At 43.5% G+C, this 72089-nt stretch overlaps 1 protein-coding gene across 1 annotated transcript; it reads right to left on the bottom strand.

Annotated features, from left to right (window-relative positions):
- Positions 1 to 34070: 34070 nt before the first annotated feature.
- EOGT (EGF domain specific O-linked N-acetylglucosamine transferase) lies at positions 34071 to 71659 on the bottom strand. The gene is made up of 17 exons (XM_044253196.1): positions 71497 to 71659; positions 70478 to 70702; positions 67639 to 67862; positions 66443 to 66543; positions 65684 to 65792; positions 62780 to 62874; positions 62323 to 62427; positions 57599 to 57705; positions 54697 to 54800; positions 48555 to 48647; positions 48125 to 48196; positions 47463 to 47549; positions 46319 to 46387; positions 40964 to 41025; positions 37201 to 37320; positions 34987 to 35089; positions 34071 to 34542 (listed from the first exon to the last, which is right to left on the bottom strand). The coding sequence occupies exons 2-17, from the start codon at positions 70485 to 70487 to the stop codon at positions 34396 to 34398; spliced, it is 1608 nt and encodes a 535-aa protein (XP_044109131.1). The 5' UTR covers positions 70488 to 70702; positions 71497 to 71659; the 3' UTR covers positions 34071 to 34395.
- Positions 71660 to 72089: the final 430 nt, after the last annotated feature.

Here is a 72089-nt window from a genome sequence, read left to right as displayed (position 1 = left end):
AGTGTGGACAGAGGATGATGGCAAAGAGGGGAACGTCATCAAGTATCTTTGGAACTTGGATTCCAAGAATGCTGAGCGTATACCATGATGTTGATATTATGGCAACTTACAGTGGAAATATTTTTTTTTAAGATTTTTTTATTTATTTGACAGAGAGAAATCACAAGTAGGCATAGAGGCAGGCAGAGAGAGAGAGAGGAGAAAGCAGGTTCCCTGCGGAGCAGAGAGCCCGACGCGGGGCTCGATCCCAGAACCCTGGGATCATGACCTGAGCCGAAGGCAGAGGCTTTAACCCACTGAGCCACCCCCTTACAGTGGAAATATTAACATTTCCAGTCCTTACCTGGCCTACTGACTCTCCTAGACTTCTAGAGGAAAGTTTTGGAGAAAACAGAAAAATAAGCACTGGGTTTTATTCCAACTTTCTTTCCATCTGCTCTATTTTAATACAGGTAACAAAACCCACACGGCATTCAACTTTAATTTTTGGACTTAAATATTTTGCCTCTACCTTGAAACAACATTATTTAGTCAAAGGTCATAAATGTTAAAGGAGGATTTAAGAGGCTTCAGTTGGACATCTGACATTTGAAATATTCTCGATCAGGGACTTACCCACCAGGGAAGCCAAATCTATCAGTGGGCCTCAAATCCTATGGATTTCAAGCAAGTTGCAGTCTTAGACATTTGCCTGCTTGCCAAACATCCCCTTCTGAAAAAGCATCCTAGACAGAATCCTTGATTGTAAGTGGCAGAAACTCAACACAAACAGACCTAGGCAAAAAGAGGCGGCTATTTACATAACTGAGATGCTCTAGAAATGTAGCTAGATACTGGTGTTTAAGAAAGAGCATGAGGGGCGCCTAGGTGGCTCAGTAGGTTAAAGCCTCTGCCATCAGCTCAGGTCATGATCTCGGGGTCCTGGGATCGAGCCCCACATCGGGCTCTCTGCTTGGCAGGGAGCCTGCTTCTCCCTCTCTCTCTGCCTGCCTCTCTGCCCACTTGTGGTCTCTCTCTGTCAAATAAATAAAATCTTTTAAAAAAAAGAGAGAGAGAAAAGAAAGAAAGAAAGAGCATGAATGTGTGTTTCTTCTCTGTATCTTGACTATGGTCTTTTCTATGGATTGGGCCTCATTCTCTCTTACTAAGAGAAGACTTCTTTCAAAAGGCAAGTAAATTGTCCTTCACCAGGTCCAAGCCCTATCCAGCAACAGGACCCTAAATTCAACAAACTCCTCCAGCTTCAAATTAAAGAAATCCAGGCCAACTTGTTTTACACACTCATCCCTTGCCCAGGCAGGGTATAGGAGACAAATAACAGCCCCACTATAACCACACGGTTATAAATTCCTCCAAAAGAAGGAGTGTTAGACAATAACAAATTACTGTCCATTCCAGGAGGCTGCGTGATGTAATGCCCTGATTGACCAAACCATATAACAACAGCTAACCAGATTAGTTTGGGCTTCTAAGTCTAGAACTTTCTATCCATCTAGTATTTCTGACTCATGTGGTCTGGTTAGAAAAGTGGTATGAACCAATCACACTTTTCCCCCCTGGAATTTGAAAATGGGCTTCCCCACCCAAAAAATGGGGGGGAGGGGAGCCCAAGAGATTGAGCCATTTATTTGGAGCAGATGAACTAAATTACAAGACAGATCCTTATAGGCAATACATAACTGAAGCTATGAAGAAGCCAACCTATAGAAACAGAGCTCAGAGCAGAAAGAAACATTGACTCTGAGCCCGTATTACCTCTGAAAGAAAGGTTCAGGGAGTCCCTGACTGAGTTTCTTGGGAATTCCAGTGTCTGGAAATTTTGTGATCTGCGTGGGGCATCCTGGTAAAAAATAACTAACACATCTGATGCCTCTACCCACATTATCTCATTTCTTTATGGAATTAACTCCCTTAGAGATTCTTTATTCTCTCCACTTTACAGATAATAAACTGAGGTTCAGAGAGCCTCTCTGATGTTTCTTTTCTTTTCTTTTTTTAAAGATTTTATTTTTTTATTTGACAGACAGAGACCACAAGTAGGCAGTGAGGCAGGCAGAGAGAGAGAGGGAAGCAGGCTCCCCGCTGAGCAGAGAGCCTGATGCGGGGCTTGATCCCAGGACCCTGAGATCATGACCTGAGCCAAAGGCAGAGGCTTTAACCCACTGAGCCACCCAGATGCTCCTCTCTCTAATGTTTCTTAATGTGATTTTGCAAATTAGAAAGTCTCTAAGTCAAAAACATGCTTTCCCTCTACTCCAACATGCCTCAGAACCTTGAGTAGCATGGAAAGATCTGGGCTGGAGGTACAGATTTGGAAATCAAATATCTACTTAAACTCACTAAAGCCATGGGAGGGAGGGGGGGCTGCCAAGTGAAGGATCACAGGGAGGGCCCAGCTGTGATAGCCTGATGCCTTTTAGCGTTCACTCTCAGCCAGAGTCCACACATTATGACTCTCTCAGCAAAAGGGAGGTTGAGGTAGAATTTGTGGACATAACAGTGGTCATGCTTCTAGGTGCCATGGGATGAAAGAAACTTCAAATAGTTTTTTTTTGGAGGACTTGGTCATTTTCCTTCCGTGCTTACGCTACAATGCACCCAGCCTGAAAAATTCAAGAGAATCTCCCTTTTACACACGGATTTCTAAATAAATCTTGCAAATTGGCACAGGCATGCAGGGCGGGGCTGAAGAGAATGAGACAGAGAATAGCAAGGAGCGGGTGTCAGGTTGAATGTGGCCATCCCCAAGGCGACAGTTCCACCCAGTTGTGATAAACAAGGTTCCACACGGAGCTGATTTTGCCCCTGGTGAATTCAGAACATTCTAACATGTTAATAAGATTTTTAAGAGCCACAGATAAAAACTAAACCATGATTCACCATGTCAGCACTTTATTTTGTAAGGTTATTAGCACACACTGACATAAATTGTAACGAGTAAATACATGCGCAGAGATGATTTTTAAAATATTCCCTTGTACTCCTTTTTAGTCCATGACCCTACTTTCTGTTCTCACCCGCAACAAATTCAAGCAGCTAGACAGTATGCTTACAACCCTAGAGAAAAACGTACCAAAGCAAAACTCTAAGAACAAAGACACAGAGCCATGGCTTATGAGTATCAAAATAGGCCGCTGAAAGCCATGCTGGAGATATAATAGTTTTGAAAGGGTTTCTGAGACCCAGAAGCCAAGTTTTTGAATACCAAAAAGCCACAGCATATCTTGAACAATAGATTGGGAAAAAATAGCCTACCCTCTAGTTTTCAGACAAGGCAAGATTCCACAGGCTGGATGGAAGAGAAGAGCCAATGGAAAGAAGAAAGTGAGAGGAGAGGGAGCCTTAGCTACAGGGACCACCATGGACAGCTCTCCTGGGTTGTGTGAGACCAACAACAGAATTCTGACCTAGGACGGATGTGCACAGGGCTTCTCAGCCTTGGAGCTATTGATATCTTGGCCAGCTCATTCTTTGCTGTGGGGGCTGCCCTGGGCATTGTGGTATGTTTAGCAGAATCCCAGGCCTCTATCTACCCACCCAGATTGAGAATCAATAACATGGGAAGAGAGAGGGGGAAAAGGAGATTATACACACGTATCTTTCTAATAAAAAAAGTTGTATGTTGTTTATACGGAAAACTTTAAGAACACACAAAATCACGCCCCCCCCCAAATCATCCATATTCTACCCAGTCAGAAATAATCATTGTTAATGTTTTATCTATACACAATCTTTCCTGCATATGTATTTTGTTTCCAAAATACCAAATAGTGGGGCCAGGTAGCCATAGGGCATACCATTTCGTAACCTGCAATTTTTTTACTTCACAGCATGTTGTAGATTTTCATAGAGGTATGGCATTCCTTGAAAGCACTAGAATGCTATATAATTAGCCAGTCCCCTGTTGTTGGACACTTAGCTTACTCCCCATATTTCATCATTATTGGTAATGCTCTGATGGACATTTTCACATATTCCTTAGATTGTTTTCTTAGCATGACTTCCTAATGAAAGTTCTTAGAGAAAACTGAAATTTGGGAGTTGTGTCTCTAACATTTGCTCTTTCATTGTTTTGAGTCACAGTTTGCTGATTTAAAACAACTTCTATTTCTCTAGTGTTTTTCACATTCTCACAGTGCTCCCCACATTGTCAAGTATGCAGGGAAGCTAATAATTGTCCCTTTTCACTGACAAGAAAAATGGTGTTCCCAACAGTTAAATGACTTGTCCATGGCAACACAATTATTTAGCAACAAAGGACTAAAACTCATCTCACCTCAGTCACCTGGACTTTTGGATAACAGTGCTCACATTGGTAGCATATACGCTGCCAAAGTGGAAATAATTCAGGACGCATATGTTCTACGCTCATGGTTGATGTGCAAACTTGTGGGTACCAGGATGTTAGGATAGTTCTTAGTTATGAGTTCTGTCTCTAAGTGCTGTTTTGTGTATATTCCAGAGGTCCCAAAACATAGTCCAAAGCTATGAGACCTTGGATGAGTGAACCTACTGCTTTCCACACAAAATTCCACAACCAATTTCCTATCCAAATGCTGACTTAGAGGGATAATATTTTAAAATGTTAATTCCAACATCTGCTTCCATCTTATCCCTGAAGCCAAATTAAGTTGCTACAGTCTGTTTTTACTTCCAGTTATGCTCTAACACAGATTTATTACCAATTAATTTCTTATCGAGGAAAAACAACCCCATCATAAGTATTTTAGATAATGACATCTAAGTATTTTATATTGCTTTAAGTCGGGAAAGTTAGAACAGAGAGTGCATCCAATGTTCATTACCTCTTAATGTTTGCATTCTTTTTCATGTTTTGATTCACCAAGAAAAAAATGAAAATGCTACCCGCTGCTTAGCCATTTTTTAGGTTTAATGAGATTAAATAAATTCTGAGGGGGGGAAAGAGTACAGCTTAATAATGTTTTAAGTGGTTTGTAGAAACATTCCCTCTACCATGGGCACAATTTTAAACCAAAGCCAACTTCTGCAGTGCTGCTGAAAGCTAATGAATGCCTTAATATTATGCAGAGGAAAAAAGCGATGAGTTGATTAGATACAGAAATATCCTAGACCTCTGAAATACAGTTAGGAAAACAACTCAATTGTACTCAGAGACAGAACTCATAACAAAGAATTATCTTAACATCCCAGTGATCCATTTCATGATGCATTAATAATAAGTGATCTTCTTGGCAGCCTACGTCGAGGTAATTGACACTCACTGATTTGATGGCTAGACTTCAAAGCTCCAATAAACCTTGGGCCAATTTCTCTTGGTTCTTACAATACCCAAAAAATGAGCACAATTTAGAACATCATAAAACTTTTCTATTTCCTAGAACTTAGTTGATGCTGAGCCATCCTCCAGTTAATTAAAACTCTTTTTCAGGTTGGTATTTTTTCTTATTAAAGTATTCGACAGATTCACCTAGAAATTTTATTTTGCTTTTCCTGATTATCTGTCTAGACTTTGGAACTGTTCTGCATGTACAGGTCTTTATCTTTGTATGAGATTATTACCTTCAAACATACTTGCTTTCTAAGAGCTGGACATCCAATGGGATAAAGGTAACATCACATAAACCTGAAATATACAGGGTTTAGGGTCTGGCAAATTCCAACATGGCTGTTCCTTGATCCTGGGGCCCTGAGTAAAGGGATATGTTGCATGTCACAATGCTTCGGTAAAGGAGGCAAATATCAAATAGCAGGAGACGTCTGAATAAATATGCCACTAACAGTTCTTGAAGAACGTGAAGAAGCAGCAGACAGCAAAACACAGGCAGCGCAACAATAAAAAGGAATGAAATGTGGATACTTGCTACAGCGTGGATGAACCCTGAGAACATCATGCTTCATTTCATTATTAAATGAAATAATCCAGTCTCAGGAGACTTCATACTGCATGATTACTTCTCTCTGAAATGTCCAGAATAGGCAAATCCACAGAGAGGGAAAGTAGACTAAGAACCAGGGGGTGTGGAAGGGGAAACAGGGGTTGACTGCTAACTGGGTGTAGGGTTTCTTTTCAGGGGACGAAAATGTTCTAATAGAAGGCAGTGGTGCTGATTGCACAGCTTTGTCGACTAAAACCACTGAACTGTGCACTTTAAGTAGGTTAATTTTATGGGATGTGAGTTATATCTCCAAAAGGCTTAAAAAAAAAAAAACAAAAACAGGCTGAGACAGATAAGATTCAAAAGAAAGGGACCAGGAGTCTGAGGCCCAGGGGGTTTAGTTACTAAAAAAAGCATCTTTCCTCCTTGGTCTAAGTTGATTGATGAAGTTTCTAGGTAACTTTGATATAAGTAATTGAAAAAAAAAATTTTTTTTTAAGCAAAGGAAAGTCAACACTGGATCTGTACTCACCTCAACCAAGTAGATTCAGCAAACATCCCCAAACCTCCATGCACTAGCCACCTAAAACATCAAAGGGATTGCTGCCCTTTTGGCATCACGTGCTTTTAACTAGAAAATAAAATATCTTTTAAAGTAAAGGAAGATAGGTGCCTGCCTCCTCCACTGGTAGAACATGAAACCCTTGATCTCAAAGTTTTAAGTTTGAGCCCCAACCAGAGATTACTTAAAATCTTAAAAAAATAATAAAATAAAATAATAAAATAAGAAAGAGAGCAAGAATGTTTAAAATGATTCTTTCCAGGTACAGAATTATGAGTATTTTCTTTTGCCCAGTGCCCTAGCATATAATGACTTTGTATTACAGAAAGGGAAAGGAATTTTAAAAAGAAAAAAAGGAAAGGGTATTGGAGAAAAATACAGTGAGTGTTGTATTCAAGCTCTGGGAACACAGAGGAAGGAGAAAGGAGTTGTACTTCAGGAACGACACAGAAAGTTGGAACATCATTTGAAATTAGCCCCAAGAGATGGAAGAATGTTCTCCATTCTTCATTCCTGTTTTGAAGGATACAATAAAGGCTGAGTCCTTCAGCCTGCTCGAGTGAGTTTCCAGACTCACCAGCTCCCCACCCCTACCCCAGGCACCCTCTGGGAGAACTGAAGGGTTCCAGCTCTAAGCCTGGGGGAAATACTCCCCCACCCTCTGCCACCTCCACTCACCAGCAGGACCTGCCTTTGGTTGTACTAAGGGCAGAAATACTGTTAACAGAGAGGAATCCTTAGGAAGGAATTTGCTTCTGGATACGGGCCAGCAGGTGCCACATTAGACTCTTCGGTTGTTGCCAAAGCACGTAACACAGTAAGATAGTTCCTGCAGAAGTAAACATGGAGAGCTTGACTATTACTGCACACACAGTAAGTGGATTCTGTGCATTCAGTTACTCTGCAGGAGAGATGCTTGCCTTTTCAAAGCTGATGCATGGAGTTCATTTATTATCATGAACCGTGTTCATCGCCACAATTCTGACCCCATCAGCCTTTACCTTGTTCTTGCGGTTATGCATGCCTTCTCTGATGCAACAAAAGATGGCAAAAAGCACACCAGCTTGGCTGCATGGAGGCTCTATCCAGGCACTTGGAGGGCAATAGGGGGAGGAAGCCTATCACAAGAAAAAGAGCATGAGCTTTGGGTTTGAATTCTAGCTCCACAAACTCATCAGCTAATTGACTTTGGGTAAGTTATTCTGGCTTTCTGGGGTTTCATATCTTCCTCGATAAAGTGGGCTAATATCAGCACTGACTGCTGTCTCACAGGGCAGCTGTGGGGACTGTTTCAAATCAGATACACACCATCACCCGGCACTGTTAAGTACCGACCAAATTCAAGGTCATTTTCATCGGTTCTCATAATAAAAGGCTCTCTATAGCAGCATTCCTCAAAGTTTAGAGATATTATCTATGCATTCTCCTGTCCTCTCCTTTATTTTTTAGCTAATGAAGATACATTTATGTGTATATACAATATATACAGGTGTGTGTGTATATATATGTGTGTGTGTGTATCTATATATCTGTATCTATGTATATATATATATATAGAGAGAGAGAGAGAGAGAAAGAGAGAGAGAGAACCCACTTTATTGGAACTGTCCTGGTTGCAAGTGACAGAAATTCAATTTGACTGCCTTAGAACCCCTCCAAAAAATTAGTTAACATTTATTGATTCATATATATGAAACCCTGGTGGCAGTTTACTTTCCAACACAGCTGCATATAGATAACCAAATAATACCATTACAGACTTGTCTCTCTTCCTGTTGTAATCTTTGCTTTTCTGTATGTGGGGGATACACACAAAGCACTGAAAATAGTGTTCATCTCACAGTAAGCACTCACAGCATCTCACAGTAAACACACATATCTGCTACTATTATTTTAATTAATCCTCCTCCCAGCCTATGAAACACACACTATATTACCCTACTTTTACAGATAAAGAAACTGAGGCACAGGGAGGTCATATGGCTATTCAATATATATCCCAGCTGGCCAGGCAGTCTGATTCAAGAGGCTTTCCTTGACTGCTTCTCTCAACTATCCCCTCATTGGGCTAGAACAGGAGGTTGAGCCCTTGATTGTAAAGGGATTTAGAAAACCTGAACCCTAAAAAGCAGTTGCTTCCAAAATAAAGCAAAGGAGTGTGAAAGTTTGGGTCATTTGCCACATGATGGGGTACTGGCCTTGTGAATCTGTTTTTGTTTGAAGCAGAAAATAAATTCCTAGGGCACCTGGGAGGCTCAGTCAGGTAACCGTCCCAACTCCTGTTTTTGGCTCAGGCCATGATCTCAGGGTCCTGACATCAAGCCCCAGCAATGGGCTCCCTGCTCAGTGTAGAGTCTGCTTAATTTCTCTCCCCCCACCTGCCCCTCCTGCCCAACCTCTCCCCTGCTCCCCACTAGCATGCTCTTTCAATAAATAAATAAATCTTTGAAAAAAGAAAAAAAATAACTTCCTCCTTCTATAGTCCATGCATAGATCCTATTAATCCTACACAAAGGCAGGGGTTGTACCCACCTAAAAAGCCTAGAAGCATGCGATGGTTGGATTATGAGTCCTAATACTGGTTATCCTTTGCTGACAATCCTGTGCCCCGTCCTCTTTCTACTTTTGTCTGTCCTGTTCCTTGCTCTGCACCCTACAGGGCTGGCGCACATGGACTGAACCTCTGAACTACTTCTCCTCTGGCTTCTAGCTGGGTTTGGCCATTGGTCATCTTGCCATCATGAAATCAAGCCCAAAGGTGGTGGTAATTCCCACTGTGGCTCTTCCTTGAGTGGGTCACCACCCCCTCGTTGGTTTATGGTATCCAAACAACCCTTTGCAAAGGGCTCCTTTGCTTCATCCTCTTCAGTTAAACCCTTTGAAGTAGTCATTGGTCTCTAGGTCTATATGATACCTTCGGTGGGCCCTTGGCATTTCTATATTCATGAATGCCTTCCTCCATAAAAAACTACTAAAAATTATATTTTGTGACTGTATTGGTAAAAAGATGAATGTAAGCCAGGCTGGATGATATCTACTTTTTCTCTTCTGATTTTAAAAGAATGTAGAACATTTCCATGGGTTCCTAGAAGTGTCACAGGCCCTAGGCACTGTGCCTGTTATGCATAATAGAGAAGTCAGCCCTGCTCCTTTTCTGCCCGGACTCTGACAGATGCTGTCTCTCCTACTTACATACCTAACAGAAAAAAACAGAAGCTCCCAGGAAGGTGGGCTACTATCAGTTAAGATCATGATCCTGGGGTCAGATTTCCCAAACAGCCTATTTCCATTACAGCCGACCCAGCATCCTTATCCTTAAGACAGATCCTGTTTCCAAGTCACAGCTACAATGACAAGATAATAAAGAAAAACAGAGTCTCTAGCGTTGAATTAGTGCCCAATTCATTTACGACTCACCACATTCCAGGGGCTGATGGTACAACAATCACATACTTCGTTAATAATCCTCACTCACTCTCCCCTCCATGAAAATCTCACTCCATAGCTGGAAAGGAGAGAACATTTTCTGTGTGTTCTCGGATCACAGTTTTGCCCCCAGTTTTGCCAAAAGAAAGTTGGTGGTTTGGGTCTTGTTTTCAAATGAGAACCAAGAATGTTTTGATGATGAATACTGCCTTTAATTGGCAATTTGTTACCTATTGATGACCTTGAAGGTTATATTCGGGATTTTACTCGCTCAGCCAGCTCTCCGTCTGTGGTCTCAGAGACCAGGCAGAGGGAAGTAGACAGTGCGAAACTGGGCTGGGAGAAAGACAGGCTAGGCAGCAGAAGAAATTTTAAACCGAAAGCAAGCAGTTATTGATTTCCTTTTGGAGTTTCACACCTCGTGCCCTACACAACATGGTATGGAGGGCCCTTCAGATTTTTTCTTTGCTTTTTTTAAAATCTTCTGTTGTAATTTCAAGGGAATGCCAAATTTAGATCTCTAAGCCCCTAGATCCCTCTGATCCTCCCCCTGGCCAGCCGATTCTTTGACAGACTGGGGCGGGGCGGGGGAGGGGGTCCCTAAAAGGACAGGGGAAGCCGAGAATATGCCTGTCAGCATCCTGAATATCAACCATTAAACTAATGAACTGTGGCAACGGAATTGTCTAAGTTCATTCCAAATTATGTCTTCGTAAAGTTCATCTTTGTTTCCAATTATCATCCTGGAATCATAAATGTCGAATCTGAGGAACAGCCTCTCAGCTCTGTGAGTCTCATTTGTATCCTCCTTACTGTTAAGCCCGTGTAGGAGATGGCCCGCTTCACTGGAAACCTAGGGCAACGGGTCCTCTCTTAAAAACAACACCAAAACCAAACTCTTTCTTTTTTGTGTGAAATTAAATCTGAAAAGGTCTCAGGGGGGAAAATAAAAAACAAAAAACTGCCCTGATTCAGTGAATCTGAATTCTGACAGGTTGATGAGGACAGTGTTTTTAAGTATATCCCCCTTAAACTATTCATAACCCAGTTATAAATCAAGTTTATTTTACATCTTTTTTTTTTTCTTCATCCTCTTATGACCATAAAGCATTTACCCTGACAAGTTTATAAAGAATATTGAGGTTGATACTTGCTGGTCTTAGTAGAAATTAATCAAAATCCATCTGTTCCCTTCTCAGCCTGGACAATTTCATTACCACTAAACCAGGGATTATAGGATTCTTACATCTTCTTTTTTTTCCAACACAGTTCAGTTGATTTAGAAACAATGATTAAAGCTGCTTACTTTAAGGAAGATTGTTTCCAATCTTCCCTTCTTGCAAGGCAGAGAAAGATGAAAGCATCTTGATCCTGAAATATTTATATCTAAGACTGGAAATCTGTATCAGAGGCATGATGAACGATTGCAACCAAAGATTTTTTATTTTAAAGTCATATTTCTTATCTCCACACTTCACTTTCCTCACAAGCTGCAGGAAATAAACATTAAATACACTCACTGCCCCCTACCCGGGTAGATTTTCTACCTTTATTCAATTGTAAATTCAATGTGGCATAATAAAGAGACTCAAAGATAAAGATTACCTTTCTGACACTGACTATTTATAGGGATAAATATCAGTTATCCTTATGTGGCCTTAGAATGCCTGCTTTCAAAGGAATGCAGAACACAAATTAGAGGGAATGAATTTAAGCCTCCCGCAAGGAGATACCTTGATCTAGGATTCAAGAAATCTAAAGAATTAGAAGTGATTACTAGAGAGTAATTCTGGCTTTAACCAGACTTAGAAACGTGCTATAATTAACTGTTCTTACTCCTTAAAAAAATTTTAAAAATCTGGTTTCCATACTTTTCTCCCCTCTAATGCCCTTTAAATTGCGGTAAAAATGCGCAGATCTTAAGCATACCATTTGGATAAGCTTTGACAAATGCATCTACTCATAGAACCATCACTCCAATCAAGATCTAGAACATTCCATACTCTTTTTTTTTTTTTTTTTTTTTGGTGTGGCTGTTTTTAATAAAATGAAAATCATTACAGCCCTCTGCTACTAGGAATGATCACCCCTCTAAATTCTGAAAGGAGTAAAATAAAACGAAAGACCCGTTACCTGGGTTCCCTACAGAGCCAAATGCTGTTTGAAGCCAGTCCAGGCCGGGGCCTTTTAACAACATCACAAAAAAGGGAACTGATCTTGACCATCAGGCAGAGGGGATGGCGTCATGGCCCAAACATCAGATTAGAAACACAATGATTCCCTGGGACTGGACACAAAATCCTGGCAGACGACACAGCCTTTCATCTTCTGAAATGTATAAATTGAATAAAGCACGGCCAATTCTGGGCCAGACTGTTGGATGAGATTCTGTGTTTGTTTTTCTTTTTTTTAAGCTCCTAACTGTTCTACATAGACATTAAAACTTCAATTACAGAGGACCCAGAACCTGTCCTTCTGTCCATGACATTTCCTCCTTCCTCACTTGCCCCCCACCCCCTGCCTCCATGTACCAGGAAAACAGTCATCTGCCTGTAGTCCCAGCCTGTGGAACGCTGCACCTCGGGGTGTTTCCTTGGAAGGCAAGAATCTTGTTGAATAAAAGGAGAATTACCAACGCTCATCTGTGGAAATCTTGATGGGAATATATCCATAGCGTAAGGAGTGCAAAATGCTCTTCATTTCATTTGGTAATTGCTGCTCAGGGACCTATGTACAAAAATAAAGGATGAATGGACTATGTAGTATAATAAAAAAAGCTCCATCGTGGGGAGTTCCTTCTGTTAATTTCTTTTTTAAACTAGGAGTTCTGTACTGGCAAGTTCTATTGTCCCCGTATTGTGGTACCACAGAAGAGTCCAGAAACACGGGAGCCAGACTCTGTGAGTTCAAATCCTGACTGTGCCACATATTTGATACGTGACTTTGAACAAACCACTTACTTCTCTGTACTTGTGTCTCACCTCTGTAAAATGGGGACAGTACTAATGCTCACCTTAGGGTCAGCTAACTTTTTCTAAAAGCCAGATATTAAATACTGTAGGCTTTGCAGTCCACGCATTCTGTTACCTCTGCTTCACACTGCTATTGTAGCATGGAAGCAGCCACAGGCAGTATGTAAATTAGAGGGTGTGGCTATGTCCCAATAAAACTTTATTTATGGATGCTGCTGGGATTTGAGTCTCACATACTCTTTAACTAAGACCTTTCTTTTTTTAAAAAATAAGACTTTCCTTTTTAAAAGATTTTATTTCTAAGTAGTCTCTCCACAAAGGTGGGATTCAAACACACAGCCCCAAGATCAAGAGTCACAAGGTCTTCTGACTGAGCCAGCCAGGTGCCCCAAGGCTTTTTTTTTTTTTTTTAAGAGCAGTTTTATATTAAAAAGAAAATTGAGAGGGAGGCACAGAGATTTCCCATGTACCTCTGCCCCCACACATCCATAGCCTCCCCCATTGTCAACATTGCTTACCAGAATGACACTTTTTTTTAAAAACCAAGGATGAACCTACATTAACACATCATAATCATTCAGAGTCCATAATTTACCTTAAGGTGTACTCTTGGTGTTGTACATTCTATGGGTTTGGACAAATATACAATGATATACACCCATCATTATAATATCATAGAGTATCTTTACTGCCCTGAATATCCTGTGCTCTACCTATTCATCTCCCACAATCGGCAATGACTCATCTTTCTACTGTCTTCATCATTCTACTTTTTCCAGAATGTCATCTAGTTGGGATCATACCATCTGTAGCTTTTCAGCTTGACATCTTAGTACTAGGTATTTAGGTTTCCTTTATGTCTTTTCATGGCTTGATGGCCAATTTTTTAGTGCCACATAATATTCCCTTGTCTAGATCTTCCACAGTTTATTTCTCCATTCACCTAATGAAGAACATCTTGGTTGCTTCCAAGTTTTGGCAAGGAACCATAAAGCTGTTCTAAATATCTTTGTGAAGCTTTATGTGCATAGTTTTTCAATTCCTTTGGATAAATACTAAGAGCACACTTGCTGGATCCTATGGTAAGAGTATGGCTAGTTCTATAAGAAACACCCCAAGCATCTTCCAAAGTGACTGCACCACTTTGCATTACCCCCAGCAAAGTGTGAGAGTTCTCTTGATCCACACATTTACCAGCATTTGGTGGCGTTGGTGTTCTAAATTTGGCCATTCTTACATGCGTGTGGTGGGTCTCACTCTTGTCTTAATTTACATTTCTCTGATGACCTCTGATGTGGAGCATCTTACATAGCCTTATCTATCATCTGTATATCTTTGGTGAGCTTTCTGTTAAAGTCTTTGACCCCTTTATAACCGGGTTATTTGTTCTCTTACCATTAAGTTTTAAGAGTTCTTTGTGTATGTTAGAAAACAGTCCTTTATCAGATGTGTCTTTTGCTGAATCTCATATAATTTTCAGTTGTCAAGAAGTCAACTTCTTCTTCTGATTTGGTTTTTCAACTCTTAAAAACTGTAAGCAAGGGGCACCTGGGTGCCTCAGTCAGTTGAATGTCTGCCTTTGCCTTGGGTCATGATCTTGGAGTCCTGGGATTGAGCCCCGCATCAGGCTCCCTGCTCAGCGGGAGTCTGCTTCTCCCTCTACCACTCACCCTGCTTGCTCTCTCTCTCTCTCTCTCTCTCCCTCAAATGAACAAATAAAATCTTAAAAAAACAAAACAAAACTGTAAACAATATTCACAGCTTACAAATCATACAAAATAGGTAGAAGCCAAATTTGGCCCATAAACCATAGTTTACCAACTCTTGAATTAACACACATAAACTCTTAGACCAGTGCATGACACTTCATAACCACCATGTCCATGTTATGAGATATTTGTATTATCTAGTGGAAGGTGATGAACGCTATTCTCTCCCGAGGTTTGGTATTAGTACTATTTCCCAGAAAGTTGATTTACAGGCCTCTAGTTTTGAGAAAAAGAGAGGTCCTAAGAGAGAAAATGATCTTAGTGTCTTCCTCCAATATCTAAAAAAGATATAGTGAACACTGCCTCCAGATATGGATCCAACATACAGAGTGCACCATTGTATAGATCCCATCATTTGGGGAATGATTTTTTAAAGCCATTGCTGTCCATTTTTGCACATTAAATCCCACAAAGAGATTTATTTACAACATTAAATCATTTCCTTGCTGCCTGGCTACATTTTTAACTATTAAAATATTCATCAGACACTCTAAGAACCTAATGCCAAGTGTTTTATGACCTTTTAAAGGATGACTTATTTAAAAAAAAAAAAATCCCCTCCAAATGTGGATGTCAGCGTCCGAACGAGTCTAATGAAGAGCAGTCCATTGTCAAATATTAAAGGGGATAAACACAAGCTCATTGCCCTAGAAAACACCACCCAGGATGGGCTCATTAAACAGAAATGTGTGTGATGCATAAAGCTGTTGGCTGGGGAAGTGGGAATGAAAAGTGGGGAGGAATTTGGGGCAAAATCTGCTTGCTCCCTAGTATGAGAAACACTCAATTATCTAAAACAATGATTCCCAGCAGGGGTTGATTCCCCTCCCCCAACCAAAAGACATTTGGTAATGGCCATAGGCATTTTTGGTTGTCACAGCTGAGTTGAGGGCTGAGTGTTGCCACTGGCATCTAATGGGCAGAGGCCTGAGATGCTGTTACGTTATTCTACAATGCACAGCATAGCCCAGCACAACAAAGAATTATCTGGCCCCAAATGGTCAACAGTGTTAAGAATGAGAAGACATAGTCTCCAGGACACACCCTAGCCAACCCCCACCTCACACCTGACTTTGTCTTGCTTTTTCTCTGCAGTGGACACTATAGATGTGTGTCCAACAAATACATATAAGCACTGGAAACCATCTCTCCCTAGGTTTCTATTAAGGACCACAGTTCAATTTGAACTCTACATCCATCCACTTTTTCAAAAGCATCATGATGGAAAAATTGCAAGATTGGTGTTCATTTAAATTACACAAATTAATTCAATTACCCTGAAGAAAACTGGTACCAGATCACCAGATTGCTGAGCAACTGATGCTAATTTGGAAATTCAATTTACTAAAGAGGTAATGTGACAAATGTTTAAAAGCTAGTCATCTGTATCTAGCACCAAGCCATCCAAGGAAGTCAGTACCTGCTGTGTATCAATTTGGATCCAATTCTACTCCTTGTTCTCAACCAAAATGAATCTGTTCAATTTTCTTTAAGTAAATAAGGCCCTTTTTAGAGCAACACATGGTGAAAGAAGAGGTAAAAATGAACCTCCATCCTTTCACAAAGAATCAAAATACTAAACAAGCTGGGAGAACTGGTAAAAAGCCTCCAAATCAATTTATGAAGTCAAAGTAATTCTGATTTATCTAATGTAACTTTAAACTGGAAGTACATTAATTAACATTTTATATTTAACACTGTTCTAAAAATTGATATTATCCATTTAAAACTCTTTTATTTTCAATTTTTTTCTTTTCTTTATGTGTTTAACTAATCTCTACACTCAACATGGAGCGTGAATTCATAACCCCAAGATCAGAGTCATTAGGCTTCTCCAACTGAGCCAGCCAGGTGCCCCTCAAACATTTTTTACAATAAAATTATATTTAAACTATATCTGTAGGGTACTTTATGATTCTATTTAAATTCATCTGTATTTGTAGAGTGCTTTGTAATTTGTAAAATGTATTCATATATATTACCTCTCTGGAGCCCTAAAATAACTCTTAAGAAGAAGGAACGGTAGATTTTATCATCCTTGATTTACAGATGAAAATACAGCTTTTGGTCCAGCATATGGGTCTGTGGATTAGCAGACCACTCAACTGATGGCACCAGGTTTTACAAAGTTCGATTAGGAGGGAATATGGCAGAGACGATTGCTTCTTTAGTGCTGAACAGATAACTCCCCAAACGGATTCAAAACAACAAATATTTCATTGTATCTCAGAGTTTAGTGGGACAGGACTCCGGCAGAGCCTACCTGAACATGTCCGCTCCGCAGGGTGCTGGCTGGGACCACAGGGGTCACTCCGTGGGACTCAGCTGGTAGATGGTTCTGACCATCCAGAACCGCTTCCTCCATGTGTGCCTCGATGGGGGCCAGCTGGAAGGCTGGGTTCCGCCAGGTTCCTCTCTTCCACGTGGTCTCAGAGCCTCTACCAGTGGTCTCTCCAGCTCGATAGTCAGACTTCTCAGGTGATGGCAAAGAGCATGGATTCTCAGACCTAGGAACTGGAAGCTGCCAGTCTTACAGTGCGCGGGGGCCAGACACTGGCCAGGGATTACTTCCACCATAATCAACTGTTCGAAGTGGTCACAGAGACCACCCAGACTTAAATGTGAGGGGAACTGAAGGGAGGAATAGATGCCATTTCTGGAAAGGAAGAATGTCTAAAAATCTGTGGCCATCTCTAATCTGCTGCATAAGACCTTGAGAATCTTTTCCAGCTTCAATGTTTAAAGATGGCCCAGTGACTCTGGCACATTCCCTGATAGCAGGAGCTATTCTCCTCCAAGAAACGAATTTCGAGGGGCACCTGGTTGACACAGTTGGTTAAGCAACCAAGTCCTGATTTGGGCACATGCTGTGATCTCAGGATTGTGAGATCGAGCCCCACGACAGCCCCATATGGAGCTCTATGCTCAGTGCAAAGTCTGCTTAAGACTCTCTCTCAGGGCCCCTGGGTGGCTCAGTGGGTTGAACCTCTGCCTTTGGCTCAGGTCATAATCTCAGGGTCCTGGGATCGAGCTCTGCTCAGCAGGGAGCCTGCTTCCCCCTCCCTCTCTGTCTGCCTCTCTGCCTCCTTGTGATCTCTCTGTGTCAAATAAATAAAACTTAAAAAAAAAAAAAAAACTCTCCCTCTTTCTCTGCCCCCCTCCTCTCTCTCTTTCTCAAATAAATATATTAATTAAATATTTAGGGGGAAAAAAAAAGAAACTACATCTATCAGGTGAAACCACAAACTTGAGAGGGCTGATGTAACCAGGACTCAGCACCCATGCGTTCACCTATAGTCTCTCTTGACCGACCACTGTCAGATCTCACCCATTCCCATGGCTTCAGCCATCAGTTTTATGCCAGCAGCAACTATTTTCCTAGGTCCCCAGACTCCTGCGTCCACCAGGTTCGTCCACATGGATACCTTCCCGTCACCTCGAACCCAGCACAAAATGGAACTTGCAATCTTTCCTCTCAAGCCTGACTCTCTCCCTGCCTTCTCTGTTGTGATGATATACCCATCTACATTCTTTTCCATATCTGCATCCTGAGCAACACCATTGGCTTCTCCTTCCCCGCTCCCACTCTGCATTAAATTGAAAACCAGGGGCTACAGGCTCTAACTCCTAACTTTCCCCCGTATTACTCCATCATCACTGCCCGTTCTCATTCGTGGACTTCCACACTCTTCTCCTGTCTCCCCTGCCTCCTGTCCTGCTTCCACAAAATCCAGAGCAACCTTTCTAAAGTGCAGATATGATTATGTCACTTCCCCTTATAGCTGTGAGGATTGTTGAGAATAAAATCCAAAATCTTTAACGTGATTTACAAATTTTGTTCTTGTATGATTTGATTTGAAGACACACAAATGCCCTCCTGCCCCCATAGATTTCTCTCTCTGTTGTCACCAGTAAAACGTTCGTATTATCCACTCCTTTCAGTGATGGCATCTGAAGTCTCAGTAAATAGATACTGAGAGGAATAGCCACACTTAACATCTTCTCGGCCTTGAACTCCTTTACTGGGATTCACTCATTAAAAGTATCACTGTAGCTACTTGGTCTTCTGGGGATGGGTCACAGGATAGGTTAAGTCTTAGAAAAACAAAAAGCAAGGGTTGTCTAAGTCGGTGCCTGGAGCCATTTCTGATGCATAAGAATTATAATATTTTACTGACTTCATAAAATATTCAAGTATTTGGAGATATTCTGTATTGTGAAATTATCCTGTATGCCATTTTTAGATTAAAAAAATTAGATATTGATATTAGGAAGAAGAAGTAGGAGGAGGAGGGAAAGAAGAAGGGGGAGGAAGGGGAGGGGGAGGGGGAGGAGGAAGAAGATGGGGGAGGAGGGAAGAAGGAGGATGAAGGGGGGAGAAGCAGGAAGAAGGAGGAGGAGGGAAAGGGGAAGGAGAAGGAGGATGGGGAGGAGGAAGAGAAGAAAGCAAGAAGGTGACCAATGAATGGAATGGTGCAGACAGCCACTTTAGATCCCAAACTTCAAAACCATCTGATGAATCAGCAAACTGTCCTCATTGGATAAGGTTACCATAGCTGGAAACCAACCAAATCCCAAAAAATAAATGCCAAGGGATGACTTACCTGCGTTGGTCACATATGAATTTGCAGTACCAATCATTTCAAGAAATTAGGGACCCATCAAGCAAGACTCAAAAATGTTTTCCATGTTTAGCTCAATTTCTTCACTGTAATGGTATTACTACCATGATAGGATTTGACCCTTAATAGACTTTAACATTTGTGAAACTCAAATTCTCTGTCTCTTCTTTGTCCATCTTGCACTGATACTCTGCTTCTCTCCAAGTTCCTATCCTGTTGCCGAGAAATGCAATACCACCACCACCACCAAAACACTCACAGCCCAACTCACCCACATGCCTGGGCTCCTGGCTATGTCTGCTGATGCTCCTCCTTCAAATATCTCCTCCTTCAAATACCTTACTCATTTTTTTCCAACACACCTGCCGCATTTCCCACCTTTTTCTTCCCCAGCAGCCTCTTAAGCCCCTGTATCTAATCACTGAGCTTTCCAATGCTCCCTTAAATCATTTCCCCATAAAATCTGAATTTCAGAGATGCTAATGACAATGACGATTAGTTAATATTTTTGTGCATCCCCTTGATGTTATCTCACACTATCTCCTGCGCTCTCTTTGGCGCAAATGGAATTATCTCCTCTCATCTTCACAGACCACTGCAGTGCCTCAGTCTTGTTGGTATCTCTTTCACAGATCAGGTAACGGAGACTCCGGGAAGTCAAGCAACTTTGTTAAGGTCATACAATTAATTGATATTTTACAAAGACATTCAAATAAAGCTCAATCAAAAATTAAAGTTGATTAGGACCACTCACTCAGAATCATTTGTTATGCACTAAAATATCCCTGAGTCAAATGACATGATGCCAAAGTTGTGCTTCAGAATAGTCTAGAGCAGGAGGGGGTGGGGTGTGGATGATACAAGGGTGTTCGGGAATTGATGACGTTTTGTAAGCAGATGATGAGTACGTAGCTGTCCATTGTACAATTCTTTCTATTCTTGTGTATGTTTGAAACTTATCAACTAAAAAGGTGGGGTTTTTTTTATCATCATCTTTTTCAGACAATTACAAATAACCCATGTCTTCTGATCATCATAGCTTATCAGTGTTTATGGATGATTATAAAATGTTCCATGATGCATCCAGGCTTATAAATTATCTAATGTGGGGATCTGAGGCTAGGTACAAATGTCTCATCTTTGTCACCCAAGTTTGTTTTTTTTTCCTAGACCACTGGAGTATACACTACATACTTGTCTTAATGGAAGAAACAATTACCCGGGCACTGTGTCCAACTGCAGACTGTTATCTTTTAATTAACCTGTGTAGCCTTTCTTACTTAACCTAGTTTGAAAAGTGACAGCCACTTGGGCTGTCTAAATAATGTTCACTGTTGCTCCTTTATTGGGTCTTTTCCATCAAAACAATGGTTCTCTGTGTTTGGTATAGCTCTGCAGACCTGGTGGTGCTTTCTACTCCACCACGATCCTTGTCACAGACATCCGTCCTACAACCTGTCTGGCTAACCAGACTGCTTTGAATTGTTTCCATATGTGAAACACAGCTTGATTCAACATGTCCTCTTCTCTCGTTGTTTCTGTGTACAAGGTATCCTGAAATCTACCTTAAAACTCTCCCGCCAACTTACAATGCCCAGGGTCGTATGTGGGGCAGTGGGATTCTTGCATATCTCTCCAGGGGCTGGATGAAAATACCACATTTCTGGATAGAAATTTATCAGTAGGGAATCAAATCTCTGTAAATGCATATGCCCTGGGATCCAGCAGTGTCATATTTGAGAATTTACCCTAAGGAATTAATTGCACAGATGTACAAAGATGTATGTGTAAGGATCTTCAAGGTGTGGCATGTTTTCTTTAACAATAATGAGTAGGCACAAAAGTTTAACTCTCCAACAATATAAGATTGGCTCATGGAATTACCTGCAAACATTGCAAATGGGGATGTAAATATTTTTATGGTAGTAAGGAGGTAACATTCAGTCCTCTTAGCCAATAGCAGGTTTCCCAGAAATATGCAAGGTATGAGTATATATAAAGCCTAGCAGGAAAAAAGTTTTATCTGTGTGTGTGTGTGTGTGTGTGTGTGTGAAATTGGTGTGTTTGCGTTGGAGGGAGTGTTGGGAATATGTCATGTTCACAAATACTATGGTTTCCTTCGAGTGCTTTCTTTTCCCCTCTCTGTATTTTCATGTATTTCTCCAGTGAATGCCATACCAACATAAGAGATTTTTAGAAAAAACGGAACAAAACCTATCCTGTCTAAGTGTGTTTCAAGTGTTGAGATAAAAGGAAAATGGAAAAACCTGGGGAAGATGTTAAAAAAAAAAACCCTTTGGGAGCATTGTTTCAATAAAGAAAAGCCTTTCAGTATTAATTATTGAGTAGAAATGATGGAAAAGGTAACGAGCAAAGGAGCAGAGTCCGTCTGCTATTGGTAGCAATATCCTGACTTGAGGCTGTGAGCTCTGAGCTGTAGCCCCCCCCCAAACCAATGAGATACTAGAGGACATTTTCTCTCCCTTTTCTGGAATGCCAGAGCTTTCTGGAATTCGTATAGTGTGCCAGGCATTATTCTCTGACCTTTACAGCAACCCCTCAAGGTAGGTCTTCCTAACGGGTGGCCCAGGGGGTTCAGTGCCTTGTCCAAGGTCAGAGCTAGAGCCTTGAGCTGAGAGTAGGAGCTTAAATATGTCCTTCACCACTCAGCTTCAGAAAGTCTCCATTACCAAGAGAAGAGGGGCCCTCGAAAACCAAAACAGAGTCATTGTCACTGTCGTGTTAGACACGAGGACAGGACCTTGGTAGCGCCTGGGTAGAATTCTCTGAAGAGGAATGGGGACAAGCTGACTTGTGCAGGCAGCAACAGAGGACTCTTTTAGGAACCAGAAGTGAGCCTTTGTGACTGTAAATTATGCAGGCTAGATGTTTACAATGAGCGGCTTAGCTTCAGGCCAATATTAACTTCCGTTCCTATTACTATCAGATTAATGGTATTTTGTTGCTTTTTCTGAATACGCTACAAATCAGGAAACCTATAATTCAGCGGTTAGTCATTAAAGTAGCAGTGAATCTGCAACAGTTATCTGAAGCTCATCTATAAAATAACACAAAAATCCAGGATTGGAGGGTTTTTTTGGTATGATAAACAGAGCATTAATAATAAGTAACCAGGATATTGTTACTATGTGGGAAAAATGTCTAAACTGAAACGTTTGTCAGACAAGGGGCTCCTGGGTGACTCAGTGGGTCACCTTGGCCTTCGGTCCAAGTCATGGTCTCAGGATCCTGAGATCAAGCCCCGCATTGGGCTCTCTCCTCAGCAGGGAGCCTGCTTTCCCTCTTTCTCTGCCTACTGCTCTGCCTACTTGTGATCTCTCTCTCTCTCTCCCTATGTCAAATAAATAAATAAAATCTTTTTAAAAAAATGTCAGAGAACAGAAGAAATCAGGGCAAAGAGACAACAGAGGACTGAACAAACAGGGGAAGATTTGCATTTTAGATAACAGATCCACAGAATACATAGAAAATACAGTTGCAGAGACTTCCATTTCAAGGTTAAAGGAACTATAAGGTATGTAAGTATTGTGTGTGTTAGGTATATTCATGGACAAAGATGAGACAGAGCTAAAGGGAATTTAGTATTATCTCACAAATTTCAAATAGTAAAGAACTAAAAAGTCCTATTTCCTAAGGACTTCAGAGACTACATGTAATTATGCATATATGCTTCTAAGTCTTCATTTTTCATTGTTCCCCATGATCTCTCGCCTTTACATTCAGCTAATATCAAGTACTGTTTTACAGCTGATCAATAAAACACAGTTTACATCAAATGACCAGAGAGTTGTCAATTTTTAAAAATCCCAGCCTCTCTTGTGAATTGCTAACTTCAAAGACATGCATTAAGATTATTAAGCAAGTAATGATTGATTTATTACATAACATTAAGAAATGTTTTCTTTGAAGCACAAATTAAAAGGTCACGGATGTCCCGGTTTTTCTTCAGGTTGATAGTTAAAATGCAGACTAGAGCAGGCTGCCGCCGTGAAGGACACATGAAGGAGATTTGAAGTAACTCTCCTTTCCGGGCAATATTTTAATGAAATGCATAATATTCTGCCGCGGATTAATGAGGCTCGTCTCGATTTTCAAACAACAGACAGACAATGAAGACACAATCCCGGAAACAGATTAGTGTTGCTGTTATTTTGTGATGGTATTTTGAAATGACCGTTGCTGTATCAACAGGGCATTATTTAACAGAATGGAAAATAAGCATTTATATCAAGTGGTTCAGTGGAGATATTCAAGAGAAAGAAAGAAAGAAAGAAAAAAAAAAGTACGTGGCAGCTGCTGTTCCTAGAAATAAAGCTGACATTTTGGGATGAACGCAATTTGACCAGCTGAAACCTAAACGAGCTTGTGCCATGTTCAGAAGTCACCCCAAATGCACGCCAACATGCTAAACACCCTTCCCAGAGCCAGCGAGCTGTGCGGTTTCTCACCCTGCTTTCGAATGCTAGGAGAAGTGACGGGTACAGATCTTTGAAGAGGACGGACTTCAGAATGAACAGAATTAATTAGCCACATGAGTATAAGAAAAACCATACCTCGAGAGGGTGGGAAAATTAATCTACATATGGAGATAAACTGGGAAAAACTAACTGGGATCTCCCGACTAGCCTTCAAGGCCAATCTAAGACTGTTCTCAACACCTGTGTGTCCTAAATAATCAGGAGCTATATTGCTCAGCAAGCTTGCATCGCCATACAAACAGAATAGATTATCTCCTATTTTCCTGGTGCATTGTCATGGAAAATGGGGATGAAATGTCAGAGTCATTCCACAGGTGGCCAATGGAAATAAGTATTTTTCCTGTCTGAGAGTCACACAAAATCAAGGAGCTTTATGTACACTTTTGTGAACTGTAATCGTATGCTTCCTGAAGAACATTCTTTTTAATTCTACTCCTTAAAGCTCTGGTCTTTCCTTCCCAGATTGCAAAGTTATTTTGTTTGCTATTTCAGAGAACTTCTATAATTTAGTCCTGCCCCTCCCCCCCTCCCCAAGAAGTCTATATGGCCAAATTGATGGGGCGAAATGATAGGTTTAAAGAATAATTCATTATACTATCAAGATCTTGGCATGCCAATTGCTGAAAAGACTATTTTGAGCTGTCAGCTCTAAAGCACATATTTTTTCATTGACTGACATGCCAAGCTCTTGATGGAATAATGAATTGTTCCCATTGACATCACCATCTCACACAACCCTTGGGCTCCGTGTAGCATTTTTCAGGGTGATGAATAACACTGCTGCTCTTTCTCCGGTGTGCCAAACAACAAGGGTGAGGTCAGGTACAGGGACTTGCTGAAAAAGGAGGTAGGGGGAGGTCTGAGGTGAGGGTCAGGAGTCCTATAAGGGTCAGTCATGACTGTGGCACATGTCACCCTCTTCCCAACTAAATATATACATGAGTTCATGTTTTGACCTGATTGGAACAAAACACCACCTTCCAAATATTCTGCTTTCTTGCTTGGGAAGGGTGGTTTTGTTCCTGTGACTCGGAAACTATTTGTGGCTACTGCATTCAACTCAGAAACTCAACTCCTCTGACTCAGAGACTAGAAAGGCAAAAAGAATACGATTTCACTCTGATGTGGAATCTGGAAAACAGAACAAATGAATAAACAAACAAAAAGCAGAAACAGATCCATAAATACAAAGAACTGAGAGTTGCCAGGGGGAAGGGTGGTGGGGGGGCGGGGAGGGAGGGGGCGGTTGGGCAAAATGGGTGAAGCGGGAGGGAGGTCTGGGCTTCCGGTTATGGCAGAAATGTCACGAGGATAAAGAGCACAGCACAGGGAATATAGTCACTGATGTTATAATAGCCTGGTATGCTGACAGATTGTTACACCTCTAGCAAGCCTAGTGTAATGTGGAGAGAAGCAGGATCACTATATTGTATACCTGAAATTTAACAGTGTGTGTTACATGTGTCACATGTAACAGTGTGTGTCAATTATAATCCAAAAAAAAAAAACTTTAAAAAAAGAAAAAAAAGAAGGCTCCCAGATAAAAGGCAAAGAGGCATTGTCCTTTGCATGGGTCCTATACATATTCCTGAGTCCACTGTTCTCCTAGAATACACTTGTCCACTCCTGCATCTCTAGAGTTGGGTAGCCCAACTCTACCCACCAAACCTGCCAGGGGCTGTTCAACAAAATGCTGAGCACTGACAAAACGTCACCGTCCCCAGCAGCACTGATGCACTGGGCACCTTCCACTCGTGTAAAGAGCTCCCTTCCCTGTATTTAAAAGGCAAGCTTGGACCTTCATTGAGACCCAGATCTAGCTTCCGTCCAGTGGTCTCCTCCAGCACGCACCCAGAGTAATCAGCATCAACAGTAACACCTGCTTCCAGCACGTCCCTCCTTCTCCACCGAACAGCAGTCCCTTTTATTTATTTTATCCAAACTGCACCCCCCCCACACCACCAAAAAAAGACCCCAGCTTTGGTCTCCCCCGGTCCTGGTAGTCATTTGCCTACTAATAACGGAAACTCGGAGCTATACTAGGATTTCCTTAAATCTCACCACATCCCTAAACATACCAGCAAGTGAACATACCACTTCCTGCTCAGGACTAAGAACACTTGCACTTTTTTAAATGACTTTTTAAAAAAAGACTTTTTTAAAAAGTCTTTTTAAAAAGACTTTAGGATGAGACCCTCCATTGGAGCCACGGCACGGTGGGGCTGCCTTACATAACTGAACTGTGGGTTTATGTCTGTGCATATATTTGCATAGTTCCACATACCACTTGCCATTTAATCGCAGATTTCACAGAGGAAGCACAGTTACGGGGTCCAAACTCCTCACCTCCCAGCTGGGCACGCCGAGACCAGGAGGAGGCAGGCGAGCACACGCGCCTCTGTGAGCGGCGAGACCCTCGGCGGATGCCGACAAACCCACTCAGCGGGAAGCCAAGTTCCAGTCCCACAGCCATGGTGCCTCGGCGACACAGGGGACGTCATTTGCCATCTGGTCTCCTCCTGGCCTTCTCCCTGAGATTCCCTCCCTGGATGGAGCATTCCAGGAGGGCAGACCCCAGGAGCCGGCTGTCCTGGGGCTTTGCAGATGCGAGAGCCACACGACCAAGGGTTGCTCTGGGGCTTAAGGAGCAAGACCCTGGCTTCCCGGGTGTCTGTGTCTTCTTCCTCCTCTTCACCTGCCTCCTCTTCCTTGTCCTCATCTCCTCTCTTCTCTCTATTTGTTGAGGCCGCACCATGTGCCAGACATCGTGTTATCCTACAGTTCCCTGGGGCTCACCTTCTCAGGCTCCCTTCCCCTTCATCTGGAGCATCTCCCTTGGTCATGGCTGGTTCCTGCTCTTCGGGGCACTGACTGCAGTGTAACTTCACACCCTCCCCTGTGTGGCTATCTGATTAAGATCGGTCTCGCCCATTCCCTCAGCCTTGCTTGCCCAGCTCAACGCCTTTCATGGAGAAGGACGTCACAGCAGCCTTGTCGCTGGTTCCCTCAGAAGCCTCCATTTACGGATGACAAAACAGAGGCTCCATGAGCGCAGGGGGCTCGCCTACTCAGGTCATTCGGGCGGTCTGGGGCACACGGGGCACGGCTGTGACTTTCACTGTTCAGCCCTGCTGCCTCTCCTCACGGCTCTGCAAAGCCCCTCCAATTTCTCAGGAGATTTCAGGTAGCCGCACTTGCCGATGTCATTACCCTACAGAAGACCTTCCACGGGTCTCTGGAAGTCTCAGTGGGTGAAGAAGACACTATGCACAGGCTACTGTGGGTTGTCTTCCCAGAGACAACAGGAGAACCGAGTCAGTCCCAAACGAGCTGTAACGTCTTACCCCCATGGGTGAGCACTTGGAACAGGAGCTGTCCGCTAGTAACCAACTAGTCAAGACCTTGTCCAGGATTCCCGGCCGGTGGGTGCTTTGGACTTCCACCTAGAAAGCAGACTTTTCAATGCTGATAGTGTGAGAAGGAGGAGGGGGACAAGGGGGAGGAGAACTAGAAGGAGAAAAAAAAAAAAAAAAAAGGTAAAAGCAGAACACATCACTCCCAGCTGTTGGTCCTCTTCACAAGTTTAAAAGCAAAGCTACAAAAGACGGGGCCCCTTTTCCCGAGTATTACTTGTACTCCCTTGTCCTCTGGATTTATTGCTTGCACCCAGTAGTGGCCACCATAAAACTCTTCTTTGCAACAGACCGCTATTTGAATTGCAAAAGCGAGACCATCCAAGAACATACAATCTAGTAAAAAGTACAAGGATGGTATTACAAAGCGATTTCCGAGAGGCGATTTGTTTGCACAGCAATACCCGACAGACAGAACCAGTGGTCCGTCTCTGCTCTGCTTTGGTTTGGTGACAGTGCTTTGAGACGTTCCATCAGCACAGCGTGCTTTTAATTTTCCAGAAAAGCAGATGGGGTGACATCCTTGTAAGCCAGAGGAGGAAATAACCTGGTCCCATAGACACTTCTAAAAGCAGCCTGAAGTGGCTGAAGAGCCCTACATTTTGGAAAAATGATCTGTAGACAAAGACATTTCTCTAGAGGATTTACATTTTTCTATCAGCATAGAATGGCTCCTACCATGAGTCTGTGCTTTCTTGCTGTTCTCCCCATTTTCCACCTGCCCCACGTTATAAGAGTTGTGTGATGTGTGCTTCTTACCTGAAGGTGTTCCTCTTTGTGCTTCCTGCTGCCTCCTTTCCAGCCAGCTTTTCAGTGAATCCTGGCCTCTCCCTGTCTCTCTCCGGTCTGTTCACTATGTGTCTAGTACCCCCCTCGTGGGACTCTGGTCCCTGCTTTCTTTCTACCGCCACACCACGCTACAGCTTCGTCTCCTGCTTGCTGATTCCTCACCCCCCTGCCTCCTCTCACACTGGTCTGATTTCTCCAGCACCTTGGTTTAACACTCGGCCCAGCCTAGCTTCCCACCTAAAGCAGTAGGCACTTCAACAGACTTGTGTCCTTGCCTTTTACTTTTCAGAAAATTTCTGGAAACTATGATTGCTCTTTACCAGCATCCTATAGACTGTAGACTGTAGACAGTGTCCTGTAGACACTGTGAGAGGCATCACTGGGTCAGGGTAGCTGGACGGTGTTAAACTTGGAGTAGGAAGACCTAGGTCCAAGTCCTTCTACTTCTGTTAGCTTCCATCTCCGGGGCAGAAGGTGGGGAGAACCACAGCTGGAGGATGGGCATGGCTGTATCTGAGAGGTTCTTTCAGACCTTCGGGAACTGATCATCCAGTTCATGACCTGAATGGACAGGTGGCCTCGTGGGTGACTGGAAAGTGGCTCATAATCGAACTTGATTCGAGAGAGGAACCGATAGCTCAGATCTGGCATGTCGGTACCAGGGACGTTGGGGCATTGTCTTCGGATCTCACATCCAAATGTCCCCTCAGAATGGCTGTTTTTTTTAAATTTACCCTTTGTCTTGTAGTTTCTTGACTGGATAGACTTTGGCTCAGCAATTAATCCCCGGTCCAATCAACTGTGACCGGGAGGCACCACTGATTTAACCCACATACACGGTGCAACTGACCAAAGCGATTTCATCCCCAAAGCACCCCCAGGTACCCTTCCTCCAGAAGGCAGCTGTGGCCATAGCAACGGCTTACAGGTGCCTGGCGAGGGATTCTTGCAACGCTGATCATCACCTTCCTTGAGAAAAAGATCCAGTGGTCAAATAAATTTGAAACGGTATTATATCTTCCTGTTTAGACATTCACAATGCACATTAGTGTATCAAAGGTTTGGATACACTAACTGCAATAAATAATTCTAGTTAATGTGGTTTGTTGCAACATGTCCCAAGAAAACTATTTTCTATGTAACATCTTATTGATACCCACTGCAAGAGACTTGGATGAGGGCTAATTTAGACCTCATGAACTGTATGGTGCCACCAGCTTTGTCCCTGTCTCCTAAACCAGCAGCCCCCAACACCTGTGCCTCAAAACCACCTGGGGACATTTGACTACATAGAATTGGTCAACTGTACCCCCAGAGATTCTGATTCCCTAGATTTAAGAAGAGGCTCGGAGGTCAGAATCCAAATGCTCCCCAGATACTAGAGCTCTACATAATCATAGTTCTTAGGGACGCCTGGGTGGCTCAGTTGGTTGGACGACTGCCTTCGGCTCAGGGCGTGATCCTGGAGTCCCGGGATCGAGTCCCGCATCAGGCTCCCAGCTCCATGGGGAGTCTGCTTCCCTCTCTGACCTTCTCCTCGCTCGTGCTCTCTCTCACTGTCTCTCTCTCTCTCAAATAAATAAATAAAATCTTTAAAAAAAAAATCATAGTTCTTTATGTCCTAGCATAACAACCATATTTAATGGACATATCCTATGGTGCCAGGGACAAAATAGGTGTGCCTGCATTTTTAAAATTCCCTTTTTCTTTTTTTAAAGATTTTATTTATTTATTTGACAGACAGAGATCACAAGTAGGCAGAGAGGCAGGCAGAGAGAGAGGAGGAAGCAGGCTCCCCACTGAACAGAGAGCCCGATGCGGGCCTCGATCCCAGGACCCTGGGATCATGAACTGAGCTGAAGGCAGAGGCTTTAACCCACTGAGCCACCCAGGCACCCCCATGCATTTTTTAAATTCTATCCTTAAATCTATTTGGACTGATAGATATCACTGGCAATTTGTTAGCAAGAAAACTGGAAGCTCCATGCAGCTAGGTGACATGATCACGTAGCTTATGTGTTACAAGGCTGAGAAGCCAGGGCCTTCTGACTTCTGTGTCTGAGTCCTTTGGTTTCGACAACTTGCCTCTCCCAGGAACCCATGTTTCTCGGTTTGCTACTGGTGCCTGTTACTGGTGGGGCAGTCAACAGACCATGGTGGAATGAACAAGTGCCATGAAGAACCTCCAAGGTCCCTCTCGGCAAAGCACCTCCAAATTCTGCAACTCGAGATTGCGAAGAATGAAGGATACTCAACACTGTGAGAATTGCCATTATATCACAACCACATCGAGACTCAAGGGTCAACGCTTTTTTGTTTATGCTGAAAGCACTGCTTAACTAATGTCCCACTAGCCTTCCGCAAGTAACCTTCAAGGAACGCCTCTGCTCACAGTCTGGGTCTGTGCAAACGAAACTGTACAGCAACTGCATATATGATACCCATACGGCCTAGACAAGAAAGAAATTAGCCCCTGAAAAGAAGAGCTAAGGGACTATCAATAGATCGTAAACAGAGCTCACATCCAAGAAAATTCTTGTGCACATCGCTGAGAATGCAGCCCACTAACAGCTTCTGTCAGTAGACACCATCTTCCGGGGGCCAAATGCTTTTTGCACAAGAAGATCTGGGATTATCACACAGGATTCAGCTATTGGCTGTAACTAAGAAATTCCACACTTAAATGTGAAACTGTCCATGAAATTTTTCATACTTTCCCTCAAATAAGGAATGAAAAAAAAAAACCCATCACTACGCAGAAGCAAGGTCTTAACTCCTGGCGCTCAGAGGTCCGGAATCTACAAAGAGATGAAGACAACAGGGCCTCGGCCACAAAGAGGCATTTGGAAGGGCTTGACTGCCACCTCATGGTCAAAGTTTGCATTACCATCCAAAGTGAGGGCCCAGGTAACCTGTGCACTGCTTTAAGCCGCTTTGATGACAAGAATGCTTATAACATCTTTTGACAAGCGCCAATAAGCTAAAAGAGAAGAAAGGTATTAAAGTGTCTGGCAATAGTCCTTGGTTAGGAATAGGTTATTTTAAACTTAAGGCAATCATACCCGAGCTGATTGCTTTAAATGCCCCTAGTTTTTAAAAAAAAAGCACGTTTTTCTAATTCTTTCCATTGACTGTTTCAAAGAAAACTATTTTATAACTGCAAGAAAGGGCCTAGCTCCAGGAGTGTTTTTCCTATTCTCTATTTCCCCGACTAATTTTTGTCTCCCTCTTCCTTCCTTCTTCCCCTATTCCTCTTTCCCCCCTCCTAACTCCCTCCCTCCATTTCCTATAAACTCTTGTTTAAATTCCTTCACAAAGAAAGCCCTGTATTTAATCTATCTGTTACTTTTTAGCTGTGTAGTTTTGATTGAGTTGCTTCACCTCTCTGCTTTCTGTTTAAACATCTAAAGAATGTTTTTTACATTTTTAAAAGCTTGAGGGGGGACCAACAAACAAAAAGTTGGGACAGAGATCACATAGGGTCCACACAGCCCTTCTATATTACAAAGTACATGATATACACATCTCCATTCCAGAGTCTGCTTCCCAGAGAACACAACCTAAGGGATCCTTCTGCAATCTGTTCCCAGCACAATAGCTAGAGTTTTCCTATTCCCAGTAAGTCAGATCATTAGCCCTTTCTGCAATGACAACTCCCATTTTATCAGAAACAAAAGATTAGAGTCTTGCCATCCACACTCCAGTCTCAGAACCTGTCATCCCTTATTCCTCTGCCCTCAGTCACTCCAGCTACACTGGTTTCCTTGCTTTTCCTCAAATGTGCCAGGCATGCCCCTGCCTCAGGACCTTTGCATGTACTGTTTTGTCTTCTTGAAATGCTCTTCGTCTGGTTATCTGCCATTGCTTCCTGGGTTGCGTACTCCAAATCATGACTCAAATGTTATCTCACTGAAGACTTTTCTCAACCTCTGCTTAGGTGTACCCAACTCCAAATCACCCCAGGAATCCATCTGCATTCCGTGCTCCTGCTCTGGCTTTCTCTCTAGCATATATTAGCATCTGGCACACAGCATATTTTACTTATTTATATTGCTTCAAGTACATTTTTCTGTTCTTCTCACCGTTGTATTCCCAGAACCTAAAATAGCAGCTGATACACAGTAGTTATTCAATATTTTTTGGACAAGCAAGCGAGTAACACAATGGAAGGCTATGGATGTGGGACCAGAAGAACCGTGATCTTTAGGAAAGTTCCTTAAACAGCATCTGACTTTTTTCATGGGAAAAATGAGATCAATACTTCTTACATCATTTTTGTAAAAGTTACACACTATACCACACATGAAAGCATCATATAATTAACTACTAAACGTAAGGCATAATTTTTCTTGAAAATGATTTCTTTATCAGCAAGTTATTTAATTTTTCTAATCTAAAGCTACTAGATTGCCAAAGAGTAAGCATATAACAGTCGGACACAGAAAACCTTGAAAAGTGTTCCAGTATTCAAATAAAATATAAAAAGATTTATTTTGAAGTCATACCCAAAATGTACAATGAAATCCATCTCTTTTCAAGACTTAATTTTTAAAAAGCCCTCTTTACATTTAAATTTTATAGCCATTTGAAGATCTTTCACTCCCATATAAAAAGTCTGATAAAAGTTAATTCTATAAAGTGTCATATGTACTCATTTATATAAAAAGCATTCTCTCTATAAATGCAAAATATTCAAATATCATAGTTGTATTATGCAACTGTCCTCAGTTTCTGGAATTCTTGCTAGTCTATAGAATCGCATTTGTACATACTTCTTAAAATGAGGTAAGAATATAGGCATTGACTTTTTTTCACTCACACATTTTTTTCAGATGCTTATACCTCCCTGACGGAAAGTGCAATGCGGCTTTCACATTCTTTTCCGAGCGAAATCTTTTCCCTGTGGTGACTCACTCTTCTGCACAAAGAGCAACCACACCATTCACTGAAAAATTCATAGGTTGTAATTTCTTTTTACACAATTTTAACACCCAAATCAAAGCTATTACTACAGTGAAGCACTACTGTCTTTACAGAGATTTTAATAAATATCCCTAAACTCTAGAAGACTGTTCATAATCCTTCAAAGCAGGGGTCAGCCAACTTGTTCTGGAAAGGTCCAAATAACAAATATTTTGGGTTTCTTGGATAACTTCTCTGTCGCATATTCTCTCTTTTTTTCCCTTACAACGCTAAAATGTTTAAAAAAAAAATTCTCAGCTCTGCTAATCCTCTACTTGAAAAAATAGAAGTCATTCATCCTAAATTAGATTTCTCAAGTGTTAATAAAATGTAAACTTCACATTTTGCGGAAAATGAAATCCATGGTTTCTGACCCCTGAATTAAAAGTTCATCAACAGTGAGAAATTAATCCCAAAGTGTGGGTCTGCATTTCAGAGATTCTTTTTAATCAATGCTACTTTCTCGTGGTTTCTTTTTCATTTTGAAATGGATAATTCACATGCGACTTTACTTACTTTTGTTGGGGGGAGGGTCTATATTTTTGATCGGGAAGAACGCTCTTCATGTAACTACTGTGAAGCCTGCAAACTCAAAGGGGAATCCGTGTGTGCTAAAAGAGGTAGATAGCACACACAGGTGTATGCCGTCACAGGTCTGTGCACACCGGATACAACACTTTGATACATAAATGCGACATAAAGGCTCTCCAGGGCAAAGAAGGAATTAGTGGAAACCAGCTAGAAGGTACACCCCAAGATGTTCCAAGGGATATTCTGATTTGCTTTTATCACATGTAGTTGTTACATTTTGGGAAAACATGATTTGCATCTGAAATCCGTTAGAAAAATTACTGCAGCAGCATGGTTTATATAAATTTTTGGTGCATATAACCTAGACATCACTTAGATACAGCAGAGAATTCTGTGGGATTTGGTCTGGACTCTGAGAAGGTAAAACAGACCTGTTTATAACACTGTTTGATCTCTAACATGGAGTAGGCTACCTACAGTTAGGTTCTGAGAATCACAACACTGTGTGTGTGTGTGGGGGGGGGGGTATGTTTTCCTTTCCTACCACAAACAGTGTTAGAAACAGATTTTGGCAAATAAAAAAGCTTCCGTGAATTTACTTAAATATAACACAAACAAGTTGGAAGCCTCTAGAATTATAATCCCATGGTAATCTACAAAAACATTTACAAATCCTAAAGTCAAGAAACGTGAAAACTTTGGTAGACCTAAGAAGCTCAAATGTACTAGCGAGCCTAGTACAGCCTTATTTTTGAACTATGAAGAATAAAGTTTTCAGTGCAAAAACAGTATCTTGATAAATAGCTAGGACACAAAAATCACAGGAAACAGTTGAAGACTCTAAAACACTTAAGTACTATCCTGAAGGCATGTTTTGGTATAGAAAAGGTAACTTGGGGCTAGGATATAACAAGGTGTTTTGCTGACTTAAACATGAGGCTGGGTGGTGGACTATTTAAACAAAGAGACTTTTGCAAACTGATTCAGCACACTTATAGCTCATCACGTTTTTTCTTAAATGGCCACTTTGGGTGTTGTACTACGTGGTCTGCAGCCTGAAGGACAAGGTACATGAATTCTTCTACATCGAAAGAGTAGTTGGTAAATTTCGGATGTTCCCCCAGAGTTGGGTGGTGGCCCTATAAAACCAAACCAAAACATAAATCTGTAAGTCACTGAGGACATGGTTTTCTGAACAGGAATAAAATTATTTTCCTTTGGCCAAGGCAACTGTGCCAATAAAACTTTATTTATAAAAACAGGTGGGGGGCCAGACTTGGCCTACTGCTCTATAGTTTACTGATTCCCTCCTATATATAGTTTAATAGATCTTCCTAGGCCCAAATTTCCCAAAGTTATCTTCTTAACATACAGATACAGAATGATGAATTTCCCTTTTGCCCCAACTTGCAAATATAAAATGCAACTCACTGTTCCAGAGAAGAAGAGTTTATCTTTGGACTGAAGTTTAATGACAGTTTTTCGTATTAATTAGATATTTTACACCAATGAAAAAGCAAAATGAGGTAAAAAGAAAAAACAAAACAAAAAAAAACAAGGTGAGTTTCATCATTGAACTTTACCTTATCCTGAGGAAAGACTTTGTTCTGCCTTCGCCAGGTGACGTAGTGGATGCCCCTGAGCCTGGCCAGGTCTAAGTAACAGCGCTCATCTTCACAGTTGTACCTGAGGACGCAAGGGCACCCACACATGAGACCTGTGTCCAGGGGTTTCGCCAAATCGACACTTCTCTGAGAAATAATGCACCTCCCAACTACATTCCTGCAAAACGTTGTGTAACTAGGGTACAAGATCGATGGGGATTATTTTTCAAATAGCTTCATAACTAGGCTACCTTAACTTTAAAAAACAAAACAAGGTTTTGGAATCAAGGTTTGGAAGGAACTGAAGTTTATCAACGGGGCTGACAGCCTGTGAACTTGATATTATCTCCTGATACCCAGTCTACACGCACGGAAGGGGCCTTAGGGGAGATACCACATCCGAGGGCACACAGCTTGGGAAGCACAAATAGCCCAATCTGCTGAGTTCCAAGGCCTAAGGGTTATCAATGACACCTCTTTCTTTCCTCCTCCCCTCCCTCCCTTCCTTCCTACCTGCCTTCTTTAACACCCTCCTCCTCTCTCTCTCTCTCTCTCTCCTGGGACAAATGAAGTGCTGAGACAGAATCCATAATTCTCCAGCTATTTCTCTAATGTATCTGAATTTCAGATGTTTTTGCAGAATGTGGAAGTTCACAACTTTTTTCTTTTCCTTTTTTTTTTTTTAAAGGTTTTTTATTTATTTATTTGACAGAGAGAGAGAGAGAGACAGAGATCACAAGCAGGCAGAGGCAGAGAGAGAAGCAGGCTCCCCGCCGAGCAAGGAGCCCGATGCGGGGCTCGATCCCAGGACCCCGAGATCATGACCTGAGCTGAAGGCAGCGGCTCAACCCACTGAGCCACCCAGGCGCCCCCACAACTTTTTTCTAAACAGTCTCCCATTTAAAATACTGAATGAAGGGCTCCTGGGTGGCTCAGCAGGTTAAGCCTCTGCCTTCGGCTCAGGTCATGATGTCAGGGTCCTGGGATCGAGCCCTGCATCAGGCTCTCTGCTCAGCCAGAAGCTTGCTTCCCCCTCTCTCTGCCTGCCTCTCTGCCTACTTGTGATCTCTGTCTGTCAAATAAATAAATAAAATCCTTAAAAATAAATAAATAAAATAAAACAAAATACTGAGTTAAATCTTGGTGTTCGGACACAAAGACAGAAAGGAGGTAAGAGTAACCACTGTTGGCGTGTCCAGAATGAAAGATGAGGCATGGTGTCCAGGGGAGAATTACCAAGGGGGAGGAGGCCACGTCCCCATAACCACCCACCCAGTGAGAGGAGCGCCCCGGAAAGATCACTTCCACTTGAAGCCTCAGTTTCCCTATGGATGGGATCAGTGAGCACAAGGCAGACTTGCGTTTTCGAGCCATGCTCTTCTGAGACATACAGGTTCTTGAGCCAGTTTGAATGGTAGAAAACACATAAAATGTATCATCTTGTCCACTTTCACGTGTACAGTTCAGTAGTGTTATGTGTATTCATGTTGTGCAACCAAATCCCCCATCTTGCAAAACGGAAACTCACTTCCAGGCAACATGAACTCTTCACTTCCCTCTCTGCCCTGCACCCCTGGCAACCCCCGTTCCAGGCTCCGTCTCTATGAACCGCACTCGTCCGGGTAGCTCATATGCATGACATCACACAGTGTGTGTCCTTTCGTGACTCGCTGATCCCACTTAACATAATGTCCTCGGGGTTCGTCCACGTTGTGGCCTGTGACAGGATCCCCTCCTTTCTTAGGGCTGGCTGAGGCAGAGGTATGCAGATAGACCCACACTTCACGGTCTGTGGAACCCATTCATCTGCCGATGGACATGCAGGTGGCTACTGGGAACAGGGCTGCCATGAGCACAGCTATGCAACATACGGGCTGCATTTTACCACAATAACGACACAGAGGGCAGAGAGATGATCACCGCCCAAGAGGCCCACAGGAACGAGCTTTGAGGACGGAAGTCACAGACTCACATCTCCCACGTCATCACGAGATGGAGGGAGAAAGCGGAATTTGCTTGCTAAGTAAATGGTGTCTTCGCATTAACTTGAGGTCTCTTTTCTTTCTAGAAGCCTATATGATGGGCCTTTCCTGTAAAGAGTTAAATGTCACACCTTTTGAAGGTCTGAAGGACCATCTCGGCATGCATTAAAAGCATTATTCACCCAATAGAAAGCTGTCTCCAAACACTTACAGTTCAAATACAGCAGCCCAGTCTGGAAGGAAAAGTAAATGGGTAAGACCAGCTCCATGCATTCCAATAAATATGTCCGTGTTATGAGTGATCCTTAGCTGATCCAAAAACCCAAGTTCCCTGCAAGCATACAGAACAACAAAAGACAGGTGGGGAGAAGAGAGAAACTGTTAAGATGACTTAGCTCATGACGCATAGTAACAATATTTATACAAGTGCATTTCCCAATTTAAATCCCATTCCATGATGGCGTTTTGCCAATTTCAAGCCTACTCCAGTAATTAATAACTTAATAATTTTTTTAAAGATTTTTATTTTTATTTATTTGACACTCAGAGATCACAAGTAGGCAGAGAGGCAGGCAGAGAGAGAGGAGGAAGCAGGCTCCCCGCCGAGCAGAGAGCCTGATGCAGGGCTCAATTCCAGGACCCTGAGATCATGACCTGAGCCGAAGGCAGAGGCTTTAACCCACTGAGCTACTCAGGCGCCCCAATAACTTAATAATTTAATAATTCAACATTGTTTTCTAAGTACGCTCACTTTTTTAAAAACTTGAATGCATTTTAATATTTCATTTTTTAAAAGTAATCTCTCTACAATGTGGGGCCTAAACTCACGACCCTGAGATCAACCGTTCCAAGCTCTACCCAGCCAGGTGCCCCTAAATGCATTTATTTTAGAAGGGAACTTTTAGAACTCTCTTAAATGAAAAACCAGTAACATGGGTTAAACCAAACAGTAAAAGCAGACATAATCAAAGGAAAAAGATTCAGATCTAGGCAGAGCCCACAGCAAGGCAAAGCTCTGAGCCGGAAGCCTACTCTTTATGAAACGGGGAAATTAGGCACTAAAGAGATGTTGTGCTATACTAGCATCAGACTAAAAACAACTTCCTTAAGATAATAATGGGTTTTTTTTTTTTTCACTTTAAAACATTTTTTATAAAGATTTTATTTATTTATTTGTCAGAGAGAGAGAGAGTGTGTGTTCACACACACAAGCAGGTTGAGTGGCAGGCAGAGGTGCAGAGACAAGCAGGCTCCCCACTGGGCAGGGAGCCCGGTGCAGGACTCGATCCCAGGACCCTGGGATCATGACCTGAGCCGAAGGTATCGGCTTAACTGACTGAGCCACCCAGGCATCCCTAGATTCTTTTTTAATAAAATAAATTCTCCTTGTGTGACTGAAGTTTATTCAGTGCCATCTGGGTACACCTAAAATTAGTTCAGACACCACCAAGGCATTGTCCTGCCTTTGCGACAAACTAATTTTATGCACATTAAGATCATAAAAGTGCCCTCCGAATTCAAGACCCTAAAAAACATGCCAACTCTGAATGCAAAGTCAGTGCCAAAAAGTCCATTGAAATAGGCTGGCAAGAAACACCAGACTAAGTATAATCCTCTGAACACACACAGTGGGCTTAGATCTTCCAGTCCAGCTTACCCAAAGGGAAAAAAAAATGACCAAGATTTTTTGGGATTTAAGAAGAGAATGAGAATCTCCAGCTTCTCATCTTTATTTTATTTTTTTAAAGATTCTATTTATTTATTTGCTTGAGAGAAAAAGAGAAAGAGAGAGAATGAGTGAGTTGTAGGGGGGTGCAGAGGAAAAGGAACAAGCAGACTCCAGGCTGAGCGCAGAGCCCGGAATGGGGCTCGATCTCACCACCTGAGATCGTGACATGAGCTGAAGTCAAGTCAGACACCTAACCGACTGAGACACCCAGGCACCCCCCCCAGCTCCTCCTCTTTAAAGAGCTTCAAAAGGAAGTCAGAGGGCACCATGTGCATGTCTCACAAGAGGTGCATGTGCCTTGGTTTCTCCAGGAATGCCAGCTGATGCCGGGGGAAGGAGGAGTATGTGCCCAGGTGGCTAGAACCCCAGAGTCTGAGGATAAGGAAGCAAAGCTCCATGTACTCTATTAGTAACGGGTCCCTCAGACTGGCATGAATTTATTGTCACTCCTCCTTCATCTGAAAAACACCTATAGATCCTAAAGGCCAGTCAAGGCCAGAGCGTCCAAGGTGCCCTCCCCAGTTGTGTCAGCCTGACCTCGGGCCCTCTTCTTCCTCCGTGTTTTCCTGAGGCAATGATGGTAGCCACCATTGCACCGTGTAATCCGTGAGACAGGAATAGTTTGCCACCCTCCTAAGACTGTGGGAAGAGTGAGATGAGATAAAGCATAAGCGTAAGTCCCAACAAGTGGTAACTGTTCTTATGACTGCTATTTATTTGTATTCTGGGTCTGGGGTCCTCAAGACCAGAGCCAGGCCATCCTCCATAACTGGATTCTCTCTCAGAGCTTGTGACCAGCTGGCAGGTACATGGTAAAGATTTATTGTATAAATGAACGGCTGCATGATGAAGAAGGTGTGGAAACTCCCCTGCTTACTGTTAAGTTGTTTTTTTTGGTTTTAAAGTAGGCTACACCCCCAATATGGGGCTCGAACTCACAACCTTAGATAGAGTCACAGGGTCTGCGGACTGAGCCAGTCAGACGATGCCCTTCTTACTGTTAAGTTCTAACTTATCAGTAACAGAGACCCATATGCTGGTATGTGGCTACTTTTTCTTTTTTAACATAGACACTGTTTGTAGTGTTAAATTCGGAAAACAAGACAATGTTGTAGGTGAGAAAGCAAAGGACGGAAAAGTCTTCACCTTTCCTTCTGGGCTTTTCTCCACACTGCTTGACTTCTTCAACCAGGAACAGGCGCTACGTTACAGCATTATGGTTTTTATATCCACAGGGCTTACCTTGACAGCAAATGTTAGGCATATTCTGTCTTTCTAAGCCTTTTGCTTATGTTGGAGCTTTAAAAGAAATGTAAATACTCTGTAATATTTTTAGAAACATCATGTTTCTCTCTGACCCTCAAATTATTCCCACAGAACTAATTTTAGGCCAACTGTGGAGACCCAGCATCTAGCAGGACAAATTAGGCCAGGAACATTTTAACATTTTTTTTAAAATTCAGAATTAGTTGCCAACTGTGTGTGTGTGTGTGTGTGTGTTTAAGATTTATTTATTTTTGAGAGAGGGAGATAGCGTGAGTGTGGGGGAAGGACAGAGGAAGAGGAGAGAAAGAATCCCAAAGCAGACCCTGGGTAGAGTGTGGAGCCCAATATAAGGCTTCATCTAGGGTCCCTGAGCTCACGACCTGAGCTGAAACCAAGAGTCGGACACTTAACAGACTGCACCACTCTGACGCACCCCCACCTTTTTTTGTTGTTGTTTTTTGCCACCTTTTAAAATTCAGAAATTTTGGGGCACCTGGGTGGCTCAGTGGGTTAAGCATCTATCTGCCTTAGGCTCAGGTCATGATCTCAGGGTCCTGGGATGGAGTCCTGGATCGGGCTCCCTGCTCGGCGGGGAGCCTGCCTCCCCCACCTCTCTCTGCCTATCTCTCTGCCTGCTTGTGATCTCTGTCAAATAAATAAATAAAATCTTAAAAAAAAAAAACAGTATTGTAAAAATTCAGAAATTTCAAATGAAAATGTTAATTCAGAAAAAGAAATCTGGCTTGCCACGTCTCTTGAACAATTAGATGGTGTCGAAACTTCAGACCCCACACCGCTGAGGAGAAAGCGACCCTGCGCGCCCAGGGTGCCCTCCCGCTCACATCACTCACGGAGGCGTCTGCCTGCCTCTCCCGCTCTATCAGCACCAACAGCTCCCATCAGAAAAACCCTCTGATGCCCCATTAACACATCCAAGCCAAAGACAACAGCGCCTGCCCAGGAGTGGGATATTACTTACTTATATTTGTAATCGACAATCTGTACCTCGAACGTAGACACTGTTTTCAGTGCCTTTACCAGCTAGGAGGGAAAAAAAAAAAAACACTTAGAGTGTCTTTTGCTTCCTTCTCTTCTGTTTTATTTTCCTTTGAGTCCTAAAAGGTCTTATTTTCATACATAATATTTTCGGGTGTTACCTATCACTCAGGTCTATTTTCTTAACCTTTAACTGAGTTCTAATGCAGATATCACCCCTCGGTCACATCATCTCCATAAAATCCCACCACGCTGGGTTTGGTTGTCATGAAGGCTGAAAGAAGAAAATTCATGGGAGGGAAATGCTCACCTCCCACTACGTGTTAGCTGCTACTATTACTACTTGCTAGTTAGTCCTGCAATTTTTCAACCTAGACGGGGCACCTACTTTGTTCCTGGCTTTAGGTTAGGAGTTTCTCCCTATCCTTTATCTCATTTCAGACAAACTACTTGTGCTTTTGGCCTTATCTTCTGAAAACAATGAATTTTTGGCAGAAAATCTGCACAGAAAGACAATTATTCTCTCAGTAAACAGAAAGTAACAAAGCACAGTTAACCTAGTAGCAGAAATACAGCATGGTTCTCTGTGTCCCAACATGGTGGATCATGGCTATTCGGAAATGTTCGCTCTTGTATCCTGTTGCCTGTGGTGTGTGCTTCTACAACAGCGACGGTAACAAAAGTGTCACTTCAGCTGTGTTGGCAATGCTCAGTGCTTGAGGTGTTGGTCACCGAATCCTCATACATGTCTCATACCAAGTAAATATTATTTTACACCTATTTTTTTTTAATTTTTTATTTTTTATATACATATTATTTTTATCCCTACACCTATTTTTTAAAGTAATCTCCACACCCAATGCGGGCCTTGAACTCACGATCCCAAGATCAAGAGTCACATGCTCCTCTGACCGAGCCAGCCTCAGGCACCCCCGTATACCTACCGTTTTTTTTTAAAAATAGTTTATTTTATTTTTTTTTTTTTTAAAGATTTTATTTATTTATTTGAGAGAGAGAGACAGTGAGAGAGAGCACGAGCGAGGAGAAGGTCAGAGAGCGAAGCAGACTCCCCATGGAGCTGGGAGCCTGATGTGGGACTCGATCCCGGGACTCCAGGATCACGCCCTGAGCCGAAGGCAGTCGTCCAACCAACTGAGCCACCCAGGCGTCCCTAAAAATAGTTTATTTATTTATCTATTTGAGAGAGGGAGAGTGCCACACATGTGAATGAGGAGAGGGGTAGAGGGCGACGGAGGGGAAGGGAATCTCCAGCGGACTGCATTGAGACTGGGGAGCCCTACACAGGCCTTGATCTCACAACCCTGAGATCATGAGATCATCTAGGCCTGAAACTAAGAGTCAGACACTTAACCGACTGAATCACCCAGGCTCCCCCCGCCCCCTACCCTGCCACCGTACGCCTATTTTTAAATGATACAATGGAGGCCTAGAGATGTTAAGGAACTTTCCCAGGATCTTGCAGCTAGCAAAGGGCAGAGCCAAAATTAAATCTAGGTCCTCTGACCCTGGAACCTGTGTTTTTAGGCAATGCCGTGGAAAAAGCAACAGGCAGGGACTTACATCCAATCCCCTTCCCCGTTACACACATACACAGTCACGGAATGGAAGTTTCTCTCTCTAGACAGCCCCTGGGTCCCCTGAACATACTGCTTATGTCAGGGAGTTGCAGGAGTGAGGATAGGTTGGAATTCCATTTTCCGGAAGTGAATTAATCCGTGGGCTCGCGCGAGCCCTGGTCTTGTAACGAGATGAGGCCGCGTAAAAAAGAATCTCGTCTCAGAGGGTCCTTGAACAAACAGGCTTTTGTTTATTTGTTTGTTGCTTGTTTTTACAGTTTCTCGTCACACCGTGGAGGTGGCCGCAGCCCCTGGACATGATCACGCACCCCAGAGGTTGGGCAGGATTGCAGGAACTGGCATTTGACGAGAGCATCTGGATTTTGTGATTTTAAAGATTTTATTCATTCATCTGAGAGAGGGAGAGAAAACACAAGCAGTAGGAGGGACAGAGGGAGAGGGAGAGGGAGACTCCCCGCTGAGCAGGGAGCCCGATGTGGGACTCGATCCCAGGACTCTGAGATCATGACCTGAGCCAAGGCAGCCTCTTTACTGAATGAGCCCCCCAGGGTTCATGGGTTTTATGATCTATTCACGAATCAGGGTAGACTCAAAGGGCCTTTCTTCTCTCCTGGGTAGTTACCTGTTCCAGTCACTGGGAGAAAAGCAGCCAGTGGGTGCTCTTTGGCTTAGAGTTCAGATCCGAACTGCCAAGTACCCCCTGCAGGCAACATGGTTTGCATAGTCCGTGGGACCAAAGGTGAACATGTCGCTGGCTATGCTGCGGTCCCCACTGGTGTTACCCCTTCGCGCTGGACCACTTGCCAGGGTTTGATGCTGCTCCTTGGCCAGCCGTCCCGATGGACGGGGAGCCGAGGCGGGTCAGCGTCCTCTCACATTCGCTCGTGTTGGGGCAGTAGAGCTCTCTGCTTAAGAAGCAGCCTCAGGGGGTGTCTGGGTGGCTCAGTGGGTTAAAGCCTCTGCCTTCAGCTCAGGTCACGATCCCAGAGTCCTGGGTTCTCACCACTGGGTTCTCTGCTCAGCAGGGAACCTGCTTCCTCCTCTCTCTCTCTCTCTGCCTGCCTCTCTGCCTACTTGTGATCTTTGTCTGTCACATAAATAAATTAAAAAATCTTTTAAAAAAATAAAATAAAATAAAAACTGATGACTTTAAAAAAAAAAAAAAAGCAGCAGCCTCAGACCCTAATGATCTCAGCTCGCCCCCCATTCATCTGCTCCCTCGCTCGGTGACCTGAAGCATGTTCTGTAACCTCTAAGCCTGCATGTTCTTGTCTAAAACAGAAAGTAATAATAAAATAAGAATCTCATGGGTTTGCTGGGAGCTTTGGAGAACATGCAGGGGGAGCACACAGTAACACGCTTGGCCCATAACTAGCACTGGGTCTGTATTACGTCCGCCAATATACACTCGTGATCTGCCGGTCCGTCTACCCAAGCACTGCATCACTAGATACATTTTTATTTCCAGGTTTTTAAAACACACACACACACACACACACACACATACACACACCCTTGCTCATTCTTACACACACACACACACACACACATACACACACCCCTGCTCATTCTTCCACCCACAGCTTCCAATCAGTGTCTCATTACACCATATGCTCATGTCCTCCCTAATCCATATGTATCTCAAGACACTAATTACATAATTTTGATCTGCCTGTTACGCATCCAAATTAATCTGCGTAAAACATTTTACCCACAAACCTGCCTCCAGTCCCCTCCTACTGAACTTCTTCCCTCTCAATTCCAACCGACCTGCTCAAGCTAAAAGCCCGGGAGTTCAGCTCTGACTCCCAGCACCTTCCCCGGCCTGACCCCACAGGCACCTGCATATTCCGACAGAAGAGTCCTAGACCCTGTCTCTGAGACCGACCTTGAAGCCATTTACTTCCACCTCCACCCAAACGCTCACCGACGCCACAGCGGCAACTCTGCGTGAATGTGAATCCCACTGCTCCCACGCTTGTAGCCAGAGTGTGTAACAAATAAATAAATAAGCCAGTTCACGTCTCCTCCTGTGTATCCATTTTCAATGAGCTGCTGGAACAAATTACCAGAGTCCAAGCTCAGAAGAATGCAATGGACCCTCTCACTGCTCTGCAGGTCAGCAGTCCCAACGGCAAGACAGACAGCTGTCCACAGGGCTGTGCTCCTTCGGGGGGCTCGAGGGGAGAATCCTTTTCCAGCTTCTAGAAGCCATCGCATTCCTTGCCTCGGGGCCCTTCCCCCATCTTCAAAGCCAGGAACACGGCCTCTCTCTGGCCCTGTTTCTATCCTCATATTTCCTTCCTGGATTCTGCCTTCCTCTTCCAATTTCCAGGAGGTGCTCAATGGAGATACGGTCAGTGAGAAGAATCCAGCCAAGCAAAGGCTTTCCAGGCAGAGGCCAGAGTTCTCTGGTGGGGATGGCTTAAGGCCCTTTGGTGATTCCATCGGGCCCTCCTGGATCATCCAGGTTAATCTCCCCATTTTCAGGCCAGCTGATGAGCAACCTTAATTTGACCTGCAAGGTTAGTGTCCCTTTGCCACATAACCTAACCTAGTCCTGGGTTCCAGGGATTACTTTGCCACATAACCTAACCTAGTCCTGGGTTCCAGGGATTAGGAGGGAGACTTCGGTTGGTGGATTCTGCCTGCCACACCCTGCTGAAAACTCCCCAAAGGCTTCCCTCCCATCAGAATAAAACCTGCCCATCTTCTCACCGGGGCCTCTGAGGCTGATGAGATATGGGACCTCCTCACACCCTGCCTGACCTTCTCTGACCTTTTGTGGGGTCCCCCTCACCTCTTCCACTGTGCCAGTCATGCTGGAGACCTCTCCATTCCTGGAGCACCAAAAGCTCCGGATACCACAGGCCATTTGCTTCTGCCAGGGAGGCTGGCTCCTTAGTTGGCTGCTCACGGCTGAGCTCTGTTCCCACCAGCACGTCTTTAAACACCTGACTGCTTCCCTCTTCCTCCTGCATCTCCTGCCCCAACCCATCCCCTTGTTTCACTTCCTCTGTAGCACCGCCCACTACCTGAAATCGCCTTACTTAGGCACTTGTTTACTTATTTCTTGTCTGTCCCACCTTGACAGCGTAAGCTCCATGAGGCAGGGACGTTACCTGTCTGGTCCTGTGCTGTAGCTCCAGGGCCTAGAATATGGCCCAGGACATTGCAGGCGCTCAACACGGATCTGTGCAATCACCCACACTATTGTGAGAACATCTCCCAGCCATGCTGTTGTAGGCAGGTCCTTGCAGGGAGATCTTATTTAAGGATAATGTACAAGTCGATGCTATCAAAATGAATTTGAGAACCTAAGAGGTGAATAGTTTCTAAGACTCACTGTCCCGAGAAAAACGGAGACTCTTCCAGCTCAGACCCTGGATGCCACAACACCCCATAAACCACCGCTCAAGAGAGACCCCTGCATTTCTGCTGCTAGTTGGTTTGGCAATCTGTGGCAGTAAAGGCAGGAATCTGAATTTCTGCCTCCTTGTCCCCCCTGAGCTTGGGCAGATGCATGTTTCCGGTGAGGCAAAGCTAGTTTGGGCAACCGGTGGTTTGCTGACTCCCAGGAGAGAAGTCCAATAAGTGAACTGGGCAGAGCCATCAAAGCTTTCTAAAAGCTAATAATTTCAAATCAAAGCATTTAATGCAATGTGAAAAAAATTAAGCACATCAGTCACAGGAAGTTAAATTCAATATGACGATATTAAAATTGCATACCAAAAACTAACCTCGTTTTGGTTTAGTATTTTCCGGTACTCTGTGCTCCGTGCAAGGATGGTGACTCGGATTTTTCCGTCCTGTCATCAAAAGGAAAAGGCAAAATCATACTGTATATGCCTGCACATATGAGTGAATGCTAGAACGTAAAATGCGATTTTCACAAAGAGATGAAACTCAATGAGGACACATTTAGGGGACGATTATGTTTTCAGCCTGATTCCTTCAGAGCTCTCTCAGGAAACCAAAATGCATCCACTTTAGCCACAGAAGACAAAACCCATTTATTACACTTCTGTTTGGCTGGCTGGGTGGAATTATTTTTTTAATTTAAATTTTTAAATTTTTTTATAAACATATAATGTATTATTAGCCCCAGGGGTACAGGTCTGTGAATCGCCAGGCTTACACACTTCACAGCACTCACCATAGCACATACCTTCCCCAATGTCCACAACCCAACCACCCTCTCCTTACCCCCCACCCCCCTGCCACCCTGTTTGTTTTATATTAAGAGTCTCTTATGGTTTGTCTCCCTCCCAATCCCATCTTGTTTCATTTATTCTTTTCCTACCCCCAAACCCCCCCATGTTGCATCTCCACTTCCTCATATCAGGGAGATCATCCGATAGTTGTTTTTCTCTGACTTATTTCGCTCAGCATAATACCCTCTAGTTCCATCCACATCGTCGCAAATGGCAAGATTTCATTTCTTTTGATGCCTGCATAGTATTCCATTGTGTATATATATCACATCTTCTGTACCCATTCATCTGCTGATGGACATCTAGGTTCTTTCCATAGTTTGGCTATTGTGGACATTGCTGCTATAAACATTCCAGTGCACGTGTCCCTTTGGAGAACCATGTTTGTATCTTTAGGGTTAATAGGCTAGGTGGAATTTTTGGCAGGGGTTTATGGGTTAGGTAGGGATCTGGGGGAGAACAAGATAAAGTGGGAAAAGACAGGGAAAAGCACATACTTCTACTGTCCCTTAGCTTATCTGTCACAGGTTTGTGACATCTGACTTTGGGTCACTTCAGGTGACAAATTGTTAACCCAGAATCTTTTGATTCTTTTTCTGAAAAGGTGGCACTGATTTTTTTGGGGGGTGAAAACTCAGGCTCATGTCAGAACCTGTAAGGTACTCCTTACCTTGGGTCCCTCCTGTGTGACATTCAGTCTGTGAAGCACATGCTGGGAAAATGCCCGGAATAAGCCTGTGTTCTGACAGCCAGAAATCTAACACGAGACAATGTTCATATCACAGTGAATAATTGTGCATTAGCGTTGAAGATGTTCGCAAGTTATATATAAGTGATATCTTAAAACCTATCAAGAATAGGGATGTCTGGGCAGCACCTGGGTGGCTCAGTGGGTTAAGCCTCTGCCTTCAGCTCAGGTCATGATCCCAGGATCCTGGGATCGAGTCCCGCATCGGGCTCTCTGCTCAATGGGGAGCCTGCTTCCCCCTCTCTCTCTGCCTGCCTCTCTGCCTACTTGTGATCTCTGTCAAATAAATAAATAAAATCTTATTTAAAAAAAGAAAAAAAGAACAGGGATGTCTGGTTAACTCAGCTGGTTAAGAGGCCAACTTTTGCGTTCAGGTCAGGTCATGATCTCACATTGCTAGGGGAAGCCCTGAATCCAGCCCCACGTTCAATGGGGTGTCTGCTTAAGGATTCTTTTTCCCTCTCTCTTTGCCCTTCCCAAGGCACACATATGTGCGCTTTCTCTCTTTCTCTAAAATAAATAAATCTTAAAAGCCTATCGAGAATAAATGTATAAATACAAATTTGAACAACAGAGATGCTTACCAAAGGGGTATTATAGAACAGCCCGTATCGCATCCGCGGGAGTAAGGAAAAAACAGCTTCTTTAAAACATACCTAAGAATGAAGGGATTATACAGGTAAGGGAACACGATTTGTACCACATCAAAACAGTACTTATCATTACAGAAAATAAATTTTAGTTCATCTCTTTTTTGCACTGAAATATTTTGAATAGGAAGCTACTCCACTCAAGTGAAACTCATAATTTTGGAAAATCTAAAGGAAAAGTTTTTTTTTAACGCTACATGGTTAATAATTAAGACTGACTCAAAGTTATAAAAAAAGAAACTACGAAGTCAGAAATCAATGGTAATAGCTAATAGAAGCTCATATTAAATATTTATTTGATGAGTAAGTCATCTTCAATGACTGTTATTTACAGACATTTCAGGAAAATTTCCAATACCCTTACCCTTTTGGAATCATAAGTTTTCAAATGTATAACGTCATAATCTGTAAAGGCTTTCCAGGTGTCAGAGAACAGGTCACCGTATCCATAGGAGCTCTGCAAGTGGAAACAAAAGAGGTTAGGGCAACCAAAGTCTACAACGTGACTTTTCAAAGGGCAACAAAATACTTGAATCAACTTGATCCTAAACAAGCTCATAAAATTCATGGAAGAAAAATGGATTTTCATCTTAGGCCTAGGACTGAGTATGATGTAATGTCATCAGAAATAATCACCCACGGGACGCCTGGGTGGCTCAGTTGGTTGAGCAGCTGCCTTCGGCTCAGGTCATGATCCCGGCGTCCTGGGATCGAGTCCCACATCGGGCTCCTTGCTCGGCAGGGAGCCTGCTTCTCCCTCTGCCTCTGCCTGCCATTCTGTCTGCCTGTGCTCGCTCTCTTCCCCTCTCTCTCTCGCTCTGATAAATAAATAAAATCTTTTAAAAAAAAAAAAAAAAAGAAAGAAATAATCACCCACAATTATAATCTCAGTCTCTTAGAAACATTTTGTTTTTCTACCCTATCCTTTTATATACTCATCTCTCTAAAAACCTGTGTGGGGTTTTTTCTCCTGTGAATCTTCTATCTAAATCACAGACACACAACATACACAGACACCACCACTTGTACACACTTGGGATATTCTCAGTGAGCAGATATTATCAGGGTAAATGGAATACACTTTTGAAAAGAAATTTCCCAGTAAGAAAATGCCTTGAGGGGCACCTGGGTGGCTCAGTGGGTTGAGCCTCTGCCTTTGGCTTGGGTCGTGATCTCAGGGTCCTGGGATCAAGCCCCGCATCGGGCTCTCTGCTCAGCGCGGGAGCCTGCTTCCTCCTCTCTCTCTGCCCGCCTCTCTGACTACTTGTGATCTCTATCAAATAAATAAATAAAATCTTTAAAAAAAATAAAATTAAAATTAAAAAAAAGAAAATGCCTTGAAATTGAAAGTCCCAACACTAAAATATGATGAACATTATCCTATGAAACGATCTCCCCATTCACTAACGAGTAACACGTGGAAACACCCCATTAACATTAATAGTAATGATAATAATAATAACTTATTATTATAGCATCTTGCATATTTCCTATATCGTCAGCACTTAAAATGAACACCCCACAAACTTAATGAGCTAGGTGATATCACCATCCCCATTTTACAGATGAGGAAACTGAAATACAAATTTAAGTAATTTGCATAAACGGTAGTGGTGCTTGTGTGTTTGCAGGGCTGAGATTAAATCCAGTCTGCTTGCTTCCAGACTCAAAGCTCTTAATCTCCATATAGTGGTTTGCCTCATAGCAGGAAGCAGTTCTTTCTAGTACATTTACTGAATGCATTTCATTTTTGAAAAGTAGAAATTAATTATGTGTTCCATCAGCAAAAGGAAGGAGATCAATTTATTTTAAAATGGTATAACTTAGATTGAAAAATTCAGCCAGAAGAAGTAAGAACTATGCATTATAAGACAACATTCAAGGTCTACAGTGGGCTATACACTATGTTCATGTCTTTTCATCATTATTGCCTTCTTTTTTTCAGGTTTTGAAATTTTTATGTTGCACATATTAGAGTTATTTCAAAGTTACTGAGAACTGTTCGATGTAGTGATAAAGAAATTTTTTTCCCCTTCGATGTTTCTCCAGCACCATTCTAATAAACATCAAAAATGAAATGTCCCTATTCTGGCTCAATAATAAATACAGGGCAATTAAAAGAAGTGATTCTAGATAGTTTCTAGATAGTGATTCTAGATAGTTTCTTGCGATAAAGTACTTCAGATAAAATAAGGTACCTTTGAAAGGAAAATTTACTAATAAAATATAGCAATCCTGACTGATCCCTTTTCAGGGAAATCATGTATTATTCAGGAAAAACCACCTCTAGAAGCTTCTTATTCATATCCCTCAACTTCAAATTAACTGCCATCGGGGAGGAAAGAACTTCCTTCTAGCCTCATGTTGACGAATATTTGGATATACTTTTTTTTTTTTTTCCTAAGATTTTATTTATTCATTTGACAGAGAGACACAGCCAGAGAGGGAACACAAGCAGGGAGAGGGGAAGAGGGAGAAGTAGGCTTCCTGCTGAGCAGGGAGCCCGATGCAGGGCTCGATCCCAGGACGCCAGGATCACGACCTGAGCCCAAGACAGACACTTAACAACTGAGCCACCCAGGCGCCCTGTATTTGGATGTTCTTAAAGATGGCATAAAACTTCCTCCTGTGTATGTCTCCAACTTAAACATGCTCCTAACCTATGACTTAGAAATTCTACTTCTAGGAATGTGTCCTACAGAAATGCTGGAATGGGGATATAAAGACACATGTCTATGGAAAGATGTTTACTGCATTTTCCAAAATAGCACAAAAATGGAAACAAACAAAATGTGATAGTTGTGGGACCAGGAGCACATACACCCACTGAGGCGTGCATCAAATATCCAAACATCCATAACATCCACTGAATTAAATTCCATGTAACCACTAAAAAAAAATAATAACCCTAAATGTACCCACTTGGAAAGATGTCCCTGATATAATATGAAATTAGCAAATAGAAGACAGCATATTTTCTGTAAGGGTATAATAGAAACACACCTTTACACAAATCTTATTGCATCCTTATGCAAATCCTTATATAAATTTTGGATAAGGATATACTTATATTTGCTAAAGTCAAGTCTTGCTGAGAATTCATACATGTGAACTGTAGTTAGTCGCCTTTGAGGGAAATGGAGTTGGAGATGAGGAAGGAAAGGAGACTTTTTACTTTTTCTCTTTTTTTTTTTGTACAACCCCATGACTTATTTATTTTATAATTGGAAGTTTGTACCTCTTGATCCCCTTCATCCATTTTCCTCAACTTCCAATTCCCTCCCCTCCAGGGACAGGGGAATTTTCTTAAAAAAACAAAACAAAACAAAACAGTGGAGGCACCTAGGTGACTCAGTGGGTTAAGTCTCTGCCTTTGGCTCAGGTCATGATCTCAAGGTCCTGGGATTGAGCCCCACATGGGGCTCTCTGCTCAGCAGGGAGCTGGCTTCCCCCCTCCCTCTCTCTGCCTGCCTCTCTGCCTACTTGTGATCTTTCTCTCTCTCTCTGTCAAATAAATCAATAAAATCTTAAAAAAAAAAAAGATTTTATTGATTTATTTGAGTGAGAGAAAACATGGGGGGCAAGAGGCAGACGGAGAGGGAGAAGCAAGCTCCCCAACAAGCAGGGTGCCTGACTCAGGACTTGATTGCAGGACTCTGGGATCATTACCTGAGCTGAAGGCAGATGCTTCACTGACTGAGCCAGTCAGGTTCCCCGATAGGAGACTTTTCTTAACTTTACATACCTCTGTTTTGTGTGAACTCATTATAAACAGGTATTACTTGCATAATTAAAAGTAATCATAAGCTATGTAACTACTCAGCACAAGAAAATGTGGAAAGTCTGCAGGAAGTCCCCTTTTATTCATTCTACTTCTTAAGATCAGCCCTGCTGTGGCCAGAAACACATCTGCGGAGGGTCCCTACGTGCATCTCTGCAGGCTGTGGCCTTGCCCATCTCACCAAGGAAGCCATGTGCCTGAGGACTGGGGAGGATGTCAGGGAAGGTTTCCTCCAGGGACACTTTGTAAAAAGTCACTAAGACGCGAACAGCGGGCCACAGCCAGTGGCCCCTCTTCTCTCAGCTGCTCTGCCCCGCCTGGGAGGCTCCGCCACTCACTGTGGGAGGTGTGTGTCCCTGCCTTCCTGAAGGCTGCCCTGTGGCTTCCTCCAAGGCCTTATCAGCAGAAGAGAAAAGTGAGCGGCCACACAACACTCTAATGCTGTCATCATCCAACCTACAATGTCTGGTGGGCCTCGAGTCTGGAGCCACCTGGCAGAATCATTTGTCCCAAGAACCTGACTGAGCAACTAGTGAAGACTTCTCTGACCAGGATGCCTGCGGGGCTTAGTCAGTTAAGCCTCTGCCTTCGGCTCAGGTCATGATCCCAAGGTCCCTGGGACTTCTATCTATGGTGGCCAGGCTTTCTATCTATGCCCTCCCAGCGGGTGCAGAGAAGGGGAGTTAAACTTAGTTTAACCTACTTTAACTCAGCTTAACTTAGTCCACTTGAGGAAGGCATGGAAAAACATGCCACAAGGTATAAGGAAGCTTCTGGGAAAGTGTCTAGAAAACTTTCCATCAGCTTGATAGGATCTGAAGAGAACCAGGAAGGGAGGAGACAGAGCACTATGGTTCCAGGACACAGGACTGGTGTCTCACTGACTGACGGGGGGTCCTGACTTCACCCCTCACGGCTGTGCTTTTACAACAATGGCCTGAGGCTCAGAATTTCAGCTTCCTCATCTGTAAAATAAGTTAATAAAAATCCTGCTTCACAGAGGGTTGTAAGTATTAAATGAGATACCATGGAGTGTAATTTTTTTTTTTAAAACACAACAACCCTGAGTTAATCATGCAGGGTTTCTGAGAGCTAGTGACCGTGGCCTAGAAGCACTTGCACAGACAGAAGAGGAGAAAGTGACCATTGTGCCCTTTGCTCACAGAAACATGTTCAGGAACAGAAACTGTGCCGGTCACTAAGCAGGCACACGAGAAGGTAATGGAAATCCTTGCAAAGAAGAAAGTAAAAAGAGAGAATCTACATGTCAAGAATTATAAACCAGTTCTCATCGGACTTCAGGTCTATGGAGCAGTGATAAAGAAAACCTTTCTATGTAGCTTTACTATGAACCTTGTATCAGTGAAAAAAGGGCATTCATGAAACCATTTCCCCTTCTGCAGGAGAACGTGACCTTCAGTGACCTGGCTGGCTCTGCTCTCAGGAAAGGAAGACGGTATGTGTCAAGTGTGTTTTTGGTAACCCTGCGTGTGATTTAAAAACAGCCTCGACAGGTACGTTCCATATGGACTGGGAAAGGCTACAGTGACTCTTGGAACTGGCCGTCTCTTGTGGGGATCTCGGGGGCTCTACCAGGGCAGCTGGTGCTGGAGATAGTGGTCCCCGTGGGATGTGAGGTATTGGTACCTGGATCCCAGCCCCTCACCCCTGAGCTGTGCTGTTCAGGCTTCTAGAAGGACTCTCCCTGGAAGAAATGTCTGCAACCGTCCTGCCAGCAAGCTGTGGTCCCCTGCGGGAACGTTCATGCCAAGAGGGGGTGCTAGGAGCATCTTGTGAGCTGGAATGTCTAGGTCAACTTCCGATGATCACTTAGTGGCTGTCCCAACTTCCCAGTTTAGGCAACCTGCCATGTATACCATAAACCCCTCGTTCTCTTTGTCATTGTCACGGTCAACATGCAGAGCCCATGTGCTCTGTGCCAGGCACTAAGACTCACTGCACACTCTACGGATCAGCCTCAAAAGGACACTAGCTAGATACTAGAATCATCCCATTCCATAGTTGGGCAGACTGTGACCACTTTGGGGGTTACACTGGCAGGTGGAGCAGGATAAGGGAAGAAGCATGGAAAAGGCAGACAAAGAAAAAGAAGGGAACAAACACTGCTAAAAACAGCAAAGCAAAGAGCAGGTGTAAACATAAAGCCATTTATACGTTTTATGCTTTATGTCTAAGAATTTTTGTTTATGCCTAAGGCTTTATGTTTACACCCAAGACTCACCTCCGTAGTGAGATGACACACATGGCACAATGCGTCACCGAGTGAGTAGCAAAGGGAAGCAACAGTCAACCAAGGGCCGAGGGCAATTACAGGAGGCCACACACGGCAAAACAGAAGCAAACTTTCCCCACGTGGTTCAGGTGTGGGGGTCAGAAAGGTTAAGCAAATGACAGTCTTCCCACGTGTGTCTCAGATCAACACCAAGCACGCATCTCTGGAGCTCCACCTGCCCAAAGGAGGACAGAAATCGTCCACCGCTTGATTCAAAAATTCAAAGAACAAAGGTATATGAACACAAACCTATTTGCCCATACATTCACGGATACGTTCGTGCAGAGACACATTCACACCCATCTGCATGTGTCTACAGGTGTGTATATTTCAACGTGTGTGTCTTAGAAAACCCCATTTCCCCACATCAGAGCCACACATCCACCAAGCCAGGCAAGACAAAGCTGAAGCAGAGAAGACGTTTTTACTTACTGTGTCCCACATCACGATGTATACGTCTGTGCTGAATGAATTATTGATGTGCTGAGTGATATAAAGATTGATAAAGTCACAGAAGTGGTGATACATGTTCACACCTAGTATCGGAAAAAAGAAATCTATGTTGATTAACCCCAGAGAGCAAAGGATTCAACAACTTTTATTCTACCCCACCTATTTATGGTGTGATAGACTTTTAGCTGAAAATAATTGGGAGGAAAAAAAGTAAGAGTCTTCTCTTATTTCTCTTATTTATACAAAAGGATCTGTACTTAGATAATCCTCAATTAACAGATGATTGGGTTCAAAAATTCACCTTAGAATTGGCTATTTAGAAATCAGGAATGCATTTTCTCATATACACTAAAGAACAAATGATCAGTAAATTCCAAAAAAAAAAAGTAATAGAAGTCTATTTAGCTCAAAATGGGGTAGAACTCTAAGGCCATGAAGACTAAGTTTATTTTTTATGATCATTTTTAAAAATCGATTAAGCAGGGGCACCTGGGTGGCTCAGTGGGTTAAAGCCTCTGCCTTCAGCTCAGGTCATGATCCCAGCATCCCGGAATTGAGCCCACATCAGGTTCTCTGCTAGGCAGGGAGCCTGTTTCCCTCTCTCTCTCTGCCTGCCTCTCTGCCTACTTGTGATCTCTGTCTGTCAAATAAATAAATAAAATCTTTTTTAAAAAAATCAATTAAGCAATATATATTTATCACAGAGATATCAACAATGATGGTACTATTAACATTCTGGTATTTTTCATTTCTGTCATTTTTTTTTCCTTTTTCATCATGATTTATAGCATTGCTCTTTGGGAAAATATTAACTATCATTTAAAAGGGCTCAGTGTCTCATGTTCTCATTGAAAGAGGATAAACTCTGGAGTCAGAAGAACCGAGCTGAACCCAGCTCAGCCATTCATTCATTCATGAGCTGGTAACGTCCCTAAGCTTTAGCTTCTCTAGGAGAAACAGGAAATCCTTATACTTAGGCAGCAACTTTGTTAGGAAACACCCAAAGATTTTATGCCTCAAGGCACCCAGCCCCACACATGCCACACAGTGAAATCACAGTGAAGACTAAAGATGACCCAGATGCTCCTGGGTCCAACAGGGGGAAGGAGAGTGTGGGTGCAGCTATTTCTAGGCTGGTAAGTCCATCATTCCAAAGAAACCGAACATGCATTCTTTTGACTGAGGTTTGCAGGAGCCAGTGTCCAACCTGGCAATACGCAAAACTAAACAGCCTGAAATTCCAAGAACTGACATGTCACACACGCACTTTAAAAGGACAGAAGATATTGGCTGGATGAAAAACGGTGACTCTCAAAAGCAGAAATCACGGCATATTGTGACTTCCCTCCCACAGGGAAAATAATGTTGTGTGCCCGAAAACAAGAGTAAAAGATCTTCATTTTCTGTCCGTGAGGTCATTTTGCTGTATACCCTCAAGGTAGACAGGGCTGCAGGTCAATTACATCTCCAGGGAACAGAAAGAGAAAAGAGAAAAGTATCCTTTGTAGACTGGCTTCTTGGGAGGAATAATCTGGAAACGACTCCTTTCATCATTCAGAACCATCTGACAAAGAGCGTATTTTCCGATAAATGAGAAAAAGAGAGTTCTGCGACAAGTCCTTATTGGTGAGTAAGCACCCAGCACACATGAGCTCCTTCACGTGTCATCATCCAGAAGGTTCTCGAACAAGGACTGGGGAACGCAGCCAGACGGGCGCTCAGTGGTGCAAGGACTGATCAAGGAGGGAGAAAATGCATGCTCGAGAATCGCGCCCCCAAGAAAGTCATGTTCTAGAAACTGCTCATTTCTCTCGTGGGCAAGTCCATGGGGAAAGGGAACCGGGATGAGGGTGTAAGTCAGAAAAAAGAAGTAGAGTTTCTAATATAGGAGAGGAACAGCGAGGGTCTACACTGGCCTATTGTTCCCACTTGACACACTTTTCTGCCTGCATACCAGCATCCAAGTAACAGCTCACAGAAAGCAGGTCACAGCATGTGCTCCGCCCCTTTCAATTTGCGTATTCAAAGAAATGAGCCAGGATCTCACATGCAGTGTTCTTATTGGCTCTCATTTCAAAAACCTCCACTTGTCTGGGTTTCTGAACCTCATACGTTGTTATATAAGAATTACGGCTCCAGGATGCAGAGCACATTAAAAATAGCATCAATACATTCTAGCAGTTCTGAACTAATCATGACAGAGGGCACTCCATATTTCCCGGGGAAGCCCGGTGTCTGGTGCGTGTGGACGCGGCACAGCAAGCCTCATCTCTCGGGAGGAGACACGCAACATCCTCTCCAGGGCAACTGTCTCCCCAAGGGTAAGCCATGCTCGCGAGCTGAGAGTCACAAACTCTAAGTGTAAATGGGAAAATAATTCTAAATTTAAGCCCCCTCCCCCCAAGAATATACTGACATGCCAGCTTGCAGAGGAATTTTAAGTTCATTTCAGTCATGGAAACCATGTCAGGAAGTTGCCAGAAGAGCTCAATGGACATTCCTTTTCCACCCATGGTACACACATGGTTTTTACTCTTAAATTTTTTCTAACTCAGCACAATGCAAATCAAGTGATTAGAGAAACCGGGTGGTGTCAATTTCATTACTGAAGGTGCCCGTGTATATATAGCTTTTTCTCTCCTCTTTTGATTCTGAATCATTTGATATAAATGTGAAGTTTCCCTCTAAAATACCAAAGGTATCAAATCATGGGAAGTTCAAAAGAGCTCACTTCTTCAGAGAAGAAAGCAAAATCTAAACCCACTATTTCATGTCCCGCAGCCTCCCAGAAAGTCACAGGAAATGACTACGCGCACATATCAAAAAAGGAACAAAGCCTCATTCACCAATAACTAAGTAAGGGACAAATTTAACTTCCCACCTGCGTCCAGTTTCATGAAATAGGTTGGTTTTTCAATAACAACATCACATTTAGCATCTTCTAGAGGTCTGAAGTTGAGCTGAGTATAGCTTTGTAGCTCAGCAAACCTGGAATGATGAATAGAACACGGTTTCAAGGGGCTCCTCCTGAACTTGCGACTGCAACACTGTAACTGAGGATCTGCTCATTACCGGGATTTTCTTACTAGAATATGCTCTTATGAAGACATGTGGAACTTCTCCAACATACTAACATTTCTATAACTTGACATCAAATTTTAGCTTTAGTTCCTTAGCTGAGACGAGGAACAAAAATGATTTTAGGGCACCTCGGGGGCTCGGTGGGTTGGGCCTCTGCCTTCGGCTCAGGTCATGATCTCAAGGTCCTGGGATCCAGCCCCGCATTGGGCTCTCTGCTCAGCGGGGAGCCTGCTTCCCCCCTCTCTCTGCCTGACGCTCTGTTACTGCGTACCTTGCGAAGACAGCACACAGCTAAGCTTGCCAGAGGAAAGTAAAGTCTTTTTCTCAGAAAATGTCTTTGGAGAGCACCAGGGTGGCTCAGTCACTAAGTGTCTGCCTTTGGCTCAGGTCATGATCCCAGGGTCTTGGGATCGAGGCCCATATTGGGCTTCCTGCTCACCAGGAAGCCTGCTTCTCCCTCTCCCACTCCCCCTGCTTGTGTTCCCTCTCTCTGTGTGTCTCTCTCTGTCAAATAAATAAAATCTTAAAGAAAAATAAATAAATAATTAAAAAAAAAGAAAATGTCTTTGGAGACCACATGGCAGTTTCCCTCCATATAGAAGAAGACAATCTTTGATCTTGGCACGTGCCAAGAGGTATTTAGAGTTGACCTAAAGACTGTAACTCTTCACCTTTGAAACCACAGCTGATGTAAAACAAATATCAAATAAACCCCTTTAAAATACACACAATGCTGAATTATTGTGGTGGTTTCAAATTAATGTCCACAAATTCTTTGATACTTCTCCCTTCAAGAGGTTGAGATTAATTCCCTCCCCTTAAAGGTGCACTTAGTGATTCACTTCTTTTTTTTTTTTTTTAAAGATTTTATTTATTTATTTGACAGAGAGAGATCACAAGTAGGCATAGAGGCAGGCAGAGAGATAGAGGAGGAAGCAGGCTCCCTGCTGAGCAGAGAGCCTGATGTAGGACTCGATCCCAGAACCCTGAGATCATGACCTGAGCCGAAGGCAGCGGCTTAACCCACTGAGCCACCCAGGTGCCCCTAGTGATTCACTTCTAACGAATAGAACATGACAGGAATGATAGCACGGGACTTCTGGGATTAGTGGATATAGGGACGGAAGCCTCCATCCCAGGGCACATGCTTGTCTCTCGCATGCACGCTTGTGTGCTCTCTCTCTCTCTGGGAAGCTATGCTGTGAGCAACCCTAAAGGAGAGGCCCATGCGGCAAAAAGATGACCCCTCTAGCAAACAGCCAGAGACAAACTGAAAGTGATAACATAAGTGAGCCTAGAAGCAGAATCCCCAGGCCGGGTTGAGCCTAGAGATGGCTACAGCCCTCGTAGGTAGCTGCTCCTGAGACAGGGCTACTCAGCTCCACGATCGCCAAATTCTGACCATCAGAAATGAGTAATAATGAAGTGTGTTGTCTTCAGCTGTTAAATTTTGGAGTGATTTGTTATCCAACAGATAATGAATAAAACTCTACCCTAGGTTATATCTTGGAGTAATTTGTTCCACGGCAATAAATACACCTTAGAGAGCTTCTATCATGTGCAATCAGATATCGAAATGTACTAGGAATCAAAAGTTCCATTAGAATGGAAGAACTCCGTACTGCAAAACTCTGTAAAATGTTAAAAAGAAACAACAGGCCCAAAATGGAGTCACTTAATGCTAAGCCTGTGTCACCAAACCAAGGCTTAATTGTTTACCTTAATTACAGTTTCAAACTTCTCTAGGAATGTAGTCTTAACCAGCCAGTCTATAATTTTCTGGTCTGCACCAATGAGGTTATCCGCCACAGAGACCCTCCCTATCCCCCACAGGAAGATGAAGTGATCTCTCCTTTCCTTGTCCCTGCCCCCTTTTGCCAAGAAGAGTGTTCCATTTTGTACAGCTCCTGGAGCTCCTCTGTTTGCTAGATGGGATGCTGCCCAATTTGTGAACTGCTGAATAGAGCCAGCTAGATCTTCAAAGTTAGTCAGCTGAATTTTGATCTTCAACATAAATTAGGGAAGATATTACACCATAGATTATAAAATGCCATACAGATGTATGATAGATTATTATCCTGAAGGATCCACTTAGCATGAACGTTTGACCTCATTAACACTGAATAAGAGTATACTATGTGGCCTGTGATATTGCCATTTATAATAAGATAAATACATATTCGGTCTTCTTTCCCATTTATCCAGAGAGGTCCTCAAACCCTTGGAATTTCCAAGTGATACGAGCCTGAAAGGTGTCTTTTGTTATGCTAACGAGGTACTTTTTGCACTCCCTAAGATTGGGGACTGGTCGCCAGGACGACCAATTATGTGCTAGAGGGTTGGAGCTTTTGGTCCCACCCCACACTTTAGGGGAATAAAGTGGCTGGAGTTTGAATCAATTGCCAGTGTCCAGTGATTTAATCAGTCCTGCCTGTGTAATGGCCAATACCTATGTAACGAAGCCTTCATAAAAACTGAAAAGGAGAGAGCTCAGAGGGCTTCTGAGTTGGAGATGACATGGAGATACAGAGACAGTGGGGTGCCTGGAGAGGGCATGGAAGCTCTGCACCCCTTCCCCCTACCTTGCTCTAGGCATCTATTCCATCTGGCTGTTCTGAGCTGTATCCTTCTACAATAAACTGGTAGACTAGTAAGTAAAATGTATCTGAAAGGTATCTGAGCCAGTCTAGCAGATGAATCTAGCCCAGTCTATAGCCAATTGGTCAGAAGCACAGGTGATCACGAGGGATCTAAATTCTGGGACGGAGCCCTTAACCTGCGGGTCTAAATTCTGGGACCGAGCCCTTAACCTGCGGGTCTAAATTCTGGGACCGAGCTCTTAACCTGCGGTATCTGATGCTGTCTCTGGGTAGATGGTGTCAGAAATGAGTGGAATTGTAAGATTTCTGGCTATTGGAGAATCACGTATGGGAAACCTGACACACAGGTTAGAAGTGAGTGCTCAACTATGAATAAAGGGGGACAGCAGGAGAGTTTCTTTGGGATGACAGAACAGTTCTGTATCCTGATTGTGGTAGTTCTTGCATGCCTGTGGACATGTGAAATAAGTTTCATACAACTATGTATCCAAGATAAAAATTTTAAAAGGGTGCACATAAACACTGGTGAAATTTAAATGTGTTTAGTTAATAATACTGTACCAGTGTCAATTTCCTGGTTTTGACCATTGTGCTAAGGTTACGTAAGATGTCATCATTAGAGGAAGCTGAGGGAAGGGTTCAAGGGGAACTCCTTGTATTATTTTTAGATTTCTATAAGCCTAAAACTTTTTAAAATAAAAAGCTTTTTTTAAAGTACCCTAATTTCTTAATTCCTAGAGATAACAAATCGGACCACAGAACTAGCTTATTATTAAAAATGTTTTAAGTAGAAATGTATCCCCCAATTTATATACAGTTCAAAAAGCTGATCAGAGGGGCACCTAGGTGGCTCGGTGGGTTCAGCCTCTGCCTTCGGCTCAGGTCATGATCTCAGGGTCCTGGGATCAAGCCCTGCATTGGGCTCTCTGCTCAGCAGGGAGCCTGCTCCCCCCCACCCCGCCTGCCTCTCTGGATGCTTGCGATCTCTGTCTCTGTCAAATAAATAAATAAAATCTTAAAAAAAAAAAAAAAAGTTGATCAGAGGTGTTGAAACTCAGGGTAGGGTTTACAACTATGAAGAGGAGCCTGGGGTGCTGGTGGAGCCCAATGCAGGGTTCATCCTGGGACCCTGAGATTATGACCTGAGCCGAAGGCAGATGCTTAACCAACTGAGCCACCCAGGGGGCCCCTAATGTGTATTTCTTTTAAAAAAGTGTTCTTAAAACACATGTACAATTACAAGGAGTTAATAAAAATTCATTTTTTAACTGATTTTTTTCTCTCATTAGCAATCAGTTATTCCTATATCATACTTCCTCATTTAAAAAAAAAAAAAGAAGATTTTATTTATTTGACAGAGAGAGAGAGAGAGAGATCACAACTAGGCAGAGAGGCAGGCAGAGAGAGAGGGGGAAGCAGGCTCCCTGCTGAGCAGAGAGCCCGATGTGGGGCTCGATCCCAGGACCCTGAGATCTGACCCAAGCCAAAGGCAGAGGCTTTAACCCACTGAGCCACCCAGGCACCACACTTCCTCCTATGTTAAAATACACATTTAATTCAAATACAACTTATAGAGTCACTCTGTAGCTACCACTCCCTCGAAGCTCATGTCAAATTCTCCATAAATAAGTAAAATTTTCCATTCCAAAATCCGTTCCTGGTGCGCCAGTGTGGCTCGGTCGGTTGGGTGGCTGCCTTTGGCTCAGGTCATGATCCCAGCATCCCGGGATGGACTACCACATCAGGCTCCCCGCTCAACAGAGAGCCTACCCCTCCCTCCCCTCTGCCTGCAGCTTTGCCTATTTGTGCTCTCTATCAAATAAAGTCTTTTTTAAAAATAAATAAATAAACAAAATCCCTTCCAATGTGCCAGAAACAAAAGCAAATATTTTAGAAGCATGTTTTAAAAAAAAAATAATCTCACCAAGACTGCAGAGGGCTTTTGCGCTGACCTTGAGACATCAACGTTCGCGTGTCCAGTGCGCAGTGTCCTCCGATTTCACCACTCTGGAGAAAATCTTCCTTAAATCTGGTGGGTGACCAAATATTAAGCTGAGTTTGAGAAATTTTATCACTATGTAAGCACATGGGATGTTAACTGAGGTGGCTTACCGATTTCCAAAATCAGTGTGTTGGAAGAATTTAACTCGATTATAAGGGAATGTTTCAAACATACACAAAAGCAGCAGAATGGTACAGAAACCCAAGGGACCCATAATCCAGCTTTGCAATGATCCACCTGTGGTCTGACTACATCTTGCATCCTCTACCCATTCTCCAACCTCACTGCCATTTTATTATGAAGCAAATCCAAGGTCTATCCCTGGACCTGGAAATATTTCAGAATTTCTGTTAGGTTTAAACATCAACCACTTCCATACCTGTCATGGTTTCTCTTGATGTTTCTTAAATCAAGATAGAGATTGGCTGCTCTGCAATACTGAAGGTAACGGGAACACGCCAGACTTGAGTCATGCTGAATTGAGGTGGAGAAAAAAGAAAGAAAGAACTCTGGATAATAACATTTTGAGGACATTCTCAGACTTGCCAGACAAGTTCACAACATGTACACCTTCAGGTTGAACCACACAATATGAGAACAGCTTCTTCTTTTTTTTTTTTTTAATTTTATTTAGGGGCACCTGGATGGCTCGGTGGGTTAAGTCTCTGTCTTCGGCTCGGGTCATGATCTCAGGGTCCTGGGATTAAGTCCCACACCAGGCTTTCTGCTCAATAGGGAGCCTGCTTCCTCCTCTCTCTCTCTCTCTGCCTGTCTGTCTGCCTACTTGTGATCTCTCTCTCTGTCAAATTAAAAAAAAAAAAAAAAAAGTTTAAAATTTTTATTTAAATCCAATTAGTTAACATAGACTGTATTATTACTTTTGGAGGTAGAGTTCAGTGATTCATCAGGAGAATAGCTTCTGAAAGTCTGCTTGTGTGGATGGGTTTTTCCCCTCTCCAGCAGACTCTGGTCAAGCCTCGTTTTGCCAGTGTGTATGCACACTTTTAGGTTACTACAAAGAACCTGCAAGTGTTCTATTTATGTCATCTCAAACTTTAAGTCTTTATGTATGGTTCAGTTCAGTCTTCTTTAAAAAAAAAAAAAAAAAAAAAGCCCTCAGAGCCATCACTAACCCCCTAGCAATGTGGAAAAAGCATTTTTCAAAGCCAAGCCAAATGAAACAAAGAAGAATGCACACGTTAAGAGACGTTAAAACAGACTGGAAGGGCACTTTGCCGATTTTAATAAGACATGCTCTCTCTAAACCATAAAGCTACTGGGAGTCTCAGTCTCCACTGCAGTAAGAGGGTGATGTTTTTTAAATCACTGAAATAAAAGAGCTTAAGAGTCAACTACCAGAGCCTGCTTCTCTTTTTCCAGTATGCTTTGTGCCAAAATAGGGACAGTTTCAAAAACTTTTACCTGCTGTGGCTTTTATTTATAGATTTAAATGCCGTTTTATTGTTTTCCCATAATTCCCAACGAACACAAGATCTTCACCTTTACCCGCATGGGGTTTTGGAATCGGTCCTTGGTAAGGGATCAGGCTCTGACAGCACAAAATCTATGAAGGTAGATCTTGGCCCGGAAAGATTCTAAATACTGCATGGACGAAGTATGCAAGATGGGGCTGTGGCTCTCCCCTTGCCCCTTCCACATCAACAAGTGGACTCCAGCCAGACTATGCAACACACACACACACAAAAATGTATGTAAGGGCACCCAGGAGCAGTACAGCCCAAAGCCACGCCTCCCTCCCTTGGGGTTCATACAGCTCCCTATAATTGCTTCTATAATAAGTTCTATTATGTGATAGCTCCAAAAGCACTATATAGAGTGGGTGCCGGGGTGGCTCAGTTGGTTAAGCGGCTGCCTTTGACTCACGTCATGATCCCGAGGTCTCGGGATCAAGTCCTGCATTGGACTCCCTGCTCATCAGAGAGCCGGGTTCTCTCTCTACCCCTCCCCCCTGCTCATTTTCTCTCGCTCTGTGTCTCATAAAAATAAAATAAAAATACTTTTAAAAAAAGCACTATAGAGCATATATTCAGTTTCTTTTCTTTTCTTTTCTTTTCTTTTTTATTTGTCAGAGAGAGAGAGAGAGAGAGCAAGCACAGGCAGACAGAGTGGCAGGCAGAGGCAGAGGGAGAAGCAGGCTCCCTGCTGAGCATGGAGCCCGACTCGGGACTCGATCCCGGTACACCGGGATCATGACCTGAGCTGAAGGCAGCCGCTTAACCAGCTGAGCCACCCAGGTGTCCCATATATTCAGTTTCTTAATCAAAGTGAATTAAGGAAAAAATTTGTTTTTCATTTTCTCGATTGCCTGGAGATAAGTCTCAAGACGTCAGAGACTGGACCAGGGTTATGAGAACACCGACTGATAAGATGCCTTAACAAGAAGTGCTTACAACCTTAGGGACCTTTAAAACCTAACACTGAGCCTTTTGCTGGGACCCAGGTCCCACACTGAGCATTTCTATAAGCAGAATGAGCATTTTTATAAGCTCAGATCTTCCCAGCCGCAAGCTATGACAAGGGCATGGCTTGAAGGGGAAAGACACTGAAACACGGAAAGGCCGGGTGCTCTAAGAATCAGGTTTTAAACACTACAGTGTGGATGGAACCTGCTCTTCTCCTGACTGCCCAAAACTGGCTCTTGGCAACGGGCTTGGCTTACACACTGAGCGAGCGCAATGCACCATGGTTGGAAGCCCACAGAAAAAGATCCATATCCCAGTTCTACCTGGACAAGTCCACCGAGTAGCTGTGTGGTCCTGGAAAAGTCACTTCACGCTTCTGAAGACCTTGTTTTCCTCTGTGGTCAAGTGGTTATCAGTACTATCTACCCTGTCCTTCTGCTGCAGGGCTTGTAGCAATCAAGCTAGCTAGCTGGAGGAAAGCTTTTTGCAAACTGTAAAGTCCTAAGTGAACACAGAGTGGTCTGGGGTCCACGAGTGGGTGATGTATCATTTGTCCTGAACTCTTTGCGAGGGAATTTGGAAAGATGCAGCTTATCAATTTCTCTTCTTTAGCATAATGTGGGGGGAGGGGTGGAATTCTAAACCTAGTCATATTTCAACAGCCCCATAGTAGGATTATCTTAGTTATATGTGTGAAAATGATGAGCCGGTTTCTAAATGAAACAGAAGGACTTATTTTAGAAAGTTAAATAAAAGTCAAAGCCAACGAACACCTGAGTAAGGCTCCCTCTCCCAGAACCAGCTATCTTGTTTTTCCACGATAATCTAAACACTCAGAGTATTTGAAAGGAAACACCCACCGTTTCCTTAGGCTGGCAGAGCACAAGTAGTTCCTCTAGCCGTTCTCCTGCATATCCAAAGTCAGCCTGTTTCCAGAATATGTCCTGGGCAGATTCAAGGGTATCTGTCCTATTTGCAATCAAAAAGATTCCATGAGGAAAGAAAAAAAAAAAAAAGATTCCATGATTTTTCTCTTTTTACCTTTTCTGAGCCTTGAGTTTCCTTTCTAAAGGTTAAATTGCCAGAAGTCTGTCATTAAGTTTTTTAACCATCATAATCTTCCTATAATCCCTTGCTAGAAGAAGATACCAAAATAAGTTATTCATAGACTTACTTTCTTATACTAAAAATACACAACAGAAGTGTATGATGTTAGGGTCATCTGGCACTGAAGAAAAGGAGAGAAAATGAGCTACTAGTTACTGTATTTTCTTTACTATGCTAACCTTGCAGGTATTGGAAATATTAATTATACTTCACATTCCCTTCCAGAATCAAGAGGAAACCACCAAGTTATGTTTTTTGTATTTGTTGGGGGAATATACTTTCTGGTGATCCACACTGTTTTCTCTCTCTGGCAGAGGAAATAACAGATACTCCTGTGCGGGGTGGCAGGAGGGTGGGGAGATAAGTCAACTTGAACTCATGACTGTGTAAGCAAATTAATATCTAAAGGAATGACTATCTAAAACCAAAGAGTCCAGCTGGGAGGTGAAGCATCAGCAGACAGGACAATGAAAGATGATTTAAAGAGGAGAGGAGTCCATCTAGAAGCTTACCATCCCATGTCGACATAGGTGCAGACAGGGTAGCCAAACCTGAATTCTGGTCTGCAGGATTTCTCATAACCCCAGCAGTATTTTAGATTTTCTAAGTGTTTCTAGAACACAAAACGTGTACATTTAGACTGGTGTCCCTTCTTCTGACATTTAGAAAGAACTCTTCAGGTTTTACCATGAAGAAAACAAAATCTTCATAGAACTTTCATTCTCTCATCTTATAATACATATTCAAGCAATAAAAGGAATTAGAATAAATCCTAAGTATAAGAGTCTCCAAGTTCTCAACCACAACAATCCTTAATCATCACTCCCCCACACCACGTTTGGGCCCCAGCGAAAAGCATGGGGTTTCCCTATACTACCAAAGAACACTTGAATTGGAATTTCCTGAAGGAGCTTAATGAAACTGCCTTTCTCAGGGAGCAAAGTGAGCCTAAAATCAGTCCCTAAAGAGTCACATAAAATGAAATTTCTATGATCAAAAAATCACCATGAAATTAAATGGATTAGCAAATTTACTCATCAATCATGAGCGGCAGAAATGCCACAAGACTTGGACACAGCCGTGGCTGTTGGCCAACGCTGCTCTTCTGCAAGACCCAGGAGCAACACTGGTCTGACGCCTGGGTCTCCTTCCCCATATGCTTCCTGAACCAGCACCATGGGAAAGGAAGTTTCTCACAAGGCCCAGCTTTGATCTCTGAGACCTCGTGAGACGTCTTAATGGGCTCCAATTGGAGGCCTTCCCAACAACTCTAAAACAGAAGGAAGGCCAGAGTAATTATGTGGAGACAGGGGCAGAGGTGTTATTACCTAAATTAAATGCTAAAAGACCCTCTCAAGGGCAGTTGAAGAAAAAAAAGAGGTGTGAAATTCTCTAGTTACTTTTAACAAGACATTCCTGGCCAGATAAAATCTAATTCCCTTTGTTTACAGGGTATACAAATAGTATTGGCTGACAGTGTGTTTCATGAGGGACTGAGATTTTAAATTTTAGTTGCGATTCAGATTTTAACTCTCAATCTTGCAAATGGGATATAATTTTAAGCAAATTTTAGGCATCTGGAAGCACTAGACGAAATGCAAACAATATCTTACAGCTAACTTACAGAATGTTACCTCCAAGTTCAGATCATAAAGCAGAGCCAAAATCCTTTTAAAAATAAGTAAGAGAAGAAAAAACGAACACCTACCTTATAAGGACAATATGAATCTTTCTTACAGGCCGTGGCAATATGCCTATTATTGTGCAAAAAGAAGGGAATGTGCTCCTGGGGCAAGCGGATACTGGCATAGTCGAACAGAGGTTCGCCTGGAATACCATCAGCCTTGGGAGGAGCCTCATCTTGGCCACTCAATGAAAGACCATGAAGCAATATTCCAAGGACAAGCAGCTTTAACATAGCAACCGCCAAACCTAGAGATCATATTGAAAAGGTTTTTATTAAGACATATCCTTTAAAAGTCAAAGGGATCCAGGGCTCAGTGTAAGGACCACGAACCTTGCTACATCACTGAACAGCACTCCTTTGTTCCACAAATATTTATTGTGCACCTGTTCTGCTCCAGGCACTGCATTAGGAGCCAGGTACACAGGGGGTGAACAAAACCAGGCCCTTGTTCTGATATAGCTTATAATTTCTCAAACTTTCTCAGTAAAGGGCGAGAGAGCAAATATTTTTGGTTTTGGAGGCCGTACAGTCTTAGCGGCAACTACTCAACAGTGCCTTTGCCACGAAAACAGCCACAGCCCATTGTAAAGAATGGGGGAGGTTGCATTCTTATAAAACTTTATTTATAAAAATGGGGCAAAAGCCTTAATGTGAACCCAGTCGCATATCACTGATGCCAGAAATAAAGGAGGTAATATGACAGGCAATATAACACGGTGGTTCAGAACATGAACTCAGAAGCTAGACCACCTGGGTTTGAATCTAGCTAGTTTCCTGGCAGTATGATCTCGAGCTGTTTAACCTCGCTGTGCTTCTGCTTTTCTAGCTATAAATGGAAATAATAATAAAGCTTTGTCATTGTGCTATTGTGAATTAAATATTGGTAACATATTTAGAGGTGCCTGGCATATTTAATGCTATATGAGCATTTACTGAGTACATGTTTAAACCCACATGGGATGATGGGGAATGGAAGAGGTTGTTAACTACTATTTGAGCTGAGACCTGAATGGTGAGGAGAAGGAAAATCATGCCAGGGAGAGGAAAGAAAAGACAGTGCAATAGCTCTGGGTATATATGTATCTCCTGGATAAAAACTGATAATCATGGGGCGCCGAGGGGTTGAGGGGGCTCTGTTCAATTAAGTTCCTGTGTCTGGATCTCAGCTCAAGTCTTGATCTCAGGGTCATGAGTTCAAGCCCCACGCTGGGCTCCATGGGCCTACTAAAAAACAGACAAAACAAAACAAAAACAAAACAAAAAACTAAATAAGTACAATTGTACATGGGTTCCTTCTATGTGCCAGGTACTATTCTAAGTACGGAGGATGCGGCAATGAACGTGCAGCCTAAAACTCCTTTCCCTTGTAAAGCTCACCTTCTAGTGAGTGTAATAACAACCTATGGTAACAGTAATGACAACTCAGAGAACTTGGAGACGGTGCCATTGATCTATCCCCATCCTGCCTTAGCAACGTGAAAGAGATCATAACCATCGCGGACCTTACTGCGCGTCTAATTCACCCCATAAGGATTAAATTTTGTGAACTAGAATTCTCCTATGTATCCCAGACAAGAATTGTGCCATTCTCAGTTCACTTTAGTAGTATTATTTTGCTCTAGGGGGAAAAAAAAAAGGTGTTCTTCCCACGGAAGGATAGGACCGTATCCTACATGAGCTACTCCCCAGCAAGATCTCCAGTCACTGGGGCACATTGGAAAAACCAGCTTTCAGAATCAGCCTTCACCAACTATGCCTAACGAAGATGGGGCCTTTAGAAATAAACTGCTATGTTTTAGCCCAGCCTAAAGTCCCAAGCCAAGGCTTCATAACCAAGAGTGTGAACACTGAAAAGGAATTCTGTTCCCCTCTGGAGTGGTAAATATCATGGCTTCTCTTCTTCATGGCTCCGAAAAGTATATTGTTACCTGTTGGAAAGGTGATCTGAATTCATACTTTAGTTAGGACTCTCACCCAACAGGGAGTTGATGGTGATCTTACAAAATTTAAAAATATGCATTAATAGGAATAGTGTCCTAATGGAAACATTTACTTCTTTAATTATCAGAACCACACAGAAGCTGTTGTGATGCTTCAGGTATCTGAACTCTGCCAGAAATGAAACACAGTACCTTAAAAGGATGCCAAAGCAGACTTTATCATTCAGGTGATATTTTTGGATTAAAGGAAATATTAAGAGAGAAAAAAATTTAATGAGATAACCTCTGAGCACAAGACCTGGCACTTAGTGAGACATTCTGTAAGCAAAAGGCCTGACTCATACTGTGCTTTCTTTTCCCTGGTGAACAGCAGACTTCGAAAAGCAAAGTTACAGATGCCACTCCCCACACTCACTTAAACTAGATTCTAATGGTACGCAGAAGGTTACTGTCCATCAACCGCTAGAGGCCAAAGGGACACTCTGTGGATAAAACCTTCCTAGAGGGGGGTGCCTGGGTGGCTCAGTGGGTTAAAGCCTCTGCCTTCAGCTCAGGTCAGGATCCCAGGGTGCTGGGATGGAGCCCCCCATCGGGCTCTTTGCCAGATGGAACAACGTTCCTAATTCTCATCGTATTAATCCTACTCACTGAACCATATGCTAGTTGAGCCTTCCTCTTTACTCCTCCAGCCTGACCATCTATCCAACAGGCTGGTTGGCCTATTTTCTTGACTCATTCTTTCCAGTAATAAAGTCATTGCTATGACTAAGTCCTGACCTTCAGTTCTTCAAGTCCACTGTCCTTGACTGAGCTCTCCCTGAAACTAAACCCACGGATCCACGGAGAAGGAGTAACACTTCAGTCATGGGAAAAATCTGAAGTCTCCGACCAGAAACCAGGCTTTTGCAAAGGGCACGTACCTGCTTGCATAAGCTAGAAGGGGATAGCTGCTGGAGCATGAAAGCACAGCCCCCGGGCCTGGCAGAAAGCCGGTTCGGGTGCGCAGTCCTCTTGCAAGGCCCCCCCAGGGATGGGTGGGTACACTTCTCCAGCAGATGGAAGCTGGAGCTCGGCGCTGCTTTCCCTTCAGCACAAAGCAACCTGCTCCTTCCCCTTCTGGATTCCTTCCCCGGATTTCCTCAGGCCTAAAAGGTGGAGGAGGGAAAAGGGGAAAAAAAAAAGGGAGAGCCTGAAAGAGGATGAGAGCCCGAGGCTGACGGGGACCACAGTGGGTGAGATGGGGCAGGGCTCCGTGCCTCCTATCTTGGGAAGTTTAAAGAAGATAGTGGACACATGAAAAGTTGAACGCGTTCTGAGACTCACAAGGACTCCCAAACGCTCCCCCGCGCGGGGGCCACGGGTCTCACGGTAGGCTGAGGCAGGGGGTCGGAAAGGGCTTGGCTGTCTGAGATGCCGAGGGGAGGTTCACCAGCTGGGTGGCCAGAACCTCAGTCGGGGACGCGGGGCGGCGGGGGAGGCGGCGGCGGCGGCGACAGCGCTCCGGCAGCCACCCCGTCGCGCTCGGGGTCTTCACCCCAGGCGCCCGCGGGGCTGCGCCGGGGTCGCGAGGTCCCCGCACGTCGCCCAGCACCCTGCGCCCGCCCACCTCCACCCAGTCCCGCGGTGCCGGGGAGGAGCCGGGGGGAGCGGCTTCGCCCCGGTCTGGCACACCGACCCACGCGGCGCGGGACGGGGAAAAGGGCATCCTTCCCCGTGGTCGGCGGGCTCCCGGGAGCCCCGCGCGCCGCTGCAAGCAGCGCGAAGGGGCCGAGCGCCCCCCTCCCCGGCCCGCAGGCGGTGGAAGGCGCGGCGGAGTCCGCGAGAGGCTGCAGCCCGCGGGGAAGGCGCGCCGGGAGCCCCCGCGGGAGAGGCGCGCGCAGCCGGGCGGCCGCGGCAGGGCGGCGGCTGAGGGCTCCGCGGATCCCCCAGCGAGTCCCACCTGGAGCCGGGAGAGCCGGGGCTGCGGAGGAGGAGGAGGAGGAGGCAGCCGCCGCTCCAGAGCACCGAGGCGTCATAACCGGCTGCTGCCTCTCACCGGAAACCTCGGGCGCGGGAGCCGGGCCAGGGGGCGCCAGGGAGCCGCCGGGACTCCGAGGCGGCCTGCGCCGGGAGGCGGGCCCGAGCCTGGCAGAGGGGTTGGCCCGGGGCAGGGGCAGGAGCGGGGCTCGGCGCGCGCGGCCGGACGCGGGGCGACGGGGAGGGGCGGGGCTCCGTCTGCTCCAGGGCGGGCTCGCCCGCCCGCAGGCAGTGCGGGAGCCGCAGGGCCGGCCGCCGGCGCGGAGCGGGGGAGGGACGCGGGCTCACCGCGCTGGCCTGGCCCCCTGCGGCGGCGGGGCGGGGATAAGGCGCTTAGAGGACGCGAGGACACCTGACTCTGCTTCCCATCTTCGTTCTGACTGCGTCGCTCTGACGCGGACGGTTACCGTTTTCTTAAGCAGGACAGAAGTTTCCGCCCTAACTTTCCGATGTGGGGCGCGAACGCAGCCGGCAGCCCTTTGAGGCAGGGGGCGGTCGGGGTGGGAGGCTGAATGC

Source organism: Neovison vison, chromosome 6 (assembly GCF_020171115.1).
Source record: "Neovison vison isolate M4711 chromosome 6, ASM_NN_V1, whole genome shotgun sequence".
In the NCBI taxonomy this organism is placed as follows: Eukaryota; Metazoa; Chordata; class Mammalia; order Carnivora; family Mustelidae; genus Neogale; species Neogale vison.
This window is presented reverse-complemented; position numbering and strand designations above follow the sequence as displayed.

What these genes read in the sequence shown, in the direction of transcription:
- EOGT (XM_044253196.1), bottom strand. An exon ending in AAAAGCCCTCTGCAGTCTTG is followed by an intron (nt 57,706 to 62,322) that starts GTGAGATTATTT and finishes TCATCATTCCAG; the next exon opens with GTTTGCTGAGCTACAAAGCT. An exon ending in TGGGCTGCTGTATTTGAACT is followed by an intron (nt 35,090 to 37,200) that starts GTAAGTGTTTGG and finishes TTGCGTCCTCAG; the next exon opens with GTACAACTGTGAAGATGAGC.